The sequence below is a fragment of the Peromyscus leucopus genome, chromosome 3 (assembly GCF_004664715.2).
Source record: "Peromyscus leucopus breed LL Stock chromosome 3, UCI_PerLeu_2.1, whole genome shotgun sequence".
Lineage (NCBI taxonomy): Eukaryota > Metazoa > Chordata > Mammalia > Rodentia > Cricetidae > Peromyscus > Peromyscus leucopus.
In genome coordinates, this window is record NC_051065.1 from 44,904,843 (window position 1) to 44,976,931 (window position 72,089).

At 38.9% G+C, this 72,089-nt stretch overlaps 1 protein-coding gene, 1 non-coding gene and 3 pseudogenes across 2 annotated transcripts; 1 reads left to right on the top strand and 4 right to left on the bottom strand.

The window, feature by feature from the left end:
* Window positions 1-10,141: 10,141 nt before the first annotated feature.
* Window positions 10,142-10,297, top strand: LOC114697984 (annotated as a pseudogene).
* A 21,766-nt stretch (window positions 10,298-32,063) lies between these two features.
* LOC114697985 (olfactory receptor 6B1) lies at window positions 32,064-36,185 on the bottom strand. Its single transcript, XM_028876411.1, has 3 exons — window positions 36,014-36,185; window positions 35,862-35,916; window positions 32,064-33,080 (listed from the first exon to the last, which is right to left on the bottom strand). Exon 3 carries the CDS (start codon window positions 33,053-33,055, stop codon window positions 32,120-32,122), a length of 936 nt encoding a protein of 311 aa, XP_028732244.1. The 5' UTR covers window positions 33,056-33,080; window positions 35,862-35,916; window positions 36,014-36,185; the 3' UTR covers window positions 32,064-32,119.
* A 1,445-nt stretch (window positions 36,186-37,630) lies between these two features.
* On the bottom strand, window positions 37,631-37,737 carry LOC114698027. The gene has a single exon (XR_003735294.1). It is a non-coding gene; the product is annotated as a U6 spliceosomal RNA (small nuclear RNA).
* Window positions 37,738-56,569: 18,832 nt separating this feature from the next.
* LOC114697986 lies at window positions 56,570-57,500 on the bottom strand (annotated as a pseudogene).
* A 12,715-nt stretch (window positions 57,501-70,215) lies between these two features.
* LOC114697987 lies at window positions 70,216-71,153 on the bottom strand (annotated as a pseudogene).
* Window positions 71,154-72,089: the final 936 nt, after the last annotated feature.

A 72,089-nucleotide genomic window follows, 5' to 3' on the forward strand; every position in this document is an offset into this window, starting at 1 on the left:
CCATGATTTAAAAATTTAAATACCAAGTTACTGATTTGTGGCTGGAGAGACACTTGTTAAATTAATCCAACTCAATAAACTTTAGATAACCAAATAAATATGCCAAGAGATTTTTATGGTGCAGTTGGAGTCTCAAATGAGCGAGACCACAATGGCTTACAAGACAAATGTAACAAAACTACTAACTATTCAGACAATAGTTTGACTTATGTCTATGATCTTACATTGTTGTGCATCACAGAAACCTAGATTGTTCTCAAGGCATGCAGAAGCAAGGACAAAGGGTGTTTCCTACTTCATTTCAAGGCTAGATCGTGCAGTACACAAATACTTAAAATCAACTAGATGTAAAAAATTTCTTTTATGTATTCAGTCTCCTGTGCTGGATTTTCTCATTATGAAAGAATCATGCTTGAGAAACGCTATCTTGGACACAGATTAACCAAGACAAAGTAAATGTGATTCAATAATACAAAAGGAAAGCAAACAGCATGGCTACCCTCATCCTACTTTGTTGTTGTTTTAGTTATTTACATAATTATGTACAATGGCTGAGCATAGGGACATATGTGCCTTTAATCTCAGCAGTTGGGAGGCAGAGACAGAAGGATCTCTATGAGCTCAAGATTATCCTGCTCTCCATAGTGAGTTCCAGGCCAGTCAGGACTACACAGAGAGGTCACGTCTTTGTGTGGGTGATAGTTGTGTGGCTTGATCTGTTTGTGGGGCCCTTGGCAGTGGGACCAGGACCTATCTTGGGTACATGAACTGGCTTTTTAGAGCCCATTGCTAATGGTGGCATGCCTTGATGCAGGGGGAGGGCCTTAGCCTGCCCCAACTTGGTATGCCAGTCTGTGTTGACTCCCCAATGGAGGCCTTGCCCCCTGTGAAGAGTGAATGGGGAGCAGGGTGGGGGAGAGGTGGGGAGAACAGGAGAAGGGGAACACTGGTTGGTATGCAAAATGAAAAAAATTTTAAATAAAAAATCACAAATAATGTTAAGTAATATGAACTACTTAGGAATGATTGTTTTCCATGCAATGCCATCCTGCGATGACCCTTGTCACCTGAGCCAGTGTCTTGTCATTTATAGATACTTTGTAAATCATCTAACACAATTTTCCAAAACACACTGTGTTCACATTCCTTTAAGTTATTTGAAATATTAGGCATTTTAAATCCATTAACAAGCTCTCAGTGGAAACATTTTACCAAGCCAGAAGCACTCACTGACACAGCAGTATAATATTTTTTTCTTACTTGCTTTGGATATATACTTATTACTTTCAAGCCTGGCTGTGATTATTCAAGAACTGAAATGACTAGCTCCGAGCTTTTGCTTCCAATTTCATGTGTGGTACTAGCTGGACACAGTGCCTTACATCTGTAGATTTAAACCATTCCTTCGTAGTCGATTGGCATTTTACTTGTGATTTAACACTGCCTTCGGTTTCATCCTGTCCCATGCTCTCTGTTCCTTAACACAGTCTTTCTCCTCTCCTTTTCTTCACAGTCAATGTCCTGTCCTGGCTTTTCTAGCCATCCAAACCTACAGAGCTTTCGAAATCCAATGCACATTTTACCTCTCCTAAGCAAAAACTCATTTCACTTAATCATAGTGATTTTTTTATTATTTTAAATTACTGTAACAATCCCCTTCATAGAAGAATTCCTCTATCTGTCCGTCATATTTTACTTCATTTCCATATCCTCCTATTGTGGTGGATGACATGAGGTAAGTACATTTCACATAAGAAGTGTTCATCCTAATATAGACTATGGGAAGATTCTTAGTTTCAAATTTTGACTTATTTCCCTAATTAATAGAGAATGTTGGATCAGGTGATGAACCCTGCCTGTCCCAACATTAACTGTCCAAGCTCTCCTTAGCTGAGCACTACCTACATTTACCACAAGATGGCGCCAACACCAAATAAACACCATTTAGAAGCATCCATATTATTTATTTTATTTTATTTTTTAATTGAGGTTTTTTCATATAATACATTCTGATTATATTCTCACCTCCCCAAACACCTCCCAGATCCTCCCTTCTTCCTCACTCACCTAAAGTCACACCCTTTCTTTTTCTCTCTCTTTAGAATACAAATAAGCATCTAACAAAAAAGTAGAAGATAAAAAAAAAAAAACAGAATATAACATAACAAACAAACAAACATAAGGAAAAGATCCAAAAAATCTCTAGAAACGTATAGATACGGTGATATCCATGTTTCACACAGAGAAATCCCATAAAAACACAAACAGGAAATCATATGTACACAAAAACCTGTAAGGTAACCTATTTTTAAATTAGTGACAGAAATATAACGGGTCAGTTGTCATGTCTACTGGTTGTCATTGGAGAGAGAAGTTACAGATTTCTGCAGACACCAATGATGCCCTCAAATCAATCAAGGGACGAAATATGATATCTCGAAATGTCTTCCTATCATCTCATGATTCTTATTTGTTTCTTCCTTATTTTTGTTTGGTAAAAAAAATTTAACAAAATATCTTTCTTTTTAATGAAAATGCATAATATAGCATGAACAATAGACATCATGTAGAAGTCTAGAACTTATTTATCTTATCAAACTGAAACTTTATGTTGAATGAGCAGCAGAATCCCATTGCTTACTCCCTCACAGCCACCATTCTGGAGTTGACCTACTTATGCCTTACATGAGATTATATCACTAATACAATCTGGACTCAACAAAATGATTATCTTATCTGCCATCTTAAATATAATTTACATTTCTGTAACAGAGAATCACGTAGTTGTTCTTGTTTTGAAATTGAACATGCTTGCTAAATAAACCCTAATGAATATCCTTTAAGAAGTTTATGGAAAGATATTTGTGAAAGGACCCTCAAATACCTTATTTAACAAACAAACTGATTGTTTGCTCTATACATAACAGTATTACAGTCATCTGAGACAAAACGATATCATTCACAACTATATGATATGAATGGGAAGACATAAAACATTGCTTCAAAAAATCACAATATAAACAAAAATAAGAAAATCCTGGGGACACAGATATAATTATCAGCTGAAGAAATTAACTGGGCTGTTTATAAGAATTGGGGTGTTTTAGTAAAAGGGGTCCAGTTTTACCTTATATGAGAAAAACACACTGAAACGGGCGGTGGAGAATGTTGACTGTCTAAGTTAAGTCTCCGGGATTTCACTCAGTAGATGACCGGACAACTGAAGACTTTCTCACACAGTCTCACGAGCAGAGCCCACTCTACACAGTTAGTCTGCTGGCTGCGAGGCTGCTTGGCAAGACTGAGAAGCAGGCAACAGAGCAGCAGGTTGAGGGGTATGACAGTCCACACACACTCCTAGGAGTCAGCGACGGCCTAAAGAAGGTCAGGAAAACAGTGACGGCCGTGAGATGTCAAGAGACACAGGGAAGAATGACTGATGTAGAAGCAGAGAAGATACAAACAACTGGAGTCCACTGTGATTTGGTGAACGGTGACAGAAACAAACCACCATCCATGTGTGTCTTGAGACTTAGAATCTGACACCTGTGCTCTTTTCCTTTCTCAAATGCATGCTTTCTGACTTTTCTGATTGCCACTGCACTTCATTTTCTTCGTTGGTTTAAAAACTAAACTACATCTGTCAAGCCAGTGTGAGGATGGTGGCGCCATCTCAAGCAAGTCACTCACCAGTGAGACTATGTTGTGTTTATTAGTACAGAAGTGGGGGAGGGGGCTTTCTGTGGGATGAGTCTCTTCTGGAAACATTACAAGACATTAAAATAGTGATGGAGACATGGAGCCTTTATCCAGTAACTGATGGAAGCACATGCAGAGATTCACAACCAACCAGGCTGAGCTCTAGGAATCCAGCTGAAGAGAGAGAAGAGAGACCATATGAGCAAGACCATATGGTCAAGATCATGGTGGGTATATCTACAGACAACTGAACCAAGCTCATAGGAGTTCATGGACTTTAGACCTACAGCTGTGGTCTGCATGGGACCTGCATGGGACCGGACTAGACCCTCTGCATAGGAGAGACATTTGTGTAGCTGGGTCTGTCTGAGGGGCCCCTGGCAGTGTGATCTCCCTGGTGTATGAGCTGGCTTTCTGAATCCCATTACCTATGGCCAGACACCTTGCTCACACTTGAAGCAGTGGGGGAGGGGCTGGGTCCTGCCTCAACTGAGTGTACTAGACTTTGCTGTCCACCTATGGGAGAATTTACCCTTTTGGAGGAGGGGATGAGAGGTGGGGTTGAGGGAGTGGGAGGAGAGATGAGAGGAAGATATGTGGTTGGTATGTAAAATGAATAAAAAAATCTTTTAAAATAAAAAAGTAGTAATGGAGAAATACCCACATGTGGGTCCAGAAAACTTCTTTGTCCCTTTTCTTTTTCTCAGCAGCTCCCCTCCCGCAACTGGACTTCACTTAGTTTAACAATGCTAATCAGGAATCAACTTCATGTGAAGGCTCCAGAGCACCAAGAAGATAAGTCAAGAATCATGTTCACTTGAACTTAGAGACACAGGGCAGAGCACTGTACCTTCTATAAGTAGAAGGAAACAGTACCAGGCAAGATTCCTGATACAAATAAAGTCTAATGGAATGGCAAAGATAAAAATATTACTCACTGGAAATAGCCTAAATGGAGACAGGGAGGCTTGAAAGAGCAAGCTGGATTTTAGAAACGGTGATTAGTTTGAGAACATGAAGTCCTAGTGGGGAGTATCAGGGAAGACTGCTGCAGAGGTAGACGCCAGGGAGAGACACACAACCAGAAACTGTCAACAAGCCATGTGATCAAGCCTAAGGGACAGTGGAGAGAAATCTTGCATGTTTTTCATAAAGGAAGCTGTTCTCGTTAAATTAGTATTTTTATTTTGGTGATGGGAGATATTTTCTCTTAGAAATGAACAATATAGAATTTCAAGACAGAAAACTACAAAGTAGAAAAATAAGAGGTGGTACAGGAGGAAGAGATATAAAATCCTTGCATTCTGCCTGTACCCAGGATTATGTCTTAAAATTTAGTAGCCATGTTTCTAGATGTATTGTTATTAGAAAGTTATTATTGGCTACATGGCTTCAGTACACCATGAGGATCTCTCAATGCTTCAAAATAAACATGAATTATAAAGGGAATTGTGGGTTAGGAATGCAGCTCCATTGGTAGAATGTCATCTACCTAGCATGCATATAACCTTGGGTTCTATTAGTATCGCCTAAACTGGTAGTACATACTCCAATCCCAGCGCTCAGTAGGTAGAGAAGGAAGGATAAGTTCAAAATCATCCTTGGATACATATCAAGTCTAAGGCCAACTTGGGATACATATTGCTAAACAAACAAAAATGCCTAGGCAGATGGCTCTATTAGCAAAGTATTTGTCATGCAATCAGGAGGACCTGTGTCTTAGGGTTTCTATTGTTGAGAAGAGACACCATGATTATATCAATTCTTATAAAGAAAAAACATTGAATGGGGGTGGCTTACATTTTCAGAGGTCTAGTCCATTATCATTATGGCAGCATGCAGATAGGCATGGTGCTGGATACATATTGATCAGAAGGTAACAGGAAGTGGACTGAGACACTGGAAGTTGAACATATACAAGACCTCAAAGCCTGCCTCCCAGTGACACACTTCCTCCAACAAGTCCATACCTACTAATAGTGCCACTCCCTTTGGGGGGCACTTTCCTTCAAACCACCACAACCTGAGAGAAAATCCGAAACACCCATTAAAATAAAAAATTCAGGTGTGATGGCCTGCTCCCGTCATCCTAACCCTGGAAACACAGAAATAGGTAGATTCTTGGAACTCACTGACCAGCCAGGATAGCACAATTAGTGGACTCCAGGTTGAATGAGAGACTTTGGCTCAGAAAATAAGGTGGCGAGAAACTGAAAAACACATTTGGCATCTAACTCTGACCTTCAAATGCATTCATAAATGTATGCAGCACACCTACACCCGTGCATATGTGTGCATTTGTACCACAGGGAGGGTATGGCCCAAATGTTAAGTGTGCTTTTTACAGTTATAATAGTTACCTTAACTGTTCTCAGCAGTGCACTCCACTATCACTACTGTGGTTTGAATACGAGTGGCCCCCATGGGTTCCAATGTTTGAATATTCGGTCCTAGGTTAGTAGAACTATTTAGGTAGGTGTAGGTGTGGCCTTGCTGGGGGAAGTATGTCACTGTGTGTGTGTGTGGAGGAGGGTTGGCTTGGAGAGTTTAAAGACTCCTGTCATTTGGATTTATCTCTCTGCCTTGTGCTTGAGGTTCAAGATGAGGGCTTTCAGCCTCCTTCTCCTGCTGTCATGCCCTTGATCCGCTAAACCTTCACTCCCCCATCGTGGACTCTAACTCTCGGGAATCGCAAGCCCAATAAACTCATTCTTCTATAAATTGCCTTGGTCAAATTGTTTTTTCACAGCAATAAAAAGTGACTAATATAGCTACCCTGACAAATGTTGTAGTAAGACAGGAGGAGGATGAGGTTGCTCTAATCTAGGAGCTTTGTCCCAGAATTTGATACTTCACAATTCTTAATATCAAGTGGATGGTAGCCAGCTTCTTGTCCATTTATGTTATCTATAAAAAAATATTTTCACCTCAACCTTATATTTAGAAGTAACATTCTTCCTCGACAATCCTAATTTGTCCCCAAGCCTGTTCCACACCTCTTAGTGTAGCTTCCAGTAAAACCCTTTCATTATGTATGAACAAAGGTGCATTGTGTCTTGGTGAGAATGGGACAAATAGAACCAAATTTTTCTCTCTGTTTTCTACATGACTTCCTTCATAATTTGAATTTTCACCTTAAAATGTTGTTTCCTCAGTTTAACTCTTAAAATTCAGAAACAGAAAGGTCATGCCTACTTTATTCATTTCTGTATTTTAAGCATATCATAGTTATTTATCTTATTTCCTTATCTATTGATTTATTTATTAAATTTATTAAAATGTATACATATTAAATTGCCTCCAGGAAATAATATATTTATATATCACAAAGATGGTCTAAACAGAGACATTTTGCTAGATACATCCTGGAAACAAAAGTCTAGCCTGTAACTGACTGATGTGGCCTCTGTGTTCCTGGAGGGGCAGAAAGGAGACCTGTGTCTCCTTACACAATTTCTGGTAGCCACTGCATTATAGAGCTTGTCTGTAGCATGCCAATCATGAAGCTTTTCTCCATCATGAAGTGTTTTTTTAGTTATTAAAATTAATGGCTTTCTTTCAATATTATCCTTAGCATGTAGCATATCAGGAATAACCAGATTGGTAGAAAAAAAGAATTTTCACTGAAGAAGTCAATTCATTCTCACAGACAGAAGGAATGTGCATAAAAATACTTACCTGCATCAAATTTGAACATGACTGAGGCTGCAAGAAATTATCTGATGAGCATCAAGATATCCTCTGATGAAGAGGCTGTGTTCTTTCAGGAGGGCAATTGGAGGATGGCTTAGGAGGCTGGAGCTCAGCTAAGAGTTTGGATAAGGTGGGGAGGTTGACAGAAAAATAATATAGAGGAAGAAAACTTGGAACAAGGTGAGGAAAATCCATGGAGTCTCTTCCTCATGAAATGTTTGTAATGACTTATCTTTGTGGGATGTAAAAGAGTGAAGCCAACCAGATCATGACCTAATACGATAGTCTCAAGAGTAAACCAGTGCACCCATGGCATCCAAGCTATCTAGATATGTGGGACTGTATATTGTTCTTCTTATTTTAGCCAATTTAAGCTGGAATTTTTATTTCTGTATTTAATGTTGTACCAGAAATGGGTACAGCAATAAGGCATTGAGGGGAAATTGGCTGCAGTGAGGTAGGATGGTGGCCAGTGAGAACATATCATTTTCAGATATGGATGACAACAGTCTTCTTAATGGATCATACCAGCTGGTTAAATGCTTCTTATGCTGTCCTGTGATGCAGAAATTTATCTAGTTTGATTGAAATGAGGTAGATAGGAAAAGAGACCAGATAAAAAGATTTCAGACCATCACAGTATGTTAGCTACTTCCACCAGTTCAATGAGAAAGAAAATGAATCTTGGCTAGACCTGAGGACAGAGAGAAGCAAATAGGTCCTTTATTTTCATTTTTTTATTTTTTTCTAGTCTCCTCTTGGCCTCGGCAGCAGTGGCAAATATATGTTTCATCTTGGGGAGCGGACCTTAAATCCAATCACAAAGTGGTCAGTTCCTTCCATGACATTAATGATATTATTGCACCAGTGGGCAGGTCCTGCAAGGTCTATAATTACTCTAGTTATCAGTATTTACAGATGGGTAAGATTGATTATTGCTTTTCTTCTACCATAGCATGTGAGCCTCTCCCAGCACTATGAAAGCTATCCAATAGGGAATGAAGCTTCCAGATGAGTATGGACTATTTCTCATGTTTTATGACACAAGTATGTAGTATCATCAGCAATATGGTCTTATTTCTAAATTCTGACAGCTATTTGCAATAGACACATGATGGGAGAGGGAGAGTCAATTTACTTTAAGGGTGTGGCTCCTAACAGGTTGTCCATCCTCCAGTGGAAGCCCATACATCCAAGAGTATATGAGCAGCACAAATTGGACTTGATGAAATTAAAAAAGAGTTACCAAAGTTGGTTGGGAAGAGAAAGGTGGTTGGAGCTGGGAGAAGTTGGAGGAGAGTGAATGTGATCAAAATAAGCTGTATAAAGTTATCAAAGAACTATTTATTATTATTATTATTATTATTATTATTATTATTATTATTAATCTATTTTCTGAGACAGGGTCTCCCTTAAGTGACTGGTTGTCATGAAACCCACTATTACAGACCAGGGTAGCTTTGAATTCACAGAGATCTACCTGTTGAAGTGCTAGAATAAAGGCATGTGATACCACGCTCAACAAAAAACTAATTTAAAAAAATCCTATTTTCTTTTTTCTTTAGCCCTAAATTAGAGTTTTCTGAGATTTGAATCTAACCAGAGAAAAAGCCAGACTTTGATTCTGGATAAGATGAATTTCATTCAGAGAAATTCTGAAATCCTTGCTGTTCCAGCAGAATATTATTTTTTTTTTTGTGAGGAGTTTCTTATCCACAGGAATACAATCTAGGAACCAATGAATGTTATCTGTTATTCTCCTGAAAACATTATTTCAATTTATTTCAGGGTGGCAGCAGTGGATGCTAAACTCAAAGTATATGACATATAAAAATAAATAGAAGAATAAGTATGCAAGGCCCATCTGCCGTATACATTGAAGTATCTATACCCAACTTTGCTCTGAAGTATTTTACTTTTAGTACAGGCTCACATTAATTAAACCAAAGAGAAAAATGTCTACGAATCTTCTGTGAAAGTTTCGTTGACAGACTCCAGTTCAATCAGCTCATAACATCTTAAATACCAAAAAAGAAAAAAAGAATCATAAGTAATTTTTTACCACTGTGGCCCAATGCATGATACAAGAAAAAAAACTGCATTTAAATGCCCTGTCCTGTTTACATGCATCATTTATGATCTGTAAACCTAGAAACCAGACAGGATGGTGTATGTCAACTGTATAGATGATCCAAAATTATTTTGGTGATATAGAACCCTGATTGTCAAGTTAATAATAGCTATAGTTATCCTAATATTCTAATATATATTGTTTGAGGTGTGTGTGTGTGTGTGTGTGTGGTGTGTGTGTGTGTGTGTGTGTGTGTGTGTGTGTTGAGGTAGGGGTGGGAGGCATGTCTAGTGTCTTTTTACCACATGGACAAGTATGTCTCCACAATCTCATAATCTCCCAGGAGATAATGTCTCTTGTGGATCAAGAGATTCAATTCACAGAAATTTGTCTTATCTCTTTTTGTGACTCCTGACCACTCAATCTGGGCTATCACATGTAGACAGCTATGAGTACCACTGTGTGGCACTCTGTGATTCTGTAATTGATAAGTTATAGCAGGATGCTGAATTGCTCACAAACAAAATGGTCATGATTCTCCTCCATTTTGGTTGCCTGGATTTTCCAGATAACTTACTCCCTAAGGAGATTTTCCAGCAGGTTGAGTTATAGGTGTAAGGCAGTCACTGGAGGAGAACAGAGTGTGTAGATCCTACAAGCTTTGGAGGCAGAGCTGCAATGTTCTGGATCCAGGGTCTTGTGCTGAAGCTGGCCCCTGAGGAGATGAAACTGAAGATGTGGGAGGATGTGATCTCCTCCATTCTGAACTTCCTCGTCTATGTGGCCCTGCTGTGAGTCCCTCCATATATCTTAAAGAACTTGGACAGCATATGAGGATTGGGAGTCACATATGGATTTATGGCATGAATAACCTGGTGACAGTTTCTCCTCCTGTCTGCAGATGAATTGGTTCAAAAAGATGTAAGAATGATTAAAGGGACATAAAACTCTACTTGTTAAGAATGAGTTGGGCTTTGGGAACTGACCTCAATAGCTGAAAAATAAAACTATTTGGGAAATGAAAAAAGATGCCTTGTGGTCATACTGTGTCCTTAGGCCCGTGATATCCACCTCTGTGAGTGTTGATGGAACTGTAAATAATGTCAAAATTCTAAGGGACTTATTTTTGAAGAAAAAAGATAAATTTTTAAAAAAATACTATTGTCTGCAAAAATCAAGACTCAAACAAATGCCTTCCAGCCTCCTCCATCAACAGTAAGCTGACATGATTGAAAATATCATTGCTCACATCAAGCTGTAGATCTAAGAACACAGACAAGTAAAGGTCTCTCACTGTGTATCCAAACAGCATTCCTATCTCACTAGTTTTAATTGTCCCAAACTTAGTATCAATACTCAATATTTTTGGAAATTATAGCAGAGTCTTTTCTAATAAACTTGATCTTAGTGTGGTATTCCTAGGAAATGCTGCCATTTATTTAGTCATAATTTGCTACATAAAAAAGTACAGAGTTTAGAGATTTATATGGTTATAGATTAACCTATATAATACGTAATGCATGTGGTATTATATTTTGGTATTATAGTTAATACAGTTAAGCTGAAGGTGATATGGATTATTAGACTGTAGAAGTTTATTTAAGATTGAGTCTAACTTAATGAACTTATTTTGATGTTCCTGTTCTGAATTACTAAAGTCCTAGTCTGTAATGTTGGAATAACTTCTTATTCCTTCTTATTTGTTTTCTCAGCAGCAGGTTAATAACATTGGAATATAGTCAATATTGTCACTATTAGTTTTTATAAAGAGTATGATGTTACAATCCTTCTTGGTAGCTAATTGATGAACTATTATTTACTTTTACGTGGCTTGTATGTACTTGGGAAAGTAAGAAATGAGGCAGTGGGGGAGGGGAATGAAGGATGACAACCCATCAACCTATTCAACTTATTCTCCCTACACTGTCACCAGCTTTGATGCCTTGATCATCAAGACTGTATGCTTGCTTATGTATTCTAGTTGGACTTCTTGGTCAGCATGTAAAATCCTCACATAACTGACTTCCTAAGGAAAAATCAGCATCAACTACTGCTTCTTGCCAGGTGCACAGTGAGGTTTAATTCAGGGTTCCATCCATCTCCTTCTGAGCTCCAGGTGTGAGCTCTGATTGTGTGAATCCAGAAGCTCACTCAACCTCTTGGCCATAATGCTCTCCAAGGGGCAAGATGGACACAGTACTAAGTTATAGTCAATAAGATCTGAGCAAAGATCTTGCAATGTTTTTGGGGAAAGAAATGTCTTTGCTTTGATAGGTTTTTGTTTCTCCTATTTGGGGAGGCAAGGTGTCCTAGAGGATAGTGACAGACTCTAAGGACATATGGTCATATATATTGTGAACATAAGGATACCAAGTCCAAAGAGAAGGTAGCAAGTGGGATAGAGAAAATTGTGTGATTTTAGTATAGTTGACCTGGAAATGAACTACTCACCCAGAACATGTCCATCTTTTGTGCAAATGCTCAGAGTAACACCCTGCCCATTGCTGTGTAATCCAGTTTCAGTGAAGCTTCTGATAGGTATATGCAAAATGTATTAGTTATATGTGTGCAATATATATATATATATATATATATATATATATATATATATACTCTTTAGACAATTGAAACTCTCTTAATTTCATGCTCTTCTAGTCAACTACTTTTACAACAAAAATAAATTCTTGAATTTCTCTGGGACTAATCCTCACATAGAGATAATAACCATGTGTTTAATATTGTAAAAACTTTATTTGACTGGTTTACACAATCAGAGGAAGAGTAGTCACACAATGGATGTCTGCAGGCTGGAGGACCACAGAGATGTCAGTCTAAGAAGTCGGATGCCTCAGAACAAGAAGGACCAATGACATGAATCAGAAGCTGGTGTTAGTCTACCTTGGCAGGCTAAAGAAGCTGTGGCCTAATGCCCATGATGATGGCAACATTTCAGGAAGACTCAATCAAGCTTGGCCTCACTAACTGGCTGCTTCTCTTTTCTGTTTTTGTTCTATCTGTATGCCCACCATATTGGATGATGCCACTTGTACTCAGAGTGAGTTTCCACTCCCCCCACATTGTCCTACTTGCCTATAATTTGCAAGAACACCCCAAAGGCATTGCTCAGTGTATTCTGGTTGACAATTGAGATCAGCTGGTAGAAGCTTTTTCAGAAATACGTTCTTCCACCGAGTCTTTGAATGTTGTGGTTTCATGGTTACAGGTACATGCTGTTATCATTGCTTTGACCCATCTTTAAATAAGATAAACTCAGAATAAAATAAAAGTATTTTCCTATTTTTATTTTCTGGATTTTCTATCTCATGAAAAAAGTAGGTTTTAAATACACTAGTTTTCTTCTTCACATTTATTTTCCTTTTCCTTTTGAGGTATTTACTGAGGATTTCCAGCAAAAAAGTAATTTAACTAGGACTAAAGAGTTAACATTGCCCCAACCTCAACAACATCATTACCTGATAGTATCCTCTACCATCCCCATGCCATTGAGATGTTTTGTGTCTTTATTCTTGCAATAATCATTTAACCTACTGGATCCAAGAGCATATTACTCAGAAAGTGTTTTTTTTTTTTCCTTCTGAGTCAAATTTATTCAACATCGTCAGTCTAAAAACCCCAGACAATGGAGGCAGCATTAGTTTTTTCTTTCATCCCTGTTATCCTTTTCAAGTTAGAGGAAAGAGACCAGAAATAACTCATAGAATAAGGTGTGAGTTACTAACACGAAGAATTTAAGAAACAAACAGCTAATTAAGTTACAGTGGGTAAAACAAAGAATGACAATGACAAGCCCCTAGTTCCTATATTTGGTTGCTAGAAGGATTCTACCATCTCAGGGATTGGCCAAGATATATTGTGGCTCTCTCCTAATTATGGATTGAACACTCTTAATCCCAGACTTAGATTATTATTCAAGGATAAATTAAGATGTGGTGTTGGTTCTGAAAACATTATATAAAGAAGAGTTTAGCTTCCAGAGTTTTTCTCCAGTGTCAAGCACAGTTACCACAGACTTGGTAGTGTAAAGTAGCAACATATTTTGCTACTTTATAATCCAAAATGCTGAAATCAAAGTATCAATAAGGCTTCATTTTCTTTGGAAGCCCTAGAGGAGCCTGGTGTCTCAAGGTAGTCCACTGAGTGAGTTGCATAGCTTGTCTCTCTATCCCATCTTCACAAAGCTTTCCTTCTCCATCTTCTAGTCCCACATCAAGGATTTGACACTGTACTGAAGGCTCATGCAGGTAATTCATGATGGTCTCATAGTGCACTTTTAAATTCATAGGTTTAATATAGAAATTCACACAGTTAAAAAGGTGTCAAAAGATTGTTTGAATGGTTAGCTGAAGCATTTGTCAATTGAAAAGGAGATGGAGATGCCTGATATCCCTTGTCTTAGTGTTGATGAGGAGATTTTAAGGCTCAGGGAAATTGCATTGCTATAGTGATTATGCTATGTAAAATGTAAGCCTCCACAATAGGAAGGCCCAGAAGACGTGTGTGGTGGTATTGTGTTCCACAATATATCATGTACCCCAGTAAATTTATCTGGGGTCAGAGAACATAACAGCTACTAGACAGACATAGAGGCCAGAAAATGGTGGCACTCACACCTTTAATACTAGCCTTCTGGAGGCAGAGATCCATTTGGATCTCTGTGAGTTCAAAGCCACAGTGGAAACAGCCAGGCATGGTGACTCAAGCCTTTAATCCCAGGAAGTAATGGCAGAAAGCAGAAAGGAACTAGGCTGGTTAAGCTTTTAGGCTTTTGAGTGGCACAGTTCAGCTGAGAGGCATCCATTCTGAGGAAACAGGATCAGCTGAGAAATTGGCAAGGTGAGGAAGCTGTGGCTTGTTCTGCTTCTCTGATCTTCTAGCATTCATTCCAATACCTGGCTCCAGGTTTGTTTTTATTGATAAGACCTTTTAAGATTCGTGCTACAGACATGCCTTTCACTGATCCTATAAGATGCAAAATGGTGAGAGGGCCAGCAGCACATTTGAAGAGCTTTGCTGTTGCATTTTACCTAGTGCCAGATCTTAGTGTTGGAGACTCTTCTGCTCAGTTGGATGAATTAGGTTTAATTGGGCCCAGAAGTAGCAGGGGCTGGGTGGGAGCACTGAATCAGCGAAGGCAAGGTGATTATAGTTATCATAATGGGCAGCACAGACAAAGCAATGTCCAAAATGGCCTAACCTATAATGGCCCATACAGGCAAAGTGAATTTTATGGTGTCATTACTCATATGGACCTTTGGTGTTGACTAAGCAATCATGGTGTTTCTGGGAATGGAATGGCTAAGAGACCTACTGCATTTCTGTTTGATCTGACTAACTGGAAAAAATCTCAAACAAATAAAAGAAAGGCTCTGCTGGATTGTGGCAAAAGGAAAGTTTGGCCTGTGAATCCATTTCCAGACTTGAGCCAGTTTGCAGACCAGGAGGAACCTGGTTAATTCCCTAAGAGTTTTACTGTTAGCCTTTCTCCAGTCCTTCCCCATAGAGGCACCTACGGCTTTTGACAAGGGTAGCTACACCGCGGTAAAGGAAACAACCAAACTTTCTGGGATCTGTTGGATGCTGGTTCTGAACTGATGCTGACTTTGGAAGACATCAATAAACATTGTGGCCTTCCAGTTAAAAGTAGGGCCTTACAAAGGTCAGGTGATTAATGGAGTTTTGTCTGAAGTCTGACTCACAGTAGGTCCCGTGGGTCCCCAAACTTATCCTGTGTTTATTCCTCTAGTCCCCAAATGTATAATTGGATTAAATATTCTTGGAAGTTGGAAGAATTCTCACATTGGTTCCCTGACCTGTGGGGTGGGAGCTATTATGGTTGAAGAGGCTAAAGGGCACCTTTAGAGCAGTATCACATTCCTGCAGAAATTAGTGCCACCATCAAGGACTTGAATGCTACAGGGATGGTGGTTCCCACTGCATCTCTCTTTAAATTTCCCATCTGCCCAGTGCAGAAGAGAGACAGATCACGGAGAATGGCAGTTGACTATTGAAAACTCAAACAAGTTAGTCATTCTAGTTACGGCTGCTGTAGCAGATATGGTTTCCTTACTTGAGCAGATTGATGTGTCTCTTGGGACATGGCATATAGCTATTGATCTAGCAAATGCTTTTTTTTTTTTTTATTACTTGTCCATAAGGACCACCAGAAGTAATTTTCTTTCAGTTGGCAAGGTCAGCAGTATACCTTTACTGTTTTGCCTCAAGGATATATTAACTCTCCAACCCTGTGTCATAACTTAGTTCAAAGGGATCTTGATCATTTGTCTCTTCCACAAAATACCACATTGGTTCGCTATATTGATGACATGCTGATTGAATTGAGTGAGTAGGAAGTAGCAACTACTTTGGACTTGCTAGTAATACATAAGCACATTAGAAGACGGGTAATAAATCCAACCAAAATTCAAGGGCCTTCTAACTCAGTGAAATTCTTAGGAGTCCAATGGTGTGGGGTGTGCAAAGATATTCCTTCTAAGGTGAAGGATAAGTTATTGCACCCGCTGCAGCCTCCTCCCACTTCTGCCCCCACTTCCAGCTGATCACACTGATCTTCTCATCCAACCTCCCTCTCTATTTATCCCTTTATCTCAAACTCCAGCAGGTACTCCCCATGAACCCACCAGCTAAGCCTTCCAGAGAAGTAGGCCAGTGAAGCACACAGGCTAGCTTCAGATCCTCCCTTGCCCTTCTCTCTCCAAGTCTGATCCCCCAGTCCTATCCCAACTCTGTAGCAGACTACCTGCTGTGGCCTCTCCTCACTGCCTGCCCCCATTCCTGGGGGCTAAGCAATTCCGGGTGGGACACCTATCTTGCCTTCCTCCTGTGGACCCCCAAGACACTACTGAGCCATTTCCAATCTTAAGTGTCAGCTCCCAATACCTAGAAACACATTTTACCTGGAACCCCCAGTGGCCATACCTAGCAGAATCCCAGAAGCATTCTCAACCAGGCATCACACAGCCACCACACCCTCTTAAGAACCAGAGAGGACAACAGAAACCAAGGAACAAAATATTCACCCAACAAAGAAAGGCCAGATATCAGCACTTAGAATTACAACTTTCCTGAATCCAGATGTCTAGACCATAGTGTGAAAAACACAGTCATTAACAGCCAGATCAGTATATTTCCACCAGAACCTAGTAACCCTACCACAGAGAATTGCAGCATAGATGACAAAACAAAGATGCAAACATAGCCATTATGATGATAGAAATACTTAAAGGGAAATTAATCAATATATTAATGGTATATTGAATAAACAAGGAAAGTGGAAGGAAATGAAAAAAGAGTACAATACCTGAAAATGGAATTAGAATAAAGAAAACCCAAACTGAGGGAAATCTGGAAACAGAAAATTTAGGAACTTGAACACATACATCAGAGGGAAGCTTCACCAACAGAATACAAGAGATGCAACAGAGAATTGAAGTATATGTAACAGGTATTGAAGATACAATAGAATAAATGGATACTACTGTAGCTAGAGTTTTCCTGCCTTGCCCACAGTCAGGACAAATCTTTGTCACCTGCCAGTCCCACAGTCGCTCAGACCCAAACAAGTAAACACAGAGAATTATATTGCTTACAAACTGTATGGCCGTGGCAGGCCTCTTGCTAACTGTTCTTATAGGTTAAATTAATCCATTTCCACAAATCTATACCCTGCCACGCAGCTAGTGGCTTACCGGCATCTTCACATGCTGCTTATCCTGGCTGTGGCTGGCAGTGACTCCTTCTGCCTTCCTGTTCTTTCTTTTCTCCTCTCTGTTAGTCCCGCCTATACTTCCTGCCTAGCCACTGGCCAATCTGTGTTTTATTTATTGACCAATCAGAGCAACACATTTGCCATACAGAACATCCCACAGCATACCACAGTCAAAGAAAATGCCAAATCTAACTCCAGACACAAAACATCCAGGAAATCTGGATACCATGAAAAGACCAAATCTAAGAATAATAGGAATACAGTAAGGGAAGAAACACAGGTCAAAGGCACAGGAAGTATTTTTAGTAAAATCATAGTAGAAAATATTCTTAACCAAAGAAGGAGATGTCTATAAAGGTATTAGAATCATACTGAATGTCAAATAGAATGGATGATAAAAAGAAAGTCCCCTGGTCACAAAATGATCAAAACACTAAATGTACAAAACATAGAAAGGATATTAAAAGCTTCAAGGGAAAAAAGGAACATATAAAGGCTGACCTATTAGAATTATGCCTAACTTCTCAGTGGAGAGTCTAAGAGCCAGAAGGGTCTGGAAAGACATTCTACAGACTCTAAGAGACCACAGATGACAACCCAGACTATTATACCCAGCAAAACTTTCAACTATAATAGATGGAGAAAAGAAGACATTACATAAGAAAGCAAATTTAAGAATATCTATCTACAAATCCAGCCCTATAGAAGGCACTAGATGGAAAACTCCAGACAAAAGAGGTTAACCCTACACAAGAAAATACAAGGAATAAACAATACTGGACTAGGAAACCAAAAAAGGGAAACACACACCTGACACACACACACACACAACCACAGCAACAAAATGACAGGAATCAAAATCTCTGTTTATTGATATCTTTCAACACTAATGGTCCCAATTCCACAATAAAAAGCCATAAACTAACAGAATGTGTAAAAACAGGATCCATCCTTCTACTGCATCCAAAAAACACACCTTAACATTAAGGATAGACATCACCTCAGAGAAAAAAGATATTCCAAGAAAATGGACCTAGGAAGCAAGCTGGTATAGTCATTTTAATATCTGACAAAATAGACTGCAAACCAAACCTAATCAAAAGAGACAGGGAAAGACATTACAAACATATCAAAGGAAAAATCCACCAAGGTGACACTGTGATTCATAACATCTATGCACCAAACATGCGGGCACACAAGTTTATAAAAGAAACTACAGCTTAAATCACATATTGGCCCTCACATGCTATTAGTGGGAGACTTCAATATTCCACTCCCACCAATAGACAGTTCTTCAAACAAAAACTGAACAGGGAAATGCAGGAGTTAACAGATGTTATAAACCAAATGGACCTAACAGATTTTTACAGAACATTTCACATAAATACAATACAATATATATATATATATATCCCTTCTATTCTGCACCTCACAGAACTTTCTCCAAAATTTATCTCATTCTTGGACACAAAGCAGATCTCAATAGATGTAATAAAATTGAAATAATTCCCTGTATCCTAGCATACTATCACAGACTAAAGTTGGATATCAACAACAGAAACAACAGGAAGCTTATAAACTCATAGAAATTAAACAACTCTCTAAAGAATGAAAAATGGGTAAACCATCTAGAATAGAATGAATATGAAAACATACATAACAGAAATTATGGGACACAATAAAATTAGTTCTGGGGGGCAAATTCATAGAAGTAATGCCTGTGCGCGCGCACACACACACACACACACACACACACACACACACACACACACACCCAAAAGCTGGAGAGATTTCACACTAGTTCCTTAATAGCATGCCTGAAAGCTCTAGAACAAAAAGAAGAAATCCTACTCAAAAGGAGTAGAAGCCAAAAAATAATCAAACTTGGGGCTGAAACCATAAACTACAAACAAAAAGCAATACAAAGAATTAATTAAACAAGAGTTGATTCTTTGAAAAAAATCACTAAGACTAACAAACCCTTTCACAAATTAACCAAAAGACCCAAATTAACAAAGTTGGAGATGAAAGGGGTTACATAACATCAGGCACCGAGGAAATCCAGAAAATCTTAAGGGCATACTCTAAACACCTGACTACCAAATTGGAAAATCTAAAAGAAATTGATACTTTTCCCAATACGTAAGTGGTATCACTTACCAAAGTTAAACCAAGGTAAGATAAACAATTTAAACACACCTATAACCCCTAGTGAAATAGAAGCAGTTACTGAAAGTCTCCCACCAAAAAAACTCCTAGGGACAGATGATTTTAGCAAAGATTTCTACCAGACTTTCAAAGAAGAGTTAATGCCAATAGTCCTCAAATTATTCTACAAAATAGAAACAAAAAGGACATTACCCAACTTGTTTTATGAGGCTACAGTTATCTTGATATCCAAAGACTCAACAATGAAAGAGAATTACAGAACAACTTTTCTTATGAACATAGATGCAAATTGTTTTCAATAAAATATTTGCAAACCAAATCCAAGAACACATCAAAAAAGATCATCCACTGTGATCAAGTAAGTTTCATTGCAGGGGTTTAGGGGTGGTTCAACATACTTAAGATGATAAATTTAATTCACCATATAAACAGACCCCAAACCAAAAACTTCATGATTATCTCATTAGAATCAGAAAAGGTCTGTGACAAAATCCAACACCCTTTCATGATAAAAGTCCTGGAGAGATTAGAAATACAAGGGACATAGTTCAACATAATAAGGGCAATTTACAGCAAGCCCATAGTCAACATCAAATTAAATGGAGAGAAACTCAAAGCAATTCCACTAAAATCAGGAACAAGACAGGGCTGCCCACACTCTCTAAATCTACTGAATACAGTGCTTGAAATCTTAGAACAATAAAACAACTGAAGGAGATCAAGGGAATACAAAATGCAAAGGAAGAGGTCAAAGTATCTTTATTTGCAGATTATATGATAATGTACTACATGACCCTAAAAATTCACCAGGAAATATCTACAGCTGATAAACACTTTCAGCAAAGTAGCTGTAAACAAAATTAACACAGAAAAATCAGTACCCTTCCTATATGCAAATAACAAATGGATTGTGAAAGAAATCAGGAAACAACACCTTTCATAACAGTCCCAAATAAAATATCTCAAGTTAATTATAACGAAGCAAGTGAAAGATATGTATGATAAAAACTTTAGATATTGAAGAAAGAAACTGAAGAAAATATAAGAAGATGAGAAGATCTACCATGCTCATGGGTGGGTAGGATTAAATAGTAAAAATGGCCATCCTACCAAAAGCAATCTCAAAATTCCATGCAATCCACATCCAATTTGAACACAATTCTTCATATATCTTGAAAGAACAATTTTCAACTTCATATGGAAACATAAGAAAAAAAATTCAGGATATCTAAAACAATCCTGAATAATAAAATAATTTCTGGAGATATTACCATTCCCAACCTCAAATTTTACTACAGAGTTTCAGAAATAAAAACTACATAGTATTGGTAGAAAAGCAGACCTGTTGATTAATGGAATTAAATAGAAGATCCAGATATAGTTTCATATAAATATGGACACCTGAGCTTTGATCAAGAAGCCAGAAATACATGTGGGAAATAAAGATAGCATATTCAACAAACGGTCGGTGCTGGTCAAACTGGACAGCTGCATGTAAAAAATGGAAATAGATCCATACTTATCACCCTGAACAATACTCAGCTCCAAATGGATCCAAGACCCCAACATAAAATCTGATACAGTGGACCTTCTAGAAAAGAAAGTGGGGAAACTTGAACACATTGGCACAGGAAAAGACTTTCTGAACTGAACACCATTAGCACAGATACTAGGATCAACAATTAATAAATGGGACTTTATGAAACTGAAAAAGCTTCTGTATGGCTAAGGACACTATCATTTGGACAAATGATGTATATATGGGTATTAGCTATTCAGTCGATGATAACCAAGCTAGAATATGTAGAACCACAGAGGTTAAGTATAGAGAAAGGGACTAGCAGAGGACAGATAGAACTCCCTAGGAAAGGGAAATAGAATATATCGTTATGGGTGTGTGTGTGTGTGTGTGTGTGTGTGCGCGCACAGCGCGCGCGCACGCGCACACACACACACACACACACACACACACACATTGGAATGGGAGATCCAATGGAAAAGTGGAGGGGAGAGGTGGATAAGGGAGAGAATATGGAGAGAGCCAGCCAAAATTAGGGGCATTTTAAGGCTAGTATGAAAACCTAATACAATAGAGGCTTCTACACACACACATACACACATATGTACATATGCATATATACATATATGAAGGTGATTTAAATAAAATTGCCAAATAATGGGAGAGACAGAGTCCTAAATGGCTATCCCTTGTCTCTAAATGAAGTTTCTAGTGCTTGGAATGGGTTACATTTAACTGAGTTGTTCAGGGTAAAGGGATCCCATGGGAATTCCCAAACAACCCAGGGCATTTCTATGACTGTAGGTTGCTTTCCAAAACTGAAGGCAAGTTCCCAGTACTGAAAACAACACCTACACAACTCACTGACCATGCAAAAGTCGAGCTGTTGTCCATATAGAGCCTTCACCCCTACATTCTAGTGTCTTAGGTATAGGAAGGTACTCTGCATGCTACCAAAGGAGAAATGTAAAAACCAATCCAGCCACAAACACTTTGATCTACAAGGGTGTCCTGCCGGTAAGATATTTTAACTCAGTGGTGGCTCAAGGCTTGCAGGAGCCACCAACTAGTATATTATTTGACTTAAGACCCATTCCACAAAATTGAACCCATATACGATACTGCTGTCTTTGGGTGATAAAGAAGCTGAGACTAGGTACCCAGGGACCTAGGGTAAAACCAAATACTCTTGTTCTACCAAAGGAAGGTAGCAGTAGAATGGCACCTAATGACATTCTGTTATGCTCATAGATCATTTCCTTGCTCAGCCATCAAGAAACTTCCTCCTGTAACAGTTTGGAACAAATACAGAGACCCAAAGCCAAACATATGTGAGTGAGAGAGCTTGGAACACTCAGCCCTAAATGTGATGTCACCATCAAATACCTCCCCTCTGAGCTCAGGGAACCCCAGAAAAGAGGAGGCAGAAAGAATTTAGGAGCCTGAGGAGGTGGAGGACACCAAGGAAACAAGGGCTTCTAAACACAAAAGGAGAAGTTCACATATGAACTTAGGGAAATGGAGGCAGCATGCACAGGACCCGCACAGGTCTTCACCAGCTGGGGTTCTAGAGCTGAAAAGAGAAGTGGGCACATGTCTCCCACTGCAACCTAGACTTCATCTTCAACTGATAACCCCTTGCAAATGGAAATTGAGTTTTCTCTGTGGGAGTCTCACTAGGGAAACAAACTATACTAAAGGGCAATGCGCATGCCTAGCACTAGATGGCCAACAGAAAGTGAACTCAGGGGTATCTTTGAAGTTTTCTTGTCCTATAATGTCATGTCAGGACCACCCCATTTTGTCTTATTTTTTATTTTTATTTTATTTCCTTTTATTTTTTCTTCTCTCTTTTTACCCTACATTTGTATTTATATTATGACTTCTACCAGACCACACCAGCCAGAATGGGTGAGTGACCTATCTGTCAGCAGAACTACACCCCTCCCAGGATTCTGTCCTCTGGGACCCTTCCCCAGGTCCACAGCCATCCAGCCCATCCCTGGCCCCTTTGTTGAGCCCTGGTCCCAGCCTCAGAAGACTTCTGCCAAGCAGGCCAAGGCCACACAAGCCAGAATGGGTGAGTGACCCAACTGTACCCAACCCTGGATTCTGTCCTCCCAAACCCTTCCCAGGTCCACGCCATTCCAGTTCATCCCTGGCCCTGCTGCTGCTGGATCCTGCTCCTAATCCAAACAGAGTTCTACTGCTGAGACACAGACCACAGCACCCACAACCAGTGAGTGATTCTTTTGTTCTGTAGCCCGCCTGCCTCCTCCCATCTCAGGACCAGACCCACTGCTGGGCCATGCCAACTCCAGAGGAAGGAAGAATCCCACTGCTCTGGTGCAGCCCTCATCAGCTAGTGAGTAGATGAGTGATCCACCTGCCAGATGGACTGCCACAACCTCCTGTATTCTGTCCCCCCCAAGACCCACACCACCACCCAACTCCTCCCCTCATCATCTTCCCTGTGGCCAGCCCTTCCCCAGAACTCTTGCAGACTCCATAGGCCTAGACACATTTTACACCAGTTCGAAGAACAAACCCTGAAGCTCTATCAGAGGCTGGGCTTGTCCTATGTGCCCTAGAAAAAGACTCAGGCTTTACTGGAGGCCAGGCCAGATCTAAAGACCCAAGAAGACTTTAACTTTACCAGAGCAGACCTCATCAAGGGACCCAAAGCCCCCAAAACCCCAGTGGAAGACACCCTACTGGACCTGAAGACTCATCAGTCATGAGAACCCTTGGCTACTTAGGCCAGAAGACCAGGGAGGAAACAGAAACCAAGGAACAAAACACCCATCAAACAAAGACAAGCACAGGAATCAACATTAGACTATAATCATCCCAATTCCAGATGCGTAAATGCCAGTGTAAGAACACAATCAATAACAGAAAGGGTAATATGTCACCACCAGAACCTGGATATCCTACAACAGCAAGACCTGAATATTCCAACACAGCTGAAGCATAAGAAAATGACCTTAAAAATAACTTTATGAAGATGATAGAGGTCCTTAGAGAGGAAATGAAAATTATCCCTTAATGAAATTGAGGAAAAGATAAACAAAAAAATGGAGAAAATCAATTAATCTCTTAAAGAATGTCAAGAAAAAACAGTTGACAGAAACAAACCTGTTTGAGATCTGAAAATGGAAATAGAAGCAATAAAGAAAAGACAAATTGAGGGAATGTTGGAAATGTAAAATCTGGGCAAGTGAACAGGAACTGCAGATGCAAACATCATCAACAGAATACTAGAGATGGAAGAGAGACTCTCAGGCATTGAAGGCAGAATAGAGAAAAAAGATTCATCAGTCAAAGAAAATGTTAAATCTAAAAAATTCCTAACACAAAACATCCAAGAAATCTGGGATACTATGAAAAGATCAAATCTAAGAATAATAGAAATAGAAGAAAGAGAAGAATCCCAGATCAAAGGCCCAGAAAATATATTCAGCAAAATTTTCCAACCTAAAGAAGGACATACCTGTAAAAGTACAAGAAGCTTCCAGAACACCAAATAGACCAGATGAGAAAAAAAGTCCTCTCACCACATAATAATCAAATCACTAAACATACAGAATAAAGAAAGAATATTAAAAGCAGCAAAGGAAAAGGGCCAAGTAACATATAAAGGGAGACCTATTAGAATTACATCCAACTTCTCAATGGAGACTCTAAAATCAGAAGAACCTGGACAGATGTCTTGCAGACTCTAAGAGACTGTGAATGCTAGGCCAGCCTGCTAAACCTAGAAAAACTTTCAATCATCATAGATGGAGAAAAGAAGATATTTCATGACAAAGTCAAATTTAAACAATGGCTGTCCACAAATCCAGTACTACAGAAGGTACTACAAGGAAAACTTTTAACCCAAGGAAGTTAGCCTCATTCACAAAGTCACATGCAACAGATAATCCTACATCAGCAAAACCTGAAGAAGGGAAACACACACACATACCACACCACCACCACCACCACCACCACCACCACAACTATCTCCAACAAAATAACAGGAATTAACAATGATTGATCATTAATATCTGTGGTACTTTGAATGTAATCCCCCCTCCAAATCTCATAGGGAGTGGCACTACTAGGAGGTATGGCTTTGGTAGAGTTGGTATGGCCTTGTTGGAGGAAGTGTGTCACTGTGGGGTGGGTTTTGAGGTTTCTATGCTCAGGATACTGCCCAGTGGCTCAGTGGTTTCCTGTTGCCTGCAACACGTAGAACTCCCAGCTACTCCTCCAGCACCATGTCTACCTGCACACTACCATATTCCCAGCCATGATTATAATGGACTGAACCTCTGAAATTGTAAGCAAGTTGCCCCAATGAAATGTTTTCCTTTACAAGAATTGCCATGGTCATGATGTCTCTTCACAGCAACAGAAACCCTAACTAAGACAATATATCTCACTACCAATGGACTCAGTACCCCAATAAAAAGACACAGGCTAGTAGAATGAATATGAAATCAGAATCCATCCTTCTGTTGCATACAAGAAACACATTTCAACATAAAAAAAACAGACATTACCTCAGAATAAAGGGTTGGAAAACATTTTCCAATCAACAAGACCTAAGAAGCAAGTTGGTAAGCTATCCTAATACCTAACAAATTAGACTTCAAACCAAAATTAACCCAAAGAGATGGAGAAGGACATTTCATATCTATCAAAGGAAAAGTCCACCAAGATAATGTCTCAATTCTTAACACCTACATACCAAATACAGGGCACCCACATTTGTAAAAGAAATATTACTAACACTTAAATCACATATCAAATGCAACACATTAATAGTGGGAGACTTCAACACCCCACTTTCATGATTGGATAGGTCATCCAGACAGAAACTAATTAGAGAAATAATGGAATTAACAGGCATTATGACTCAAATGGACCTAAAAGATAGCTAGAGAAAATTTCACCCAAAGAATATGCCTTCGTCTCATGGAAGGTATTTTCCACCTCATGGAACCTTCACCAACATTGACCACATACTTGGTCACAAAGCAAGTCTCTATAAATACAAAAAATTGGAATAACTCCCTGTATCTTATCAGATTCAATAACAACACAAACTATATATAGAAAGCCTACAAACTCTTGGAAAACTGAACAACTCTGAATTGAATTATAACTGAGTCAAGAAAGAAATACAGAATTCAATGAAAATGAAGGCACAATATACCCAAACTTACAGATTGCTATGAAACATGCTAAGAGGAAAGTTCATAGCACTAAGTGTCTGCCTAAAGAATTTGGAGAAATTTCACACTAGCGACTTAACAGTACACCTGAAAGCTCTAGAACAAAAAGAAGCAAACATGCCTAAGAGAAGTAGATGGCAGGAAACTGAGGGCTGGAATCAATAAAAGAGAACAATACAAAGAATCAACGAAACAGAGTTGGTTCTTTGAGGAAATCAACAAAATAGTCAAATCTTTATCCAAACTAACCAAAAAGCAGAGAGAGAATATACAAATTAACAAAATCAGAAATGAAAAGGGTGTCATAACAACAGACACTGAGGATGCTCAGACAATCATTAGGTCATATTTCAAAAACTTGTACTCTACAAAATTGGAAAATCTAAAAGAAATGGACAAATTTCTTGGTAAATAATACATACCAAAATTAAATCAAGATCATATAAATAATTTAAATAGACCTATAATCCCTAAGGAGATAGAAGCAGTTGTTAAAAGTCTCCCAACCAAGAAAAAAAAAAAAAGCCCAGGGACAGATAGGTTTAGCACAGAATTCTACCAGACTTTCAAAGAAGAGCTAATACCAGTACTCTTCAAATTATTTCACAAAACAGAAACAGAAAGAACATTGCCAAATTCTTTCTTTGAGGCCACAGTTATCCTGATACCCAAACCACACAGACTCAATAAAGAGAATTACAAACCAATTTCCCTCATGAACATTGATGCAAAAATATTCAATAAAAATACTGGCAATAAAAATACTGGCAATAAAAATACTGGCAAACCGAATCCAAGAACCCATCGAAAAGATCATCCACCATGATCAAGTGGGCTTCATCTCGAGATTCAGAGATGGTTCAACATACAAAAATCTGTCAATGTACATTAGGACTTCTAGTTTAGTGGACTTATTAGATTCCCGAATGTGCAAACAAATAGGTCTCTGTGTCTGTAACTGTTTCTTGTGCCGTTTACTGGGCTCTTTCTTCTTTTCTTTTTCTTTTCTTTTTTTTTTTTTTTTTTGGTGGTTAGTTTTTTTTTTTAATTTTATAATTTAATTTAATTTTACATATCAGCCACAGATTCCCTTGCTCTCCCCCCCCCACCTTCCCCCAGCCCACCCCCCATTCCCATCTCCTCCAGGCAAAGACTCCCCTGAGGATTGAATTCAACCTGGTAGATTTAGTCCAGGCAGGTCCAGTCCCCTCCCCCAAGGCTGAGCCAAGTGTCACTGTATAAGCCCCAGGTTCCAAACACCCAGCTCATACACTGAGCACAGGACCTGGTCCCATTGCCTGGATGCCTCCCAAGCAGATCAAGCTAATCAACTGTCTTACTTATCCAGAGGGCCTGATCCAGTTGGGGCTCCTCAGCTATTGGTTTATGTGTTTCATTTGGCTATTTGTCCCTGTGCTTTTTCCAAACTTGGTCTCAACAATTCTCACTCATATAAACCCTCCTCTTTCTTGCCAATTGGACTCCTGGAGCTCCACCTGAGGCCTAGTCGTGGATCTCTGCATCTGGTTCCCTCAGTCATTGGATGGGGTTACTAGCATGACAATTAGGGTGTTTGGCCATCCTATCACCAGAGTAGGTCATTTTGGGTTGTCTCTCAACCATTGCCAGTAGTCTATTGTGGGGGTATCTTGTGGATTTCTGTGGGCCTCTCTAGCACTTTGCTTTTTCCTATTCTCATGTGGTCTTCATTTGCATGGTCTTTTATTCCTTGTTCTCCCTCTCTGTTCTTGATCCAGCTGGGATCTCCCGCTCCCCTAAGCTCTCTTTCCCTTGACCCTTGCCCTTCATTACCCCTACTCATGTCCAGGTTGTTCATGTAGATCTCATCCATTTCTCTGTCATTGGGTGATCCCTGTGTCTTTCTTGGGGTCCTGTTTTCTAGGTAGCCTCCCTGGAGTTGTGAGTAGCAGTCCAGTCATCTTTGTTTTACATCTAGTATCCTCCTATGAGTGAGTACATACCATGTTTGTCTTTCTGAGTCTGGGTTACCTCACTCAGGATGATTTTTTTCTAGATCCATCCATTTGCCTGCAAACCTCATGATGTCATTGTTTTTCTCTGCTGAGTAGTATTCCATTGTGTATATGTGCCACAATTTATTTATCCATTCTTCAGATGAAGGGCATCTAGGTTGTTTCCAGGTTCTGGCTATTACTAACAATGCTGATATGAACATAGCTGAGCAAGTGCCCTTGTGGTATGATTGAGCATTCCTTGGGTATATGCCCAAGAGTGATATAGCTGGATCTTGGTGGAGAGTAATTCCAAATTTTCTAAGAAAGCACCAAATTGATTTCCAAAGTGGTTGTACAAGCTTGCATTTCCACCAGCATTTCCCCTAGCTCCACATCCTCTCCAGCATAAGCTGTCTTCAGTGTTTTTGATCTTAGCCATTCTGACAGGTGTAAGGTGGTATCTCAGAGTCATTTTGATTTGCATTTCCCTGATGATTAGGGATGTTGAGCAATTCCTTAAATGTCTTTCAGCCATTTGTGTTTCCTCTGTTGAGAATTCTCTGTTTAGTTCTCTGTGTCTATAACTGTTTCTTGTGCCAATTATTGGGTTCTTTTTTCATTCTGTTTGTTTTTTCCAATTCTGATGTGTTAATTTTTGTTTTATACTATTATGTTATATTTTGTTATTATTCCTTATAAGTCTGTTTGTTATCTAATGAGAGACAGAAAGGGGTTGATCAGATGAGCAGGGAGGTGGAGAGGAACTGGGAGAAATAGAGGGAGGGAAAACCATAATTGGAATATATTATTTTAGAAAAATAAATCTACTTTCAATAACAGAAAAAAAGAAAGGAAAACCTTGTATGGCTTAGAAAGAAAAGGGAGCAAGAGCAGATGGAAACAGGCACCTAACTAACCAAACATTCTCTCTGAGTAGAATCATATTTTTAAATCAAATTGTGATTTTCTCTGATATCGTCAGTCTTCTATACAACAAGAAATATTTGTTCTTGTTATATTTTTAAAGATTTATTTTTATTTATGAAAAATATGTAAAATTAATTTGTCTATATTTAATTTTATAAAATTTTTATAGGTTTGATTGGTGACAGCCATAGCCTCAGAGTTTGCCCTCTGGGAAAACTGCCACCAGACTTGAATCATCTTTACCTCCTATAAACTCACTTTGAGTACAACAGTCTGGCATAAATAGACTGTTGGGGAAGTTGGTGTTCTGCCATGGCAGGCAGATGGTCCAGAAAGCACACCACATTAACGTTGACCTCAGAACTGTTTTTTCTTTCAGTATCTGAAGCAGGCCTAACCACACACTCCTACCTCTTATCCTGATTAACTCAGTTATGAGTTTACCTATAATCTTAGAAACTCCATGTTGGATTAGAATTAAATAGAATTTATTTTCTAGATATCTACATAGTGTATCTGTCCTTAGAGTTCAGACCACATGAACAGATAAGCACGAGGGCTCACAATTTGTGTTGACATAGTGACATCATATTGATACCATTAATGTCTCACTGGGCCATTGAAGGAGAAAGGATATAGAAAACAGATAGCTAATCATTTCTTTATAATGAATTGTAACAAACTAATAAAATCTAGTGGCCTGGTAATAAACTAGTTTCTTTGACCTCTCATTTATTTGGACAATGATTTAAAGAGCTAAGGTTTGCAGTCAGAATAGCATCAAAGACAGAAAAAGTGTGGTATCACATATTGCAAATAGCTTGTTTTGTCCGAATTTACCTATTAAACTGCCAAGAGTTTTATTCTTTCTGTTGAGGCAGATTCCTGCCTTACTCTAAATTATACCCTGTAATTTCCTTCTATACCCTTAGGGATTGTTTCACAAAGAGGTCAAGGATGCATTACTAATTCTCATTTGTTCTTTGCAACACAGTTTAATAAAATTTACACTCTCTCCAAAACCCACCCCATCATACCCTCTCTGTTACTCGAACATTGTGGAAATCATAAACACAAAGACACTCCCTTGTATTTGTCACCTCCCAGATTATGTCCATGGGCATAATCAGTCTGTATAGGGCAGTTTTTGACAGGTGAAAGAACACAAGCGTTCTTGCTCATTTCTCCACTCAAGCCCCAATTAAGAGACACTTTGTTCAAATCTTAGACTATGCCAGGCACTGAATAGTCAAGGCTTTTGATCATACTAGCTGAGCCTCACAACCATTGTGCGAACCAAGCAGAGCAAGCATAATTACTTCTGTTTTGCATATAAGGAATCAGTTCCAGAAAGTATAAACAGTTTTTTCCAAGGTCCCACAATAAAAACACATCCAGAGCAAAAACTTAGATTATGGCCTATAACTTTTATTGTTTTGTTCTGGCTTAGTTTTCTGATCTCTACAGAAAAAGTTTTTTGCCTATGTTTGCCTGTACACATTTAATATTCCCTTTGGACTGTACCATGATAGTTTGATTCATATGAATTATTCAGAAAATAATTTATTTGATATACTTTGGTTTAAAATATAAAGGCACTCATAACCACATTTTATTGACTAAGGAAATCCATCAAGATGCAGACATTAAATCATTTCTATATGAGCACCATTTACTTTTGCACATTTATTTCCTAAAGTGAAGTATGTGTCTGTTTCTCTTTGTTCCTTTCCTAAGTTCTGGGCTTCTCATTTGTCCACTATATTTTATTAGTTGTCTCCCACTCTAGAAGTTCATTATCTACTCAATCCCTTTGCAATTAGCTTCTGCACACCTGGCCTCTGAAGAAGTATGTTTTCCTTTGGGAGACCCAGGCACTAGAGGAAAGACCCAGAGCTCAGAACCAAGAGACCTGGGCTTTTGACCTTTGCTCTTCAATATTTTTGGGAAAATACTATTTACTTCCTTGAATATCTGTTCTGAATGTTTGTAAAATGAGATGATAATCCCAACTAAATATCCTTACTTTCAAAGTGATTTTGTACTTAGGTGAAAGTTGTAGCAGTAATGAGTGTTGTAATGAGTATTCTTGTTTAAAATTACTCATAAGAAAAATTAAACTCTGATCTCTAGAGCCATTATGTTGAATGTAGCTTACAGTAGAACTCATGTTGCCACTGACAAGACTGTGAAACCGAGCATTCTGCAGAGCTAATCGAAAAGGCCTTACGTAGGATGTCAGATAAAGAGAGCTAATTATCACTCTGTTACAAAAGGAAAATCCATGTCAGTTATTAAAATTGTGTTGTTACTTGTATCTGTGTACAAGTGGTAAAAGGAAAAGCTAGGAAAGAGGGAAAGAGGATGAATTAGAAGATACTGGGTTTGGAAGACAAGGGGACTAATAAGGCTAATTGACCCACACTGAATATATTTAAGATTTATTAATCATCTACACTTATCTATCAGAGCATGTACACAAATGTTCTGGACGGAAATATGAACTTCAAGAAAAAGCAATGGCATAAATTGTATCAGACTTCAAGATATGATTGTGTAAAGGACAATCCATTCACTTGCAGAGAGTTACTACTCAAGGAATGGTACTTACATGGGTAAGTCGGTGCTAGACAAAGGTTTTGGAAGGATCTGAGGATCAGCCACCTAGCCTCTGCCACCAACACTGACACTAAGGACATAGACAATGGGATTGTCGAGGAAGCTGCTTCCTCTGCCAGTCATGTAAGTGGGGAAGCAAGGATACCACAGAATCTTTTAACCTCAGAACTGTTCAAGCTTGCAGGACCCAAATCAGGCGAAGCCACGTGATACCATACCACACCTTATTTAGCTTAATTATCTACAATCTTATAAACTCCATGTTGGATTAGAGTCAAAGAGAATTATTATTTTTAATAGATACCTACATAGTTGTATGTCCTAAGAGCACAGTTCTCATGCATAAATACATACAGATGCCCAAGACTGGTGTGTACACAGTGACATCATAGTAACATCTTCCATCTTGAGCTGGGGCATTGAAAGAGAAAGGAAAACAGAGAAGACAGTCTTTTCTTTCCAACCAGTCAGAACAGACTAGTCAGATCTAACAGCCTGGCAGTAGATGAGTTTCTTCAGAGCTTCTTTGACCTCCCGATTCCTGAGGCAGTAAATGAAAGGATTGAGGGCTGGGGTGACAATGGCATAGAAGATGGAAATGACTTTGTTCATGTTGAAGGCGTGAATAGCTCGGGGTCGGGCGTACATGAAAATCGTGGCGGAGTAGAAGATGGTGACCACCACGAAGTGGGAAGCACAGGTGGAAAGGGCTTTCTGCTTCCCTGTTGGCATGCGTAGCACGGTGGCCAGAATGCACCCATACGATAAAGCAGTGATTGACAGTGGGAAGAGGAAGATGACCAGAGCCAAGACGAAGTCCACCAACTCGGCAATAGACATGTCTGTGCAGGAGAGATTAAGTACTGGAGAGATGTCACAGAAGAAGTGGTTGATGACATTGGGACCACAGAAGCTGAGGCGAGAGATGAAGTAGATCTTTGCCAAAGAGATGCCAAAGCCGATGACCCAGGAACCAAGAGCCAGGCGGAAACAGAGCCCATGGCTCATGATGGTGGGGTAGTGCAGCGGGCGGCAGATGGCCACATAACGGTCATAGGCCATGGCAGCCAGGAGAACACATTCCGTACACATAAGTGCAATGAAGAAGTAAAGCTGTATCATACAGTGGGTGAAGGAGATGCTGTTACTTATGGACCAGAAGCTGAACAGCAGCTTGGGCACAGTCACAGAGATGTACCAGGTCTCCAAAAAAGACAGGTTGGCCAGGAAGAAGTACATAGGCTTGTGCAGTGGTCGGTTCTGCTGCACCAGTAGGATGATGATTACATTTTCAGCTACGGTCAGAATATAGGCCACAAGAAACATCAGGAACACGGCTGCTCGCATGCTCAAACTCCCAGGAAATCCTACCAGGATGAACTCGGTGACCCGTGTCTGGTTCTCCAAATCCATATCAAACACACAGGATTTAGCTCTTCTGAGAGAAAAGAATCACTTGATCAGAGTCTATGGTCTGGTAAACATCTTTTCATCCCTGCCTTCTTTGAGTACCAATAGCAGTAACAGTTGCTTGTTAACAGCATATTATAAATTAGGTAGATACATGTAGCATAATTAGCACACTCAATTTCCCACATAGCATCTTTAACCATAACCTATTACATCCATTTTAACGATATGGTATTAGAGAGATATTAAATACATTTCTATGTTCTTACTGACAGGAGGGAAAGAATTGTATTCAAGTCTAAGCTAAAGCCATGTGCTATCTAATACCCTACACTGCCTCCACAAATACCTCCAAAGCAAATGAGCAAAGCTTTGTGTTACAGCGGCTGATTTCAAAAAGCACACTCGCCTTCCTGTGCTGTCGTCTGCTTATAGTTCTGGAAGTTCTTCCTCGCACCTGGGAGACCTTCACAAGTCACCTGTGTCTTTTTTCTTCTACCATTAGTGGAGATGGAAAGGGCCTGTCACAATCTGAGTTGTATGTGATCAAGAGGCACGGGGAGAAGTCAAGCTCATCCCTGTCAAGTCCCTGGATTTCATTCGACTTCCAAGTCTTCCATGGAGTTGCTATGTCCTTGAAATCATGCCCTCTTTGAGACCCATTTTTCCTCTCTTACTTAATACAAATATTAGTTTGTGTTCAATGGATGTCACTGTGGATTAAAATGAAGTTGGAATCAAGTAAATAGTGTTTTATATAAACTGTTAATGATAATGAGTGTGAAAGGGGCTCTTGCTCCGTATTAAAACAGTAAAGATGAATCTAGATCAGTACAGGGGAGGTGCAATTCCTGTCATCCATGGAAGCGATGAGAAACAGAAATGTGGGGCCCTGGTCAGTGGGCTTTCAGCTTCTGAGGATAAAGACATTTTTTTTTTGGGGGGGGTTGCAATTACTAAGCTAAAGTAGAAATATATCATAGAATTTTAGATATTTTTAATGAAGATTAAGAGCCAGAGAGTAACAATGTATGATCTGGAATGGAATGTCCCTCTGGCCTCTGAGGAGGTGACATTTGAGCAGAGGATTCCTGGGCCAGCTCTTTGAGGGCCTTAGGTGAGGGAGACCCAAGCTAAAATGAGACCCCTATTGCTACACTGTGGCTGATAGAAAAGGAGCTAGGAAATGGTGAGAAGGTAGGTGAGACTGCGTAGACAAGACCCCAAGGCTCAGAAAAGGATCTACATGGTGGCCTAAATGCAATGTGAGGCAAGCAGAAGGTTAAAAGGCCAGGCATTATTGTGTCCTGGAAAAATAACTGTCATTTCCAAGTCAGCTTCCTGGAGTGAGGGGTGGGAGTGGGAGTGTTGGCCCAGGCGTTGAGGGAAGGTGCCGGTGACCTCCAGGACTGCTTTGACAAAAACAAGTTTAAGGCCCATCTGAGAGGGAGGATCTTTAACAGAACTAAGTGGACTTGGGTGTGGAAGTTTAGGGGGGAAAGATCAAGGAGAAATCACAGACAGCTGTAACAGAGATGTGTTGCCATTTACTAACAGAGAAATTGTGGGGTTTTCATAGGCATTTCCCCTATAGTCAGAGACAGAAATGGATGAAAACTTGCCATATTTGGTGAGCATCAATGCTCCACTTCATCCTCTAAGAAGAAATCAGAGAACATCCACTCGGTACCAGGTACTTACTACTGTTCATAAAATGCAGCATTTAATTCATAAAATAACATTAATGAGATAGTTACTCTAATTTCCCAGAAGAGGCATTTGGTCTCATCACTACTTTTAAACACTTAGAATTTGTGATTCTTTTAGTAAATGTTCTCCAGTCCTGCTGCAATTTCATTATAAGCACAGACTATTGGGACAGCAATGAACATATGACAGAAGAATATTTTTTACCCAAAACACACACAGCAGAAAGAAACATACAAGGATGCTTGTCATGTGTGCCAGAGATAAGATAAGCACTGAATATATCCTGAGATATATCAGGGAGAAGCTGGGGCCTTGCAGGCAAATGATTCAGAAAAAAAAAGGCAGAGAGGTCAGAACCACACAGCACAACAGCTCATTGGTCCTGTGTTTGACAAATGGAGAGTGACTGAAATGAAGAGTGATGCATGGCAGGAAGGAAAAGGGAGACTTGTCAGGGGCCAGATTGTGGGGAGCTCCATCCACAGTAGTAAGGAGCTGAAGAGCCATCCTGAAGCAAGAACAGTAAATGATGACTGGACATTTGTCAGGAGGATGGTAATAACCTTATATTTCACCCTGGCTGTTGATATGAGAAGATATATTGGGCACAACAAGGTTATCAAATGAGAAGTTGATGGGCAAGCCAGAAGTCACCCTCATAGCAAACACTTACAACACAAACAAGGAAGAGCAAGATCACTAGCTGGTGACTTATTGTTAAAGAAACTGAGATGAACACATTCAACTCTATCTACATAAACACTATCAAGATCTATCTATTTACATAAGAAAGAACAAGGAGTCTGCAGCATAGCAAGACTGGGGAGCATGAAGAATCTAAGGATAGTGGCCATACTTTGGGATACTTATTATGACCCAACACCAGGAAATATTTCTCAAAAAGCAATCATAGAAGTCTATTCCCTTGATTTATTGTGTAATTCTCTACACAGAGGTTTCAGAAAATGAGAATATAATTGTGTTCAGTTGCTGGAATTATAATGGATAAAAAGGAAAGACATAAAACATGTAGGGCTTAAACATCACTGTACCTAAGAGTTGCACATTTATTATGGATGCTGCAAAAGAGATCACTTACCTTAGCTTAGCAGCCTCTGATGGGGTAGAATGTGAAAAGAAATTCTTCACTGATTCTAAAATAGGAAGAAGTACAAAGGAAAGATTCAGATATTGAATAGATATGAGGAACCCACTCCCTAAACTCAGAAGAACACAATGGGCACCGATTACCCCACTGATTTCCAGCAGATGGCCAGGGCTATATGAGAGTATATCCCTAGATACTAAGACCACATTTGTGTCCAGTGTGGCACCAGGCTGGATTTTCCAGCATCGTGGGGCCAGAGATCCCATTGCCTTCTGGCAAAAGCTGTCCTAGACTAGGGCACATCAAGCTGTGAATGTCTTTGTTCTTCTGAAAAATTTATACAGCATCAAGATTTTCTTGGCATCTCTCCCAGGACCCAAGAGGAAAGAACATTGACAACAGCTGCCCAAGTCTCTTGTGGTATCCAAGGAAGGCTGTGTGTACTGTGGCCATCTCATTTGTTTCATGTAATACTGGTTCCATTGGAGGAAAATCACTCATGGCCACATACTTTAGAAAGAGCCATGTTTTAGTCTTTGTCAAAAGAGTAAGAGGAAAGAGAGCACTGAATTTAAATATCTACTTTGAGATATTCGATTAGTATTATCTTGGCTTTTCGGAAACAGAATGACCATATCAGTTCTCCAAGGGAGACCATGACTGCTGAACTAGACTGGTGTTGTGACACCTTAGTAGGAGTTTAAATGGAAGTCTTTGTCATCAAGTATGTCATAAAGTATGCTAAGTGAAGTTATTATAATGGGTGAATGTCGCTATCATCTGCAGGGTATCTCTTGACTAATATTTCCATCCTGAGACAGAGTCAGCACATATCATTTCTCTGTGTGTGCAGAACTTGCAAGCAGCCTTCGCAGCAAAGAAAGCTAAGAGATTCACTGTGGTTTCATAAAACAGTAAATGGAAACATTGAAAGTCATAAACAGTCCATGCTGAGGAGCCACTCACATTTATGGCAATTAGGAAACCTGCTTCACATGTAGATTGTTTCAGAGGACTGAAACATAGAAAACAAATGATAAAATAGTAAAAAATAAGGTCCTCAATTTGCCTCCAAGCTCCAGAAACACTCTGATATCACTTAAAATGTATCATTTAATCATGATTTTCCATCATGGATTTAAACTTTTATTGTAGTGATTATAAGTGGAAAATGATAGAATTTCTACCAAATCATGGTTGCTTTTGCTGCATGAGCAGAATGCTTGGCAGAGCACACTTATTATCCAGAGTAAGGAAATCCCTTTCCTATTGTAGCAGGAGCCCATGAATTGCCATGACAACGAACAATTCTTGAAGCAAAAATTTCATACAAATAGTCTTAAATGGATGTGAGAAATTTGGCAGATACAACTGGGTACATTTGGTGGCACCCTGACATGCTGTCATCAAGAGCTTTAATAAGCTTTTTGTGTACACCCTAGTGGCTCCAGGTTGGTAGTCCCTGACCCAGGAAATACAGGATACATCAGCTTCTAAGGTCCTTGGATGTTTTCCATTTTGCAGAACCTTCTCTTGCTGTTGCATTGTGACCAGGGTCTCTTTATTTTCCAACTATATGAGTACACTATAGTTTATTTGTTGACAAACTGGTAGACTTGTGTTCCTTTTGGGACATGTTTCCAAGACTTAGGCCACTTGCAAGTGTGCTTTAGGTTTCTCTTGCTATTGAACACAGCCTGAAGGTTACCTGGAGGTGAACTCTTTAGATCCCTTTGGGCATATGTACAACTTTCTGAGGTACACACCAAGGTTTGTTGATGAATTTGCATGTCATCTTTATGAAGGGGCCAGCCTAATCATCTCTGTATTGTTCCAGTTTCAGTATATGTGCTGCCAAAGCAAGCACCACACTGTTTTCATAATCCCCAATTCCCTAATATATCTTCTTTCCCAACCACCTCCTTCTGAATTTTTTTTTTTATATGTCCATTGTTTATCCCAAGCTTCATTCATAGACAGAAGCTGCTACAGCTGTTCCCTTTAAGTGCTCCCAGTCAGCCTGGCCAGGTGGTCCAGGCCTGTACTCTCAGCTAGTCAGCAGACAGCGTGTAGAGAACAAGTCAAAGATTCACCTAGGCAATTTAGTGAGACCCTGTCTCAAAACAAAAACTAAATAGGAGGCCAGGGATATAGCTCAGTGGAGATGTGCCTAGTGTATGCAGAGCTCTGGATTCAAACCCTCCCTATCCCTGACCCTGCCCCACACACTGCACTCAGTAAGCTTTATCTGGAAAGCTACCCTAGTCTTGGAAATGCTTCCAGTCATTGAAAACAGAGCGAATTCCTTGCAAGACCTTTCAGTACCTTCTAGATAAATTGAGGATGTTGGCAAAATTTCTTTGAGAATATTGTTCACATTTGTCTTTCTCCTAGTTAAATCCTGTACCAGACGTAAGAACCATCATCTTGATGTTTGCCCAGTATGAGAAGTCAGGCAATTTAAATGGCCCAACTCTCTTACTACAAGACAGTGGCTTCTACCTTTAGGAATCTTTCCCCTGAGTGTTGAAAAGGTTTTTTTCTTCATAATTGGGCAAAAGTTGATTCTGACAAGTTTTGACATCCAATGAGTTATTTCTGTAGTGAGTCAGAATCTCCCACACCACTGGTGTAGGTGATCTTAATATGCACATACATACACAGCACATATTTTTCTTGAAACTTTCAAAATTCCCAATCTCACTTTTTAGTTCTAGGCACTCTACTGTGAGATTTTGTCATTGACTATTTTTAAATAATTTTCTTTATTTCTGATTTACATGATTTTCCTTCACTTTTCCTGTCCTTAACACTTTGCCTATAACTTTTATTTAAGACTAAATGATGAGCATGAACATATGGAACTTGTTTTCAATCTTAGAGAGATATCAGTCAAGTCTTTCACTCTTTAAAGATGTTACATGTTAATAAACCCAGTTAATTCCTGCACCCCAGGCCTTTTGTATCACCTGCCTCATGAAGGATCACTAATTAATTTTTAAATTAAAACATTTCACTCCCCCTTTCTATTTTCTCCTTCTAGCCCCCCCATGTCTCCTCCTTCCAACACTGCCTATACCCCCCAACTCCCTGTCAGGCTTAAGATTTAGTGTCTGCCATTCAAGATTTATTGGGAATATTTAATGAATGTGTTTAAGTAGGCAATCATGTCTTTGATCTCTGAAGACATGAAAGTCACAGAAAGGAAATGGTTCATACTTTCACACAGTTCATACTTCTGTCTTTAAAAGTAGGAGGTCAGTGTGGAAGAGTAGCTAGAGTGCATCAGAAATGCTGTTCCCAGGAAAAAATGGGTGAGGGGTACTCTCTCCAATCACAGAAAACGCAGGGCCAAAGATTGGTTTCACAGATTCACTGACTTCCATTATTTGCTCCTAAGTAAGCCACTGGCTGCAATCAGTCACAAGCCCATCAGTCTTTTAAGATGGTTTTAAAGGACTGGGGCCCAGGAGGATGCTATCCATGCTGTTGAGTTTTGTTTGGTTGAATCTTTTTAGAGCAATTATGTTGCTAACAACTGAAAATATCCTTATCTTTAAAAATCAATAACAATTCTGTGTTGAACCCATCTTGTCCTGGGCTTTTTTTTTTTTTTTTTTTTTTTTTTTTTTTTGGTTGGGAGACTTTTAATGGCTGTTTCTATTTCCTTAGGGGTTATTGGTCTATTTAAGTAGTTTATCTGGTCTTATGTGGTACCTATCCAGAAAATTATCCATCTCTTTTAGATTTTCCAGATTTGTGGAGTACAGATTTTTGAAGTATGATCTAAAAAAAATCAGTAACAAGAAGAAACAAAAATGCATCCTATAATTATAGATTATTTTCTTAAAGTAGACAAAAAAAAAACTTCCTTGAGCTTTTGTTATGCCCTCTTCAATGACATTTTATTGTCAGTTTTTTATTATTATGATGAAATATTGTGTTAATCAACAGGAAGGTTCATTTTGGCTTGTGGTATGAGTCCATGGACACTTTGGGCTCATGGCAGCACAGCCCATCATAGTGGAAGCATGTAGCAAAACAGGCCTGTTCCTCACATGTCAACAATGAAGCAAAAGAACAGGAAGGGGTTAGTGTCCCAGTTCCCTGATTCTAATTTGCTTTCTGTTGTGATAATCAACAAGATCAAAAGCAAGTTGGGAAGGGAAAGGTTTATTTTATCTTACATGCTGCAATGCCCTTTTATTGTTTGCCCAAAGGTGACCCTACTTCAATCTCAGTCGGTATTTTCTAAAGTTTTATTACCTAAGAAGTGTTATTGCCTCTCAATAGGATCAAGGAAAGCCCCACATCTTCAGCACATAGCCTTTAGGAAACATTCAAGATACAAATGATTGATAACTTCTAGTAGCATCACACAAAAACATGAAAATATGTTGGTGGCAAACAGGAATTCATTTACAGTTCAGTAAAAGGAATTACAGTTAGTAAACTATAGAAAGGTCTTCTTCAGACCAAATATACATTTGGAATGCCCTGTAGACATTCATTCATATGAGAATGTCCACAAAAGAAGTCCTAGACATAGAAAATTGGCCACAAATCCAACAGCTGTATTTGTTTTGCAGATATCAACATGTAATTAGCCTATTGAAGAAAAACTGTGAAGTTAAATGCATCAGCATATGACAATATTTACAGAAAGAGATATATTATAAAGCACAGATCCCAGAAATCTACATCTAATGTCTGATTCACTTTGTCAGTATTGTGAACTGCTTTCTGAACTTTTAACTGAGGTCTTTGGCATTACTCTGATGAGGTAGCTTTCTTCCTATGAGAAATACAAATCCTGAGTCAAATTATTTTAGTGAAGAAGCACAAAGTCAAAGTCAAAAGTTAGCAACTATTGACACGGTCTCTTTAAATGATATTGGAAAAGGCTGTTATGAAGTGGCACTTCCATACACAGCCACCAGAATAAAGGTTGCATGACGCGATTTCTTCCCCTGGGGTATGCTGCAGAAAGATTCTGTATTCTGAAATAACTTCAAATTCCTTGTTTAGTTTAGATCTCGGCCTCCTGGTAGTTTCTACAAAAGAAAGATATGTTGTGTAAAATTCCCCAAGGAGATGTATGGAGATGTCTATACTGATGACAGGCTCAGAAAATAACCCTATCCCAGTCTACTTTGGTGAACAAATAAGATTACTGAAATGACTTGCAAGCACATGGTGTTTCCTGGAATCTGCCTCACTAAAAAGCCCACACAGCATGGGTGGTGACTCAGAAAAGCTGAATCAGCAGGGTTTCCTGTGCAACTGGCAGGCAGTTCCACTAAAGAATCTCCTCTTATCTCTGTAATTTTTCCTGCTCTTCTAACCTCAAGGCAGAGCCTTGTGAGTATTATAAGTTCCTGGTGAGCTCTTATAAGTTCCTTGTAAGTTTTGTGAGCCTCTTCTCTCCACCAGGAAGTGGTTCCATCTGGAAGAGATAGCTATAAAGTGTGATAACTGCTCCTTGAAAGACCATATTTGAGCAACAGAACCTTGACTCCTGGCAAATGTCTGTCAATTAAGAGAATTGAGTGTTTTGGATTTGTGGTAGTGCATTCATTAACCCTAGTACTGAGGATGATAATAATACTGGAGTACAGGCCAAATTCTGCTAACAGTTTGATCTCCTTGCCTAAAGTCTGAGGTCCTCTGTCACTGGGACATTTAGATGGTGATCCCCAAGAGTAAAATAACTGTTCCTAATAGTATTTTACTGACCACTGCAGCTATGTTCTGTGACAGGGAAAAGCTTCCTCACAAGTAGAAAACTGTACAAATGACCAATAACACACATTTTTGTCTTAGTGAAGGTGACAGCCAGGTAGTTTATTTGTTGTACTTAACAACCCTAGAAGCTGAAGGAAATGACTTTCCTTGGGGGAATTATTTCTCAGGTGAGTCTGAGAATGGCTTCCATGTGGCTTCCAATGACATGACGTATCCTATTGGATGGTCCTATTTGTATTGCAACTGGGTTAATCTCTGTGTGTTAAAGAACAAATCATCATACACAATCAGAAAATGCTGGTCAGCTGCTTGGCTCCATCTTCACATTTTATTAAGAAATTAAAGCTTTGTCTATTCAGTTTGTCTTGGTATTGTTCAATGAACATTTGTTTTCACTCATTCTGTTCTTTAAATACAGTAAAATCAGAATTGAGTGAAGAAGCACAAGTCAACAGAAGGTCAGGATGCAGGTCTACAAGTCCAGCTGAAGCACCAGCTGGGTCATTTATTTTTCCTTCTTCTCTCTGCTAAAGACTGCCAGCTTAGATGCAAGATTGTAAAACATCAGTAGCGAACTTCTGCCTTCCCGGGTTCTCCCATTGTGCTGTAAGCCTGTATTTAAGACCTTTTCCCTCGGACCTCCCATCTGGACAAGAGGTGAGTGCCTGGGCTCAGACTCACAGAGGTCTGCCCCTAGATCCCATCCCTAGGCACCAGCCATTCCAGGGAAGACCTGACCAACTTGGCCCCAGGTTCTGGCCATCAGGCAGGATCCCCTCCACCCTCATGGGGAAGGTTCCCCTTCTCCAAGACCCTGGCAGACTCTGCAATCTCCATGCCCTGCCCCCACGCCCATCTGTCTGAGACTCCAGCCACTTCTTGAGACTTAGAGACCAGCCCCCAGATCCCTTCCTGCCCCGGACCTCCCATCTGGACAAGAGCTTCCATCCCGCCCCGGAGTTCCCATTTGGACAAGATAGAGAGTCTTCCTGAATCTGTCAGCTCTGTCTGGACCAAGAGCACTGATAACACCAAGAACAAATCCATAAGGAGATGGGCAGACATCAAGGCAGAAGTACATACAACAAAATGAAGAGCAATACAGCATCACCAGAACCTAGCCCTCCTCCAATAGCTAGACCTGAACATCACAAAATGGAAGAAGCAGAAGAAAGCAACCTTATGAATAACATCATGGAAACGGTAGAGGCTTATATAGAAGAAATCACAAATGAAATTGAGGAAAAGACAAAAAATGGGGAGAACGCTATAAAAAACTAGAGGAAAGGACAAATAAAGCAGAAGAAAACAATAAATCCCTGAAAGAAAATCACAAAAAAGCAATGAAACAGATGAAGGAAACAGTCCAAGACCTGAAAGGGGAAATAGAAAAAATGAAGACACAAACAGAGGGAATATTGGAAATAGAAAATCTGAGTAAATAAATGGGAACTTCAGATGCAAGTATAACCAACAGAATGCAAGAGATGGAAGAGAGGATCTCTGGTGTTGAAGATACAGTAGAAGAAAGAGATTTATCAGTCAAAGAAAACACTAAAGCCAACAAAGTCATGACCCAAAATGTCCAAGAAATTTGGGACACCATGAAAAGACCAAACCTACAAATAACAGGGATAGAGGAAGGAGAAGAATACCAACTCAAAGGCACAGAAAAATATATTCAACAAGATCATAGAAGAAAACTTTCCCAACTTAAAGAAGGAAATGCCTCTGAAGATACAAGAAGCCTATAGAACACCAGACAGACTAGACCCCCAAAAAAGTCCCCCCACCACATAATAATTAAACAACTAAACGTACAGAATAAAGAAAGAATATTAAGAGCAGCAAAGGAAAAAGGCCAAGTGACCTATGAAGGCAAACCCATCAGAATAACAGTCGATTTCTCAATGGAAATTTTGAAAGCCAGGAGGACCTGTACAGATGTAATGCAGACACTAAGAGACCATGGATACCAGCCTAGACTAATATACCCAGCAAAACTTTCAATCCTCGTAGACGGAGTGAACAAGACATTCCAAGACAAAGCCAGATTTAAACAATACTTATCCACAAACTCAGCCCTACAGAAAGCACTAGAAGGAAAATTCCAACCTAAGGAAGTCAGATTCACCCTTGAAAACACAGGCAATAGATAATGCCACAGCAGTAAACCCACCAAAAAATAACAGGAATGAACAATCACTGGTTATTAATATCCCTTAATACCAACGGACTTAATTCACCTATAAAAAGACACAGATTTACAGAATAGATATGAAAGCAGGACCCATCTTTCTGTTGCATACAAGAAACACACCTCAAATTCAAAGATAGACACTACCTAAGAATAAAAGGCTGGGAAAAGACTTTCCAATCAAATGGTCTTAAGAAGCAAGTGGGTGTAGCCATCCTAATATCCAGGAAAATAGACTTCAAACTAAAATCAATCAAAAGAGATCAAGAATGGCATATTATACTCATCACAGGAAAGATCCACTAAGATGAAGTTTTAATTCTGAACATTTATGCCCCAAACACAAGGGCACCCACATATGTAAAAGAAACATTACTAAAGCTTAAAATACATATAAAACCCCATACATTAATAGTGGGAGACTTCAGCATTCCAATTTCACCACTGGACAGATCTCCCAAATTGAAACTTAACAGAGAAATAAAGGACTTAACTGATCTTATGACTCAAATGGACTTAATCGATATCTACAGAACATTCCATCCTAACAAAAAAGAATATACCTTCTTCTCAGCACCCTATGGAACCTTCTCTAAAATTGACCACATACTTGGCCACAAAGAAAATCTCAACAGATACAAAACAATTGGAATAACCTCCTGCATTCTATCAGACCACCATGGTTAAAAGTTAGATTTCAACAACAACAAAAACTACAGAAAACCTACAATCTCATGGAAACTGAATAATGCTCAACTGAATCACCAATGGGTTAAGGAAGAAATAAGAAAGAAATTAAAGACTTCCTAGAGATCAACGAAAATGAAGACACCACATACCCAAACTTATGGGACACTATGAAAGCAGTGCTAAGAGGGAAATTCATAGCACTAAATGCCCACATAAAGAAGTTGGAGAAATCTCACACTAGTGACTTAACAGCACACCTGAAAGTTCTAGAACAAGAAGAAGAAAAGTCTCCCAGGAAGAATAGATGCCAGGAAATCATCAAATTGAGAGCTGAAATCAATAAAATAGAAACAAAGAGAACAATATAAAAAATTAATGAAACAAAAAGTTGGTTCTTTGAGAAAATCAACAAGATAGACAAGCCCTTATCCAAACTAACCAAAAGACAGAGAGAGAACATCCAAATTAACAAAATCAGAAATGAAAAGGGGAACATAACAACAGACAATGACGAAATTCAGAGAATCATCAGGTCATACTTCAAAAAGCTCTACTCCACAAACTGGAAAATATAAAAGAGATGGATAATTTTCTGGATAGGTATCACATACCTAAGTTAAATCAAGACCAGATAAACTATTTAAATAGTCCAATAACCCCTAAGGAAATAGAAACAGTCATTAAAAGTCTCCCAACTAAAAAAAGCCCAGGACCAGATGGTTTCAGCACAGAATTCTACCAGATCTTCAAAGAAGAGTTAATACCAATACTCTTTAATTTGTTCCACACAATAGAAACATAAGGAACATTACCAAACTCCTTCAATGAGGCTACAATTACCCTGATTCCTAAACCAAACAAGGATACAACAAAGAAAGAGAACTACAGACTGATCTCCATCATGAACATTGATGCAAAAATACTCAATAAAATACTGGCAAACAGACTCCAAGAACACATCAGAACAATTATCCACCATGATCAAGTAGGCTTCGTCCCAGGGATGCAAGGGTGGTTCAACATACGAAAGTCCGTCAATGTAATACACCATATGAACAAACTCAAAGAAAAAAACCACATGATCATCTCACTAGATGCAGAAAAGGCATTTGACAAAATCCAACACCCCTTCATGATAAAGGTCTTGGAGCGATCAGGAATACAGGGAACATACCTAAACATAATAAAGGCAATTTACAGCAAGCCAACAGCCAACATCAAATTAAATGGAGAGAAACTCAAAGCGATTCCACTAAAATCAGGAACGAGGCAAGGCTGTCCACTCTCCCCATACTTATTCAATATAGTACTTGAAGTTCTAGCCAGAGCAATAAGACAACATAAGGAGATTAAGGGGATACAAATTGGAAAGGAAGAAGTCAAGCTTTCCCTATTTGCAGATGACATAATAGTATACTTAAGTGACCCCAAATATTCAACCAAGGAACCGATACAGCTTATAAACACGTTCAACAACATAGCAGGATACAAGATCAACTCAAAAAAATCAGTAGCCCTCCTATATACAATTGACAAACAGGCTGAGAAGGAAATCAGAGATACATCATGCTTTATAATAGCCACAAATTTTATAAAATAAGCAAGTGAAGGATCCATATGACAAGAACTTTAAGTCCCTGAAAAAAGAATTTGAAGAAGATGTCAGAAAATGGAAAGATCTCCCATGCTCATGCATAGGCAGGATTAGCATAGTAAAAATGGCAATCTTACCAAAAGCAATCTACAGATTCAATGCAATCCCCATCAAAATACCAACACAATTCTTCACAGACCTGGAAAAAATAATACTCAACTTCATATGGAAAAACAAAAAACCCAGGATAGCCGAAAGAATCCTGTACAATAAAACAACCTCTGGAGGCATCATGATCCCTGACCTCAAGCTCTACCATAGAGCTACAGTAGTAAAAACAGTTTGGTACTGGCATAAAAACCAACATGTGGACCAATGGAATTGAATTGAAGACCCTGACATTAACCCACACACCTATGAACATATAATTTTTGACAAAGAAGTCAAAACTATACAATGGAAAAAAGAAAGCATCTTCAACAACTGGTGCTAGCATAACTGGATATCAACACGTAGAAGGTTGCAAATAGATCCATATCTGTCACCATGCACAAAACTTAAGTCCAAGTGGATCAAGGACCTCAATATAGATCCAGCTACTCTGGACCTGCTAGAAGAGAAAGTAGGAAGGAGTCTCAAACGCATTGGCATAAGAGATTACTTCCTAAATATAACACCAGTAGCACAGACACTGAGAGAAACAATCAATCAATGGGACCTCTTGAAACTGAGAAGCTTTTGTAGAGCAAAGGTTACGGTCAACAAGGCAAAGCGACAGCCTACAGAATGGGCAAAGGTCTTCAACCCCACATCTGACAGAGGACTGATATCCAGAATATATAAAGAACTCGAGAAGTTAGACATCAAAATACCCAACAGTCCAATTAAGAAATGGGCTATAGAACTAAACAGAGAACTCTCAACAGAGGAAACGCAAATGGCTGAAAGACATTTAAGGAATTGCTCAACATCCCTAATCATCAGGGAAATGCAAATCAAAATGACTCTGAGATACCACCTTACACCCGTCAGAATGGCTAAGATCAAAAACACCAATGATAGTCAATGTTGGAGAGGATGTGGAACTAGGGGAACTCTTCACTGCTGGTGGGAATGCAAGCTTGTACAAGCATTTTGGAAATCAATATGGTGCTTTCTTAGAAAATTGAGAATCAATCTCCCCCAAGATCCAGCTATATCACTCTTGGGCATATACCCAAGGAATGCTCAATCATACCACAAGGGCACTTGCTCAGCTATGTTCACAGCAGCATTGTTTGTAATAGCCAGAACCTGGAAACAACTTAGATGCCCTTCAACTGAAGAATGGATAAATAAAATGTGGTACATATACACAATGGAATACTACTCAGCAGAGAAAAACAATGACATCATGAGGTTTGCAGGCAAATGGATGGATCTAGAAAAAATCATCCTGAGTGAGGTAACCCAGACTTAGAAAGACAGACATGGTATGTACTCACTCATAGGAGGGTAGTAGATGTAAAGCAGGGATGACTGGACTGCTACTCACAACTCCAGGGAGGCTACCTAGAGAGCAGGATCCTGGGAAAGACACAGGGATCACCCAATGACAGAGAAATGGATGAGATCTATATGGACAACCTGGACGTGAGTGGGGGTAATGAAGGTCAAGGGTCGAGGGAAAGAGAGCTTGGGGGAGCGGGAGATCCCAGTTGGATCAAGAACAGAGAGGGAGAACAAGGAATAAGAGATCATGGTAAATGAAGACCACATGAGAATAGGAAGAAGCAGGCTGCTAGAGAGGTCCACAGAAATCCAAAAGGATACCTCCACAATAGACTACTGGCAATGGTGGAGAGACAGCCCGAAATGACCTACTCTGGTGATAGGATGGCCAAACACCCTAATTGTCAAGCTAGAAATCTCATCCAATGACTGAGGGAACTGGATGCAGAGATCCATGACCAGGCCCCAGGTGGAGCTCCAGGAGTCCAATTGGCAAGAAAGAGGAGGGTTTGTATGAAAGAGAATTGTTGAGGCCAAAGTTGGAAAAAGCACAGGGACAAATAGCCAAACGAATGGAAACACATGAACTATGAACCAATAGCTGAGGAGCCCCAACTGGATCAGGCCCTCTGGATAAGTGAGACAGTTGATTAGCTTGATCTGTTTGGGAGGCATCCAGGCAGTGGTACTGGGTTCTGTGCTCAGTGCATGAGCTGGCTGTTTGGAACCTGGGGCTTATACAGGGACACATGGCTCAGCCTTGGGGGAGGGGACTGGATCTGCCTGGACCGAATCTACCAGGTTGAACTCAATCTTCAGGGGAGTCTTTGCCCTGGAGGAGATGGGAATGGGGGTAGGCTGGGGGAAAGATGGGGGGGGAGGGGAGAGAAAGGGAATCTGTGACTGATATGTAAAATTAAATTAAATTATAAAACAAAATAAAAAAACCTCCTTTCTCCTTCAATAAATGACATTTGGCATTATATATATAAATAAATAAATAAATAAATAAATAAATAAATAAATAAATAAATAAATTGCAAATTATTAGGGGAGATGTTGGAAATGGAATTTGCATAAAATTTTCAAATATAAATTTCCATTTTTTAAATGATGACACACACACAAAAGACTGCCTGCAGGTTGAGGGTGTCGCCTAGTGGTACAGAGCTTGCCTAGAATGCAGGAATTCCCAAGTTTCAGTCCCAGTTCAGAAAAAAAAATGCCTATGAGTGCATGCTCACTAATATCTGAGGCACCTGAATAATACACCAGAGATTTAAAACAGGAGCAAAGATGTCATCTATTGTGCTGAGATAGCCTTGGGCATAGGCTTTTCTTCTCTACTTCACTCAGGAACACTATGACATAAACAGTTCTGAAATATATATTTTTACTTTTTAGGTAAGATCCATTAGTGAACCACATTATTTCCATATGATCAAAAGAATAGATATTCACTGTCTTCTAAGAGATAGTAATTTGTCTGTTTACATCAAACAGAGAGCAGAGATTTTTTTTAGTTGGTGCATATTCATTATATCTTACAATGGGTTTATAGCCATTTTCATAGTTTTAGCTATATTTTGAAAGGTGAAAGATATGCTCTGAACAGAAATCTGAGTATTGCCTTGAACATATTTACCACATATGCCCCCTTTGTGCTCCCTATCATCTCTCCACTAGGCCCCTTTGCTTTTCCCAGATAGCCTTGCTCATAATTTCATGCCATATAGACATATTATAGAAAATACGAGAGAAAACATACAACATTTGTTTTTTGAGTCTGGCTTATTTCTTTTAATATGATAACCTCTAGTTCCATTCATTTCTCCACAAAAGAAAAAAAAAACCCACAATCATTTCCTTCTTTATGGCTGAACAAACTCCTGTGTGCATATAGCACATTTTCATTATCTAGTCATGTGTTGACAGACTCATTGGCCGACTCTGTAACTTGGCTGTTGTGAATATACATAGATGCACAGGTGTCTCTGTTGTATTCCAATGGACATGTTAAAATAGTTTTATTTTTAGTTTTTTAGTTTTGCTAGGTGTGGTGGCCCATGCCATTGATCCCATTACTCGGGAAGCAGAAGCAAGCGGATCTCTGAGTTTGAAGCCAGCCTGGTCTACAGAGTGAGTTCTAGAACAGCCAGGGCTATACAAAGAAACTGTCTCAACTAACTGAAAAAAAAAATAAGAAAGAAAAAGAAAAAAAAACTCCTCCATGTTGGTTTTCATGGTTGTTGTATTAGTTTACATTCTTTTTAACAGTTCATGAGGATTCCCTTTCTCCCATTTTCTTACCAGTGTTGGTTGACATTTGTTTTCTTAATGTCAAGAATTCTAACTGTAGTAGGACAGATCTTTTGGCAACTTAGATTTGCATTTCTCTGGTGACTAAAGGTGCTTAACATTTTTTATATATTCCTATGGCTATTTATATTTCATCTCTTGAATTATCTATTCATTTCATTTGTTTATGTCACTATTTTTTCTTAGGTTTCTAAGTTCCTTATGCATTATATGTAGCATTCCTTTGTTATATGTATAGCTAGTAGAGATTTACTCCAATTCTATGGGAGCTTTTCTTGCTTAATTGTTTTTCCTTGGCTGTGGGGAAGCCTTAGACTTTCATGTAATCTTGTTTTTTCCAGTTCCTGGTTTTATTTCTTGAGTTATTAGAATCTGTAAGTCCTTACCCATACCTATACATTGAAAAAAACACTTTCAATAAAGCCTTTGGTCAGTTTTGATTTTTGTATAGGGTAAAAGATAATGTCTAGTGTCGTTATGCTGTAAATGAGTACCCAGCTTTCCCAGCATCATTTGTTGAAGAAGGTGTCTGTTCTTCAACGTATGTTTTTGGCATCTTGTCAGATATCAAGTGGCTATAGATTTACAGGTTTGTTTCTGGGTCCTCTATTCTCTTCCACTAGCTTATAGGTGTGTTTTGCACCAATGCCATGTTGTTTCTGCTATTACGGCTACTAGTATAGTTTGAAATCAAGCACTGTGATACCTCCAGCATTATTCTTTTTGCTCCAGATTGCTTTGGCTATTCTATGAAGAATGTAATTGGAATTATGATGTAAGTTGCATTGAATCTGTGACTTGCTTTCAGTAATAGGGCTATTTTCATAATACTAATTCTGCTATTCCATGGACATGGAAGTTCTTTCCACCTCCTAATAATTTCTTAAGTGTTTATATTTTTCATTATAGAAGTATTTTACTGTTTTGATTATGTCTATTCCTAGGTACTTTTGAAATTTTTCTGAGTGGAACATGAAGAATTTTGCCAGAAGGGAGAAGAACAAGAGTAGTGAGATTCAGGATATTGTGTTAGATATTAGTTACTTTAGAAGGACACAGTAAAGGAATTTATAAGATCTCATTCTCTTTTAAGATAAACACTAAGCATTGTGGGAATTTAATAAGCCTTCCAGGGAAGAAGAATGTGCACAATGAGGCCATAAAAATCTCATTTACAACCTGTAATACTTTACCAATAGCTATAATTGCTCTCACACAGAGTGGTAACCACTAGCAACAGGAGCTACCTGCTAGCTATGATGTCTAATTGGCCACGTCAGTCTCCGTGTGGCTGAATAACTCCTGATTCATTCTTACGTATTTCATGGACAAAAGAAAGTTGGACATTTATTCTCAGGATGCCCTTTCAATAGGATCAGGCAGAATCTCCTTTGTGTCCTCAAACACAGTTTTAGATTCCTCTGTCCAATGTAAAGTTTCAGTTCCGATATGAGTTAGGTAATTCGTGTAAAGCTTGAACCATAATAAAGAAATAGGGGATCCACTTTCCATAATATCTTAGAAATCCCCTTAGCTGACTTTTAGTTTAAGGGAGAAAGGAAGGTAATGTGTCATGGAAATGGTTGGGGACTAGTTAGTGCTTGTTTAGATCCTTGAGCCCCTGGAAACCTTTGTGAATAAGTTTCTGTAACATGTGCAACCTTTGGTATGGGGACACCTTCTGAGAGGATGAATCTCAACAGTGAGTCATTGTTCTACTTTAGCTGACTAGTTCCCTCTGGAAAGGTTGCATCGACCTCTAGGACTTGGGGAATATACATGGAATCTCAGCTAGCCTGGTGGCTTAAATGGTTAGCTATATAGTTGAGTTTTACATATGAATTCAAAAGAGTTGGTAACAATGTGAAAGGCAGAAGCAGAAGATTAAATTGTCAATAAAGCATGGGTTTGGGAATGACAAGGCAGCCAGGTGTCATTATGTATGGCTCATAAGCCTTGAAAAAGTTTATATTCTCCTACATTTATTTTCTATCCAGGGAGAGTACATGTGTTATGAAAACTGCTATAGAAAATAGGAAATCTGGTCTTATACAACCTCTAAGAATAGGTTTGTTTCTTTCGTCTTCTGCATTTAGAGGGTCCTCTTAAATGTTGAATGAGATCTTCCATTGTAACTAACCTGATTTTTCTAAAATGGAACTGGGCAGGGTTTTTTGTTTGTTTGTTTGTTCTGAACTAAATGAACTTGACCAATGTTCATGGTATTTTAGACTATTGTCTGGTAAAGTATCTACATTGTAGTTTGAAGGTTGTTTTGAATGTAAATATCTTCCCTCCTTTTGGAATAACAATGCGTTTGCTTTAAGAATTTGAATAAAATTCCAACTACATTCCAGTGCAAGCTCCATGCCTAGGAGTAGTTGATTAACACAAAAGAAACTCCATGCTTCTTTTGGTGGACTTTTGGCTCTGATTTGTTTTGTTTTGGAACTTTTTGTCTTCTTATTTGCCTTGATTTTTGTTTTGTGGAGTTATTTTGAAAGAGAGAGAGATAAAGAGCTTAAAGTTGGATGGCTAGGAAGGTAGAAAGGATCTGGAGGAACTGGGGAAGGGGAAAATGAAAATATACTATATGAAACACATTGAAATAAACAGGAAAACATTTTTCTAACAAATTATAGCTTGAAACAGAAATATTAAAATCCATGAGTTAGTCAGAGGGTCCAAACTACAGAGGGATTGGTTAGGAATTTAAAATGGCTGCAGGCCATCTTGAAGCCCCTACCATTGAAATGTTCTTTATTCTGGGGAAGGGGAGTTTAAGGGGACATTAGAGAATAGAATCAATGTAGTCTTATATCAGTTAGGGTCTTGGTAAATTCACAATTGAATGAGCTGTTAGTGAGTATCAGCAAAATCCTCTTTAGTTCATCAGAGCAACGCCAACAAAAAAATGTTCAGAAGGACACAGGATGAGACTATTCTTCAAATTCCACAATAGAGAAAACTACAAAGCATTTCACATCAGGCACCAGTGCAATAGAAGAGAAGAGTGTTGGCAAAGGCACAGATTTTAAATGATGCAGACCCCAACTTAAGACAACCTCTACAGTCTCCTGACTTATCTGTAAAGAGAAGCATTGCCCAGTTCATTGATTTGTAGATATTAAGTGAGAAAAATGTATGTGTTGCTGAAGGGCAGATAGCACATATTACTCTCCCCAAATCCCACAGAAACAGCAATATGGGAAAAGGCTTAACAGAAAGAAACCTTCCTGAGAAGTACCGCTTCAGTGAGACAAGCTGTTTCCTTAGACTTTTGCAAAGTGAATAGGAAGTAGAAGGCATCCAGGGCTGCCAGGAGGACACATGCTATGGAGTCCAGCAGGGGCCAGAAGAGGCAGCACACATAGATCATTGTAGCGAATAAGATCGCTCCTGCTAATAGCAAGTGGGCATCATTAAAATATTGAAGCCCGAGGGAATAACATATACATTGGTAAATCACTAGCACATGGATTATGACTGAAAATAAGTGAGTTTTATAGTTATTGTACTGTAAGAAAGAAAACGAAGGGCTGCAGAGATGGCGCTGGGGTTAAAAGAACTTCCTGTTCTTGCAGAGGATCCAGGATTGGTTCCCAGTGGTCACATGACAGTCTACAGCCGTCCATAACTCTACTTCCAAGATATCTGATAGCCTCTTCTGACCTCTGTGGGAACCAGGCATGCACCTGGTGCAGGCAACACACTCGTACACATATAAATAACATCTGCAGAAGGAAAAGAAAGCAAACTGAGTAACTGCAGCTCTTTAACTTCAGAGTCCTTCATGGTTGAGGGCAGGGCTTACCTTACTAGCGAAGATGCTAATTGAAGGAAAACAACAGTGTCAGAGCAGTGATAAAACAGTCACCTTAGATATAAAGCCATATTTCCTGTGCATGAACTTTTCATTTTCCTGTTAGCAATACAGTAATAAAACAGCAGATCTAGGAAACAGACTGTCATCCTTCTCTGTTTTTATGCAATTGAGAAAACCACAAAGACCCAAAATGATAATAATAGACTTTTGCAAATATGATTTCTTTTTCCAGTGTTAGATATGTCTTCCTATTTCACAGAAATGAGCCTTTTTTTTAAAGCTTTCAATTGGTCTTTAGTAGCACTTAATACTTTAATACTAACAGCCCTAAGTGTATAGAATAATAATACCTGAAGTCATTTCCGAATAAAAATTTATATACTATACTATGAAAAACTTTTTAACCTAATGTTTTCATTAATTCTTTGAGAATTTCATACACACACGATGCATTTTGATCATATTCACTCCCCTGACTCCTCCCACATCTACCTCCTTTCCCAAAATTTGTGTTCTCTTAAAACACAACCCCACTGACTAGAATATGAAAAGCTGTTTAAACATTCAGTTAGCACTTGTGCATACATATGTGCATATGTGTGTGAGTGCCTGTGCCACATCATTAATGTGGAAGTCACTGATGGAGTCTGTCTTCCCCTTTCACCATCAGGTTCTGAAAGTCAGTGTCTGGCAATAAGCCTCGGTAGCAAGCTCCTTTATCTGCTGAGCCATCTTGCCTGCTCTGAGAGACATTAATTGAGAGAGTAGAATGTAATCTTACTTAGACCCTTAAACTTTGAATGCTTTTGCATTATAAAAGTATTACTTGGAAAGCCTTTGAACAGGGACAAAATATCAGCGCTCCAATGTTTTAGTCAGTAATGTTCATCAAGTCAAGCTTATACACAGTGTGTTTGACTAGGCACTATGTTTGTGCAACACAAAGATGAAACCCTTGCCATGCAAGATCATTGCCTTCATCTTCCAAAACAGCAATCAAGTGCTTTTTCTATTGGAAAGCACATACAGGACTTGCAAAATGGCTCAACAGATAAGGGCAAGTGTTCCCAAGTCTGATGACCTGAGTTCAATCCCTAGAATTTACATGGTGGAAGAAAAAAAACCTATTCTGAAACTTGTCCCTGGCTTACACACACACACACACACACACACACACACACACACACACACACACACAGAGGTGGGGGGAGGAGAGTAAGAGTAAATGTTAGAGTAAGAAAAAGAATAGATAGTAACCCCCAAATACCTACAGTTTTATGTAGGAGTTATTATACATATAAATTTAAAATATGCATATATAATATGAACATATTCATTACACTAAAACAAGGTAAAATATTGAGCAGAGACTATTTAAGAGAAAAAGAGGAAGTTTGAATTGAATTAAAAGAAAGCATGGTTATATCAGTCAGCTCAGCATGAATTCCAAGTTACTTCCCTAAATTGATGCAAAAGTGAATGCACCTTTCTATAAATTTCTCCAACCTTCAAATCACTTAAAGTTATGTTATAAATAAGTTAATGTCACAAATGTTCATATTTTGTTTCATGGCTCATATCCCTACTCCTTAAGCCAGACACACATAAGGACCCATATACAAAAACATAGTGTCTAGTCAAACACACTGTGTATAAGGTTGACTTGATGAACATTACTGACTAAAACATTGGAGTACTGATATGTTTTCCCTGTTCAAAGACTTTCCAAGTAATACTTTTATACCATATACAGAAACACATAGACACACATCAATTTTTAGAAGATTTTATTTTTAGTTTTGATTATGGGTACATGTGGTAGTGGAGGTGTTGTACATAGGAGTACAGTATCCCTGGATCCCAGAAAGGGCTGTTGGATGCCTTAGAACTGGAGTTACAGGAAGTTGGAAGGCATCTTGGGTGCTGAGAATTGAACTTCAGACCTCTGCAAGGGACCTTCTGAGCCATCTCTCCAGCCTCCTCAAATATAAATTTTATAGAACATTAAGTCAACATAAATTCTTTGGAGTAATGTGCTTTTGTCAGAAATTTTCTTAAGCTACCTGAGAAAGATTCCTAATTACAAACTCTAGCGAGCCCACTTCATTCTTACAAGGACTGAAGTTATATATATAAAAAAAAAGTCATGTATTCACACTATAACTGAAGTAAAAATTTCTTCTTTGGCAAGAATTATCAGAGCTCAGCCTACATCTCAAGAAGTCCAACTGCTTGCGTTCATAACTTCAAAAGTGAAACAGAGTGGCTTGCTCTGTGTTAGTAAGTATGTCTTTGAATTAGCTAACAATCTGGGGCACTTGAGGGAGAAGAGTGCACTTTTCCTGTAACTGATGGTGGGAGGGCATTTAACACAAATTACTCCAATGTTTGCAGCCACTCTGGAAACTAAGTACATTTCTGTATTTAGCCAAACACAATATTTCTGGCATAAAATAGTTCAGTAACTTACCAGAGAGCACAGCTAATGAAAGGCAGAACAAGGATCCACAGCACAGTGTGTTTGGGAAAGCTGAGGCTCATTCCCTTCTCACTAATAAACTGACAAAATTCAGAGTGGGAGGATGGAGACTCCAAGTCATTGTATGTCAGAGAGAACCGGATCGTAAGGGGCATCTCATAGGTGACTGACGCGCAGATGTTCAGTGATGTTCTGTGATGAAGCTCATTAGACATGTGTAGAAACTTCTTTGACCACAATGATGTGACTGTATTAATCAGTTTTCCTCATTGAAGTACAGGAGCTCTACCTACATTTATCTGATCTCTGGCTTGATTCTGAACACAGATGGCACAAACTTCTTAAGATCTTCTTTCTTTTACCTTAATTTCTCTACAAGTTTCCTAAGGGCAGCCATGACTTCTTTATTTCTCAAGCTGTAGATCACAGGGTTCAACATGGGTGCCACCACCGCATAGAACAGAGCCACCATCTTCTCCTTGTCCTCAGAGGAGGCAGAACGTGGCCCTAGGTAGGTAAAGATTGTGGCCCCAAAGCACATGCAAACCACAGTGAGGTGAGAGGCACAAGTCCCAAAGGCTTTATGACGTCCCTGAGTAGAGCGAATGCGCAGAATGGCAATGACTATACGAGTATAAGAGAACAGAACCAGGCCACAGGGAAGCATGATTACCAGAAATCCGAGATGGCCACCATGACCTTGTTGAAAGAAATGTCTACACAGGCTAGCCGAAGCACTGCAAGGGTCTCACAGGCGAAGTGATTAATGACATTGTGACACAGAGGAAGACGGAAGGTGATTATTGTCTCCATCAGTGAATTCAAGAAACCAGCCACCAGGCAACTGACAGCCAGCCCCAGGCACAGTCCTCCATCCATGATGACAGTGTAATGCAATGGGTGGCATACTGCCACATAGCGGTCATAGGACATAGCTCCCAGAAGGAAGAACTCAGAACCACCCAATGCCAAGGAGACATAGAGCTGGAGCACACAGCTGTGGAAAGGGATGAGCTTTTGGGCTGAAACCAAGTGGGCCAACATTTGTGGAGCAATACTATTTCCATAGCAAAGGTCCACTATGGATAGGACACTAAGGAAGAAGTACATGGGTGTATGAAGCCTGCTGTCCAGCCTGATGAGAAGAAGAATAAGGGAATTCCCCACAACAGTTATGAGGTACATGGCAAGGATCAGGACAAAGAGGAAGATCTGAAAGCCCCAGTCACCGGAAACCCCAATAGGATGAACTCATTGACCCATGTCTGGTTGACAAATTTCTGGTCCATGAATTCCAGTACTGGAAGGGTATTTTTCCAACCATGGGGCAAGCCGACATTTCTGAATTTTAAGGTCATCCACACTGAAGACTATGATAAGCTGTAATGGTGCCACTGAAAATTAAGGAAAAAAGAAGTGAGATCTTCCTGAAACTTCATTTCTTCTCCCAAATGCCTACCTTAAATGCCAAAAAAATAATTAATTTTAGATTCAAAATCTTACTTGGTTTAGTATTTAGTAATACATAGTATTTCACTCCTCTCTTTGTGGTCAGAAAGGTTTTGTGAACAATAAGTCTCTGAATTCTAGATGATGTCCAGTTCCATTTAACTTTTATTACTGAATTTCTCTGTAGAGATCTCAGACTAAGCTCTGAAGCATCCACAGTAGAATGAATCCAGAAAGCCTGGGATATTTTGAGTCATCTTCTTATATATAGAATCACGGAACAATATGAAGCTGATTTTGTATAACTTTGACTTTCATAGTGTCAAATCGAGAGCCTCTATGTCACCCACATTATACCACCATGCCAGGTAACCCACTGCAATTTGAAATGTCAATTTTAAGACTTGGGTGTTACATAATAGCAAAACCAAAACAAAACAAAAATCCCATAGGCCTTCAAGGTGGATTCAATGAAGGGTCCAATAATGTCATGTTCCTACTGAGCAATAGTATTTTCCCAGTGATAACACAATTCATTTCCACTGGAAAGAGGACTCACTCTCACCAGTGAAGAAAGAAGAGTAGAAGACACAGCACTAACTAGAGAACATATGAAATAGTGATATTGTTTACCAGCTGCAGTGGCTCGTGCTTGTAATATCAACACTTTGGGGACTGAGGCAGAAGGATTGCCATTTGATGAGTTCCAGGCATCCTGGCTTATAATGTCAGATCCTATCTAAAAAACACAGTAATAAAAACAAGCAAACCCAAAAGTAATAGTGTCACTTTTTAGATGGTTTATTTTTAGCAGCTTATTTAGTTTCAGTACAGCAAAGGAGAGAGCAAGCAAAATGCAAAAGCAACCTGCACAACAGAATGGGCAAATACACCTGTAAACTATCTCCTGTGAGGAGTCGGTGTCCAGAGTATCCTCGGAGAAATTTCTGCAACTCAAAAACAAAGGTAAACACAAAGTAACCAGAACTTATCATCAAGTGATTACTAAGAACCCAGTGTGCTTTTCTCAGGAGACAGACAAAGTGAAAATCGGCATCACTGTTAGTGAAATGCCAATCAAAACAACAAGGAAATATTACTTCACACTGCTAGCAACTTTTGACTCTACAGTGAAATTTCCTTCCTGTTTTTACAAAAGGGAGAAAGTGACCCATTAACTAGGAAGGAAGATAGTGTTCTGTGGCCTTGAAGGGAGTCCTGTAACAGTACACTAGGGTGAATATCCCAACAGCGTCCACCAGTCACAATGTGACTACAAAGGGGTGTTCCCAACACAGATGTCTCTTTTGATGGTGTGAACATCTTTCAGCCTGTGAGCTTTTGGAATGTTCATTAGATATCACATCATTGCTAGGTGGTTAGGGTACTCAATATTAATGCACAGTATTATGAAAATAGCAATGGTCACTCCTTTCTTATAAATGTCTGCTATATTTTCTTTTTACATTTAAACTTTTAGAAAGAATTCCACCACATTTTATACACAATAAAAGATGATTTACTCGACCCACCCAACTTGGCCCCAGTTGCGGGCCAGCTGGTAGGGCTCCTGTGGGAAGGTTCCCCTTCTCCAAGACCCCCCAGCAAACCCTGCAATCTACAAGCCCTGCCCCCACATCCATCCACCTGAGACCCCTGCCACTTCCTAAGGCTTGGAAACCAATCCCCAGCTCTCTCTCATCTGGCCCAGAGAGAGAGAGAGAGAGCTCTCATTGGACAAAGAGCTGTCATTGGACCAAAAGTAACCTCGGGAGACAGAGAATCTGCCAGCCCTCATTAGACCAAGAGTAGTTTACTGAGAAGTAGAATCTGCCACCTATCATTGGACCAAGAGAGGCTCCCTGAAACACAGGATCTGTCAGCTCTGACTGGAAAAAGAGCCCTGATAAGACTAAGAACAAATCTGTGTGTCACAGAATCAACTAGCTTGGGTTGACCCAAGAGCAGCTCCCTGAGACACAGAAGCTGCCTGCTCCAATTAGACCAAGAGCTGAGATTAGATCCAGAAGGGCCCCCTGAGACACAGACACAACAAGCACAGAGTGGACCAACAGCAACTCGCTCAGACACAGGCACCTCTGATACCTATTAGACGAGGAGATGGGCAGATGTCAAGGCAGAAGTACATACAACATAAAGAGCAATACAGCATCACCAGAACCTAGCCCTCCTCCAACAGCAAGAACTGAACATTACAAGGTAGAAGAAAGCAACCTAAGAGTAGCATCATGAAGATACTAGAGGCCTTTCAAGAAAAAAATAAAAAAATGAAATTGAGGAAAAGATAAACAAAAAAGTGGAGGAAATCAATAAAGAAATTGAGAAAAAGAAAAACAAAAAATGGAAAGAAATCTATAAAGAAATAGAGGAAAGACAAATAAAAAGTTGGAAGAAAGCAATAAATCCCTTAAAGAAAACCATGAAAAGCAATGAAACGGGTGAAGGAAACAGTTCAAGACCTGAAAAGGGGAATAGAAACAATGAAAAAGACACAAACAGAGGGAATACTGGAAATAAAAAATCTGAGTAAACAAACAGGAAACACAGATGCAAGCATAACCGACAGAATGCAAGAGATGGAAGAAAGGATCTCTGGTGTCGAGGATACAATGGAGGAAATGGATTCATCAGTCAAAGAAAATACCAAAGCCAAAAAAGTCATAACACAAAATGTCCAAGTTGGCGAGAGAGAGGAGGGATTATATGAGCAAGAAATATTGAGACCATGATTGGAAAAAGCACAGGGACAAATAGCCAACTAGTGGAAACACACGAACTATGAACCAATAGCTGAGGAGCCCCCTTGGAAATGGATCAGGCCCTTTGGGTAAGTGAGACAGTTGATTAGCTTGAACTATTTAGGAGGCCCACAAGCAGTGGGACTGGGACCTGTCCTTAGTGCATGAGCTGGCTTTTTGGAACCTAGGGCCTATGCTGAGACATTTTTCTCAACTTTGGTGTAGGGAGGAGAGGACTGGACCTTCCTCAACTGAATCTACCAGGCTGAGCTGAATCCCCAGGGGAGACCTTGCCATGGAAGAGGTGGGAATGGGGCGTGGATTGGGGAGAAGGTTGGGGGTGGGAGGAGGGAAGATGGGGGAATCGGTGGCTGATATGTAAAATTAAATTAATTATAAAATAAAATAATAAATAAAAGAGATGATTTACTCTAAACTCATTATACTAGGTAGAGATTTTTTTTAGTCATGACAACACTCCTCCAAATAAAGGTTGCTGATGTTTACAATGTTTTCTTATGAAGGTATAAATCTACTCTTGCCAATCTAACCCTTTTGAAAGATCCATAAACAGCTAAAGAAAACACGCTACAAAATACAGCTTAGCTGGAGAGATGGCTCAGAGGTTAAGAGCACTGACTGCTCTTCCAGAGGTTCTGAGTTCAATTCCCAGCAACCACATGGTGGCTCACAACCATCCTTAATGAGATCTGGTGCCCTCTTCTGGCATGCAGTCACATATGCTGTATACATAATAAATAAATAAATCTTTAGCCGGGCAGTGGTGTTGCACACCTTTAATCCCAGCACTCAGGAGGCAGAGCCAGGTGGATCTTTGTGAGTTCGAGGCCAGCCTGGGCTACCAAGTGAGTTCCAGGAAAGGCGCAAAGCTACACAGAGAAACCCTGTCTCGAAAAGCAAAAAATCAAAAAAAAAAAAAAAAATACAGCTTAATACAAAACTCATCCATCTTTCTAGTCTAACTGCCTTGTTCCTTACAAATGGCTCCTTTCTCTTAGCTTTTTCAGAATATGTGTGATGAGACCTGCTGTTAGGTCTATTTGGTGATCAAGAGAACTTTCCAAAAATTAATTACAACTAACCTGTCTAGGGCCATTAGTTTACATCTAAAGATTTGAAGTGTATTTCTTTAGTGTGAGAATGTTTTCCCCATTCCCCTTATGTTATCTTTCCCTCATGAAAGAATGGCTACAGACATCTGCAATTCTGCCATTTTAAAATGCTTTCACTCCCTCTTAAATAGAAATATATGAGTATATATTGCTACCACCATGGAGTTCAAATAATAAAATTACTTTTGCTTACTATTTTGCTGTAGGATTGAAACAATACTTAAAAACAAAAATAAAACATAAACTGTACCACTGTAGGATAAATAACTTTAAAAGTATGTGTATTGTGGCCTGTTATTTAAAGAAATAGCAATAATTCTCCCTGTATTGTGTGTTAGACCTACTCTAATAAACCATCAATCCTGTCTACCAAAACTTCATATATAACTGAGGCAGCAGTGCTCCCAGGTTTGTATACACAGGACCACACACACACACACACACACACACACACACACACACACACACACTGGTTATATCTGAGGCCCACTCCACAAGAGGTAACCCAAGCTTGGTACTATAAACCTGATGGACAACCCATGACTGAAGAGGTCATAGGCCCTAGGAGGGACCTTTACTACTGCTACTTAGCTACTAATAGGGCATCAAACCACCTTCCAGTATCTGTGCTGATACCACAAAGGCTATTCTCTGCCTTAATCAGAGAAGCCTTTCTTTACAGTGAATGGAGATGAATGTTGACCCATGGCTGCACAAATGTTAAGAAAAAAGTACCATTGATGATTTAGCCTTCAACAAGATATTTGTTCCACCCTTTTAAGGCTTGGGAATGTTGCAAAAGATGGTAGAGAGTAAAAATAAAAGCTGGAAGATAAGGAAAGGGGCTGGAAATGCCATTTTTCTAAGCATAACACAGCCGTAGTAACCATGGAACTCACAGTAGCTGTACCTATTGGTACTGGGCTCACACAAGTCAACCCCACCTCCAGTTAGGTATGGATACAGAGGCTCAAGGGCCCTACCACATGCCACTGAAATACTGGCAACTAACGAATCTGGGAGGTGGGGAATATAGTACCCACTGGTAAGTCCTCAAACTTTAATGGATAATTCCAAACCCATGGTCAAGCAGAGGAGCCTAGTTAAACTCTGTGGCATGCAAAACAGAACCCTAAGTCATGAATATGGGGAGCAGATCTATAGGGGAAAGAGGGCTGAAGGCATAGGAGAGACAAAAGAGATGGAATAGAGGCAGTTATCCGAAGGTATTGTGCACATGTACAAAATCGTTGAAGATCAAAATCTATTAACCAAAAGATAAAAAGAATGGTTAATTGTTCATTTATTTATATTATTTATGTTTCTACTACTTATAATTAAAAAGCTAAATTACAACAACTACCAAAGAAGTGATGTTTCCCCAGCTATTGCAAAAACATTTTCAAAGGAGAAAATTTGTGTTTAAAGCCACGTTGTCCTTGCTCAATAGGATAATTGTGAACATGTATTTCCCAGTTACTTACTACTGTCATATGTAATTTTTTTATTTGGTCAAATATGTTTTACATTTTAAAAGTGATTATGAAAACCAAGGAAGATGTGTAACTACAAATAACTAAATGACTGAAATTATTGATAAGCTACCTATGAGAGAAATGAGAAGCCTAACTATTCTCTAAGAGAATTTTGAATAAATGTATCTGGATGTCACTTGATAGATACAGACCTATTTATGTATTGTTAAAGTCCAGTTTTATACACCAGAATCTCTAATAGTTTTAGTTTTGTTATTTATGTTTATAAACATAGTTTGTTCTTTATGTGTTACGTTTAGTACTTTATATGAAAGTTTTCTAAAATTTAAGTTTATCACATTGAAAATTCTGTTCAATATAGTGAGCATAGAGATCCTCAGTTTTGTATAATGGGAACTTCAGAATCAACTGAGCACATGAAAATTCTTTTTCTTTTCCATCATTACAGAAAACCTAAAATTTCCTACCAAAAGATAGAATTCATCAGTAGCTGAAGAGATGGCTCAGAGGTCAAAAACATTTGCTGTTCTTGCAGAGGATTGAGTTTTCACTTAATAAATATTATTATTATTATAACATATTTAAATTTTGGGAGTCAGATTTTTAAAAAGCTAAACACAGATCAAAGCAGAAAGACTGAGTAAAACACACAGGGAATATAAGGCAAAGGACAGAGGAGGGTGTGAGTAAAAAATAAGCTTCAGTCACTGCCTCTATGGCCATTGCCCCCACCACACTGCCCAGCATCTGTCCAGCTGTTACATTATCATCTTGTTCCATTTTTGTCCCAGAATACTTAAAGAATAAGCATTAAGTAGAATACAGTCATAATAGTGACTGAACCACATTCTATTTCAAATAGAAATACATACAGTTCTTATGCGTATGTGTGCACATATGCATGTTGGTGTGTGTTTATATGTTTGAGTAGGCCAGAAAGCAGCCTCAGTTTTTGGTCCTCCAGTGAAGCTCCACTTATGTTTTTCACAGTTTGTCACTAAAACCTGGAGTTCCTCAACTATGTTAGGCTGGCCAGTGAGCTACCCCAGCAGCCACTTGCCTCTGCTTCCCAAGCACTAGGATTACAAGTATGGACCATGAAACCCATCTTAGGAAAATATGTAGATCTCTGGACTAAAACTCATGTCTTCATTCTTGAGGAACTTTAAGGACTTCAATCTTGGCAGGCACTTTAAGGACAAGCCTCTGTTATTTTAATGCTACCATAACAGGCTTTGTGTCTTTCTCTACTTAAAAATACTCTTTCCATTGGATTGATGACTTATGCAAAATCAAGTGTTCCCCTAAAATGGCAAAAGATCTGCTTTCATACATATTAAATCAAGCTTGATAAAAAATTATCTCTCTCCCAAAGTTTAAACATGTTATAATAATTATTTATTAATTAATAATATAATTATAATTATAAAATATAAAATTAATTAATTAATAATTATAATTATTATTATTAAGTGAAAATAACCTTGAAACTGTAAGAATATTTTAAAATCCATACCAGCTATGCAGCACTTTTGACCTAAAAAGGTGGACACTGTTCCTAGAGGAGCTACATGGCATTCTGATCAGCTCTGGACTGGGCAGTTGTAGGAAACATTTTTAGAGAGAATTGGCTATTAAGAGGCTCAAACCTATCACAGTCCGGGAACCATTACCTCACTGGCAAGCACTTCTTCCTGACTTGAAGAATGAGTATCTAGCTTCTGAGGACCAGTCTTGACTTGGGGCTGTTCTAACAAGACACCATACTTCCAGGGTTGAATGGAGAGAAGGCTATGGGTTTCAGCAAACTAGTTTTGTGAGTCATGGTATTAAATGACTGTTAAAGAAATAAAAATTGCCCAACTTACCTTTGCAGAGCTCATCAGGCTGCCCTATGCCTTTGAAGGGTGGCAAAGCTGAAAATGTTTGGAATTTGAAGACAGTGACTTTGGAACAGGTAACTTTCTCAAATTTTAGGATGGAAATCCCTAGGGGCCAATTATGCTTTGTTCATTAGACATCTTTTCTTTCTCCTCCTCCTGTATCTGTCAACTTCTGCACCCTAACACCCTAAGTATTTCACTTTGCAAAAAGAAGTTTGTTCTCTTTGTCCCTGGAGCAAGGCAAGGGACTTGCCAAAATTTAATTTCTCAAGGGACCAACCCCTGTTCTGAGTGTTTTCACTTTAGATGGTTCATAGTCTATCCCAGTTGATGAGGATGGAGGTGTGAATAAACTTCTACTTCCTCATTCCAGCTCAACCATCTCCACTCTGCTTTGTCCAAAAGGTCCAGTTCAGGGAACTCAGGAGGCCACCTATCTGTTCTCTGTACATAACTCGATAATGTGAGAGTAGACCATAGATCATTTTATTCTTATCCCTCTTAATATATTGTATACTCTTGGTCTGCCCTTTATGTTTGGGATTCTATCATGACATTCATCAACTTTCTTATAATATTGGTCCTTGCCTGTTCTTTAGGGAAGACAGACCATTTTATTTCAAAAGTTGCAAACTTTACTTCCCTGAATTTATAATCAAAATGCGACAAGCTTATGTGATATACTCTAGTGAAGATGGTAAGTTCTGTGCAATTAAAGTCATGGAACTGAGAAGCCTTTTGTCCTTCTTCTTCCCTAAAAGAGTGGAGGCTTCCATGGTAGGTACTGCAAACTAGGATTGTGCCAGGAAGTCTCAAATTTTGAAAGTGAGGACAAGGCCACTCACCCTTGGCCAGAGGTCCAAGATCCATTCTCCAGAACTTATTATAAAGATAAAATATAGTCTGCATAGAGAAGACATTGCTCTAGTGCTGAATCTGGAGAAAGAGACACAAGTAAGACTGTCAGTCAGCCCAGAGTCATGAAAAGAGAAGGAAGGAGAAGAGACCAAAGGGAAAGGAAGCAGATGGGGGAAAGAAAAAGAAAAATGTCTCACCATTTCCAAATTAATAAAAGGGGCCTCATGAAATTACAAAGCTTCTATAGAGAAAACCAAGCCATTAATTAAGTAAAGTGAGAGGCTCCAAAGTGGGATTAAAATAATTTCTAGCTCTATATCACACATAGAATTAATAACTAGAATACACAAAGAATTTCTCAAAAATTAAAAGGAAATCAAACAATGTAATTAATAAATGGGCTGATGTAATTAACAGACAGTTCTCAAATGATTGAATGCAAATAGCCAATAAACATACAAAAAATAGTCAACCACTATCCATCAGAAAAATGCAGATTGAAACTACATTGAGATTCCATCTCTCCCCAGTTAAAATGACAGTCATTAAAAAATTGTATAGCAAATATTGACTAGGATGTGGAAAGAGGGAAACCTTATACACTGGTGGTAAGAATGGGTAATAATGCAGACACTATGAAACTGGAGTTTTCTTAAAAAAATATCAAAAGATATTCCATATGACCTAGATGTAATACTCTTGGGTATTTTCTAAGAGAATCCAAGTCAACATATCACTGAGAAACTTGCATGTCAATGCTCATTGCAGCACTATTCACAGTCACTAAGCTATAGAACCAACCTAGGTGTTGATCAACAGAGACATGGACAAGAAGAATGTGGTATGTATGAATAATGTACTTCTTCACTCATTGAATGTTCCTATCATTTGCAGGAAAGTGGATGCAATAGGAGATAACCATATGAAGTAAACTAACCCTGAAGTCCAGTCTCAGAAAGATAAATACATGTTTTCTATAAGTTATGGCCCCTAGAGCTTCCACAAATACACAAAATCATGCATGTATAGATGATGTAGATGTAGAAGAAAAACTGGCTAAAGGAAAGATGGCATAAAAGGAGAACAGGGATAGGCGAGATATGAGGGGAAATATTCTTGACTTTTTTTTTAATGAAAAGCTTACTCTTTTAATGAATAAAAACTGTGTTGTAACTCTTGTTTAATGGTGGCTAACTGAAGTTTCCAGATAAAAAGCCACAACTGTGCTAGCAATACTATAAGGTGCAGTGACTGATGAGAAGTGTGATAGATGGGAGGGCAGGGTAAAGGAGGGCATATGGAGTGGTTAACTAACATTAAAGGCCTTTCTGAAGATAAATATGGAAAACTAATATAGAAACTACCTAATAATATATATATTAAAAATGAAGTTCAATGGAGTTATTCTACAATGGTGAGATAATACCCCAACTAGACACCTCATACCAGCTAACAAAAACTCAGTAACAGGAATGAGTAACTTCTTTTTGAATTGTTGTCCAATGGGGGTCACATAAAACCCAACCATCATAGACCATTGCCATTTCTCATGACTATCTTCCAGACTTGATGGTAAGACCTTTTTGCTAATTATATCACATACTTGAGTCACAGAACATGATGAAATCAAGCTGGTTTTTCACCTGGAAGCTTCATTCCTATTTGCTAGCTTTCATAGTGATGGAAGGTGCCATAGGAGAAAACTAATATTCTCTGTCTCTCTCATCCAACTGTGAACCCTGAAACTATAACAATCACTAGCCAGATAAGACAGACTCACTGGTGCAATAATGGCATGGACATAATGGGAGTAACCAATTACTTTCTGATTTTATTTAAGCCCACTTCATGAGATGGAACTCATACCTGACATTGTTAAAGGAACCAAGAACTAATGGATAGACAGATCATAGATGTCAAGGGAAAAACAACCCAATACTTTATTTTACTAAATGTACACAATATTAAAATGATTCATAATGATATTGCTTAAACTATAGATCAGTGCCTCTCTCAGTCCCTATCAGAGAATCTTCTTGTCACTGATGACAGTTAACACAAAGACCCTCAACTGGTCAATATACAGAGAAAAAGACTGAAGTAATCATCTCTGACTGAAACATGTTTATTCTACCTCTCCCTCCAAGACTTTGGGATCTTCATGAAAGAGGGAATATAAAGATTATAAGAGCCAGAGGTGGATGATAATCTCAAGAATTTTTTAGATACACAGGGTAGTGGCCTGCTCTGCACTTCCTGTTTACTCAGGTAATATTATATCCTTCTTGGGTCTTTGATGGTGTTGAAGACCAGATAGTTATAGTGACTGTTTTCCCTGTTACTAAATACAGGGAAAAAAACTTACATAAGAGATGTAAAGTTCATAAGGAAGAGAAATGTAAAAGCTCAAGCTGTTTATCTAAGATGCTTTAAGCTCTAAAAAGATATTTTTAGGATGATGATACAAGTTAGGACAAAAAGCAAATTAGGTGCAAAACTTTGGACTAACCAAGATAGGATAGATAATGGAATATTTTCTCTGAATCTGCCAAATACAGATAGACTGGGCAGTGTACATGCAATTCTTACCTTATAATTGTTCTTATTGCACATAGTTTTATTATGTTAGAGTTAAAACCTTTCCTTTTTATTTAGACAAAAGGGGGGAAATGTTGTAGGATATTTGTTCACTATGTGAAGATATATTGCTGTAATTGGTGTAATAAAAAGCTGAACAGCCAATAGCTAGGCAAGAGAAACATATGGGATTCTGGGGAGAGAAAGGAAGAGGAGGATGAAGTTAAGTACATAAAAGACCAGTTGTTATTGGCCAGGACCTTGTCTTTTAAGGAGACTGATTCTCTTTCTTTAAGCAGATATTGAGAACTTGTAGCTCTTCATCTGGGGGTGAGATGGGTAACTGCCATTGGATTTTTTTTTGTTCAGGAGAATGAAAGAGACTCCCAAAATAATAAAGGCTTTGTTGCCTCCTAGAGCTTGAAGGTAAGATCCTATCACTGAAGATACCACACACTCCAGACACAGGTCATAGAAGTGTCTAGCTGGAATTGACTTAGATATCTCCTCACTGCAAAACTGGCTCTCCTAATTTGGAGGGTATTATGCAAGCTGCCAAGGGAGAGGAGCAATCAGTAATAAATAAGTCTTTCTTAAAAAGTTCAAAACATGCTAAGTGTTGGTGAGGTTGAGCATGTATAAAGAACACATACACTGAAGCAAAGGTGCAGACATAAAATCCCATCCTGGATTCTAGCAACTTTATTTCCTATGTGTGCCCCAGGGAAATTTTCACATAAGGGCTTAAGTCAATAATGTCATGGTGTTAGTAAGTTGAGTGATATTACCAAGAATGAGAGTTGGAATAATAGAAATACCGTGGGTTAACCTAGATAGTTATACCATTTGACTAGAACTATTTATAAATTGTAAAATATAAAGCTAAGCATAAGAAGCTAATGCATAAAAAGAAATATTAACTTATATATATGCTATTCCAAACACAAATCCTACAGTAACCACATTAGAATAGTTTTCCAAATGGCAAGAGAGAAATGTAAATAAATGCAATAAAAACAATTGGTTAATTCCTAAAAATTAACAAAGGAATTGTACAAAAGAAAATGTCTGTAGAACTGAGGAGTCTTGGCTACTAAATATGTTCCTCAAATTTACTATAATTTTTATTAGTTTGTTGAAAATTTTGTATCACATATTTTAATCATACCCACCCCTCCCCCAACTCTTCCCAGCCCCAGCCCCTCTTTTCACCAGCCAAATTTTGTGTCTTCTTTTTGTTGTTTTGTAATCCTACTCAAGCACAATTTATGCTGTCCATTTATTCTTGGATATGTGGCCTTCCACCGGAGCATGTTTCACTTACCAGGGGCTGCACTCTTAGAGACTCTTGCTCTCCTAGCATATAACAATTTCTCATAACTTCTTTGTTAAATGAGGAGGTCATGTTCATGTCCTACCTGAGACTTTAATAAACCACTTATTTTGTAATACCCGCCCCCAAAAAACTCCTGAAGTATCTCCTTTATACTTGTTTAGAAAATACAACTGAAATAGGAAAGAATATATTAAATGATGAACTGTGCAACCAGCCAGTCAGTAGCATTTCTAATGTGCAGGAAACACACATGGTAAAATCCATATACCATTACCCCATAAAGCTTACAGTCTACTTGCTGAGTAGAACCAGAATCTTGACCAATAATGAAGGGTACTTTTGTCTATTTCTGATTTTTTTGCTTTTGATTTATCAATGCATAGTTAAAACTATAACATGTTTCAAAATTATAATCCACCTGAAAGAAAATTTAGGAAGAGAGTGCATATAGGTCATTTCCTATTTGTCTGGAATGTGTTTTATTAGACTATTGGAGAGAAGAAGAAATCCTTTTCATCTATTTTTTCCCTTAAGTTTCTCCAAAGCTCTTTTCAAAGCCCCAATCACGTCATTGTTCCTTAAGCTATAGATGAGGGGATTGAGCATTGGAGTCACAACAGCATAGAAAAGAGAAACCATCTTCTCCTGTTCTTCTGAGGATCTGCCCACAGGCCTCATGTATGTAAAGAAGGCTGTTCCAAAGCACATAGAAACCACCGTAAGGTGAGAGGCACAAGTCCCAAAGGCTTTGCGTCGTCCCTGGGACGAGCGAATACGCAGAATGGCAGCAACAATGTGAGCGTAGGAAAAGAGCACCAGGGTGCAGGGAAGTATGATCACCAGAAATCCTGAAATGGCCACCATGACTTTGTTGAGGGAGATGTCCACACAAACCAGCCTCAGCATAGCCAGTATCTCACAGGCAAAGTGATTGATGACCTTATGACAGAAGGGTAACTGGAAGATCATGACCGTCTGCATTAGCGAATTTGTGAGAGCAACAACCACGCAGGCTGAAGCCAGCCCCAGGCATAGCCCTCCATGCATAATGACCATGTAGTGCAGAGGGTGACACACAGCCACGTAGCGGTCATAGGCCATGGCACTTAGCAGGAAAAACTCTATGTTGCCCATTACTAGAGAGATATACAGCTGCAGCACACATCTGTGGAACGAGATGGACTTCCAGGCTGACAGTAAGTGAATGAGCATCTGGGGGACTGTGCTGTTGGTGTAACAGATGTCCACAAATGACAGGATGCCGAGAAAGAAGTACATAGGTATATGGAGCCTGCTGTCCAGCAAGATGAGGATGATGATGATGAGGTTCCCCAGAACAGTCAGCAAGTACATGGCCAGGAATAGCACAAACAAGGAGACTTGAGTCCCCCAGTCACTTGACAACCCAGGAGGAAGAACTCACTCACCCATGTCTGGTTTTCCTTGCCCATTAACTCCCTGAGAACTAAGTCCAAGTTATATATCAAAAAATATCAGATCATAACCAAAACTCTTCTTAGAACCTCCCTTAAGTGGAGAATTTATTAAAATGTTTGAATGTTTCAATTTAAAAATGCAACCATCAAACTTTACTCTCTCTTTTACACCCAATTTTTAAACATAGAGTTTGTGACTTTGTTGAATGTCAATTTCCCAGCACCCACACTGAGATAGTTTAGCAGTTATGAACACTCTTCTATTAATTTACCTTTTTATTGCTGAGTTCTCCAGCTCAAAAAAAATATGGTGTTCAATTTTCATCTTCATCTACTCAAGAATTTTGAGTTTTAACTTTGAAAATAGAAAATGTGAAAAGATTTTTTGAGTTGCAAGGAAATATCAAAAATGCCATTTCAGAGTTAGTAAAAAAATTTAAAAGTAAAACCTATATGACCCTGCCCCATCTTTAAAATCTTCACATGATTGTCTCTATTGTTTAGAAACACAAGGGAACAATTCCCAATGTTCTGTTCTTCCTCCATAAGAGTGGCAAAGAAGAGATTATCAGTAGAGTGTATCTGTGAAGACACAAGTCCAATTCAGAAATGCATTAGCTAGCTTCTCTCATAAATGTAATATCTAATACCTGCCACAAATATTACTTATAACCACAGGAGCACAGAAATCTGGCAGTACGTTCCTACTGACTGTATTTATGTTTCCTAACTACTAAGAGTTAGGATTGATAGAGTAACTAGGAGAGATGGACAAAAACTCACTTGAATTAGCTTATTGATAACAATTGTTGATTTATCTGCATCTTATGCTTCCTTTCTTCTTTCTCTCTCAACTCTCCCCTTCCCTGTCTCTCACTGGTAGTTATATAACTATAATAAGTAATGTTTAGTCCACCTTAATTTATTCACAGATGAAAGGTGCATATGCAA

What these genes read in the sequence shown, in the direction of transcription:
- LOC114697985 (XM_028876411.1), bottom strand. Translation starts at nt 33,055, where the DNA reads ATGGATTTGGAGAACCAGACACGGGTCACCGAGTTCATCCTGGTAGGA.